Genomic DNA, 72089 nt, shown 5'->3' on the forward strand with positions numbered 1-72089 from the left:
GTCTTACACAGGGGGTCCAAAAGGGCAACAGTACAGACAGGAAGAAGGCTATTAACGTAGTCCAGGAGATCAGACAATAGGCTGAAGTTCAAGCAGGGAATAGGCAAAAGGCGTCACTACAGAGGCAGGCAAAAACTATCATACGCGGGAGGAGTAAATTTAAAATATATATATATATTTTACCTTTATTTAACCAGGTAGGCTCGTTGAGAACAAGTTCTCATTTGCAACTGCGACCTGGCCAAGATAAAGCAAAGCAGTTCGACACATACAACAACACAGTTACACATGGAACAAACAAACATACAATCAATTATACAGTAGAAAAAGTCTATATACAGGTAATAAATAGGCCATGGTGGCAAAGTAATTACAATATAGCAATTAAACACTGGAATGGTAGAATGTGCACAAGATGAATGTGCATGTAGAGATACTGGGGTGCAAAGGAGCAAGATAAATAAATAAATACATACAGTATGGGGATAAGGTAGTTGGATGGGCAATGACAGGTGCAGTGATCTGTGAGTTGCTCTGACATCTGGTGCTTAAAGCATGTGAGGGAGATAAGAGTCTCCAGCTTTAGTGATTTTTGCAGTACGTCCAGTCATTGGCAGCAGAGAACTGGAAGGAGAGGTGGCCAAAGGAAGAATTGGCTTTGGGGGTGACCAATGAGATATACCTGCTGGAGCGCGTGCTACGGGTGGGTGCTGCTATGGGACCAGTGAGCTGAGATAAGGCGTTTCTTTGCCAAGCAGAGACTTGAAGATGACCTGGAGCCAGTGGGTTTGGCGACGAGTATGAAGCCAGGGCCAGCCAACGAGAGCATACAGGTCTCAGTGGTGGGTAGTATATGGGGCTTTGGTGACAAAACGGATAGACTGCATCCAATTTGTTGAGTAGAGTGTTGGATTCTATTTTGTAAATGACATTGCCGAAGTCGAGGATTGGTAGGATGGTCGGTTTTACGAGGGTATGTTTGGCAGCATGAGTGAAGGATGCTTTGTTGCGAAATAGGAAGCCAATTCTAGATTTAACTTTGGATTGGAGATGTTTGATGTGAGTTTGGAAGGAGAGTTTACAGTCTAACCAGACACCTAAGTATTTGTATTTTTTTAGTCCACGTATTCTAAGTCAGAGCCGTCCAGAGTAGTGATGCTGGACGGGCGGGCAGGTGCAGGCAGTGATTGATTGAATAGCATGCATTTAGTTTTACTTGCATTTAAGAGCAGTTGGAGGCCACGGAAGGAGAGTTGTATGGCATTGAAGCTCGTCTGGAGGTTAGTTAACACAGTGTCCAAAGGGGGGCCAGAGGTATACAGAATGGTGTCATCTGCGTAGAGGTGGATCAGAGAATCACCAGCAGCAAGAGCGACATCATTGATATATACAGAGAAGAGAGTCGGTCCGAGATTTAAACCCTGTGGCACCTCCATAGAGACTGCCAGAGGCCCGGACAACAGGCCCTCCGATTTGACACACTGAATTCGATCAGAGAAGTAGTTGGTGATCCAGTCGAGGCAATCATTTGAGAAACCAAGGCTCTTGAGTCTGCCAATAAGAATGTTGTGATTGACAGTCGAAAGCCTTAGCCAGGTTGATGAATACAGCTGCACAGTAATGTCTCTTATCGATGGCGGTTATGATATTGTTTAGGACCTTGAGCGTGGCTGAGGTGCACCCATGCCAGCTCTGAAACCAGATTGCATAGCGGAGAAGGTACAGTGGGATTCGAAATGGTCCGAAATCTGTTTGTTAACTTGGCTTTCGAAGACCTGTGTATATTTGTTCCTAACTTCCCTCTAAAGTTGCATATCATGGTTCGATGCTAATGCAGGGCAAGTTGGTTAGGATGATATCTTTGAGGGTGCCCGTGTTTACGATTTGAGGTTGCACCTGGTGGGTTCCTTGATCATTTGTGTGAGATTGAGGGTATCAAGTTTAGATTGTAGGATGGCCAGGGTGTTAAGCAGTTTAGGTCACCTAGCAGCACGAGCTCTGAAGATAGATGGGGGGCAATCAATTCACATATGGTATCCAGGGCACAGCTAGGGGCAGAGGGTGGTCTATAGCAAGCGGCAACAGTGAGAGACTTGTTTTTGAAAAGGTGGATTTTTAAAGTATATGCTCGAATTGTTTGGGTACCTGGATAGTAAGACAGAACTCTGCAGGCTATCTGCAGTAGATTGAAACCTCGCCCCCTTTGGCAGGTCTATCTTATTGGAAAATGTTATAGTTAGGGATGGAAATTTCAGGGTTTTTGGTGGTCTTCCTAAGCCAGGATTCAGACATGGCTAGGACATCCGGGTTGGCAGAGAATAAAACAGCAGTGAATAAAACAAACTTAGGGAGGAGGCTTCTAACATTAACATGCATGAAACCAATCGCTATTACGTTTACAGAAGTCATCAAATGAGAGCACCTGGGGAGTAGGAGTGGATCTAGGCACTGCAGGGCCTGGATTAACCTCAACGTCACCAGAGGAACAGAGGAGGAGTAGGATACGGGTACGGCTAAAGGCTATCAGAACTGGTCGTCTATTACGTTCAGAACAGAGAGTAAAAGGAGCAGGTTTCTGGGCACGATAGAATAGATCAAGGCATAATGTATGGTAGGATGTGAGTACATTGGAAGTAAACCTAGGCATTGAGTAATGACAAAAGAGATATTGTCTCTAGAGACGTTTAAACCAGGTGAAGTCACCGCATATGTGGGAGGTGGAGCTAAATGGTGGTTTAAGGCATATTGAGCAGGGCTAGAGGCTCTACAGTGAAATTAGACAGTAATCACTAACCAGGACAGTAATGCACAAGGCATATTGATATTAGAGAGAGGCATGCATAGCCGGGTGATCAATAGGGAACCAATTGGCAAAATAGGTATAGTGGCCCAAGAAATTGGCTGATGGATCTATACAAATAACAGTCCAATATGCTCTAGACAGCTAGCAGGCCACGGCTAGCGGGCCGTGGCTAGCAGATGGGCATTCAGGGGATTTCGCGATGTAGAGGCCAGTTGAGTACTCCCTCGTAGTCCAGTCATGAAGGATCGGCGGGGTTCCATGCCCCATACCGGCAGTAGAAGGGGTCCGGATATTGTAGCCCAGGAGTGGCTGATGGGCCTCATTAGCTAGCCGGGAGAAAGAGCCTAGCATGGGCTAGCTCTAGGCTAATTTGTGCTTGCATCGGGACCGACGTTAGCCGGAGTTGTCACTCAGATATCAGCTAGCTAGCTGCTATGATCCTTGACCTTAGTTATCTTTGTTTCCTTTATTATTTTGGTTAGGGCAGGGTGTGACGAGGGTGATACATGTGTTTTTGGCCTGTCTAGGGTTTTTGTATATTTATGGGGTTTCCTGTCTAGGTGTTTTTATGTCCATGGTTGCCTAGATTGGTTCCCAATCAGAGGCAGCTGTTTATCGGTGTCTCTGATTTGGGACCATATAGGTAGCCATATTCCTTGGGTATTTCGTGGGTTATTGTCTGTGTAGTTGCCTGTGTCTGCACTCGTTGTTCATAGCTTCACATTTGTTTTGTTGTTTTGGTTGGTTAGTTGGTTTAAGTGTTCTTCGTGTTCTTCCTTCATTAAAAGAAGAATGTATTCTAATCACGCTGCACTTTGGTCTCCTCACTATGACGAATGTGACAGAATAATCCACCAACTAAGGACCAAGCAGCGTGCTAAAAAGGAGTGGACATCTTGGACCTGGGAGAAAAAGGAGTGGAGGACATCCTGGACCTGGGAGGAGGTAATGGCAGGGGACAAGACCCTGCCATGGAAGCAGGTGGAGATAGCACAGGAGGAACGGTGTCGATATGAGGGTACACGGGTGGCACGGAAGCCCGAGAGGCAGCCCCAAGATTTTGGGGTGGGAGCACACGAGGAGATTGGCTGAGTCAGGTAGGAGACCTGAGCCAATTCCTCGTAATTACCGTGGGGAGCGTGTAACTGGTCAGGCACCATGTTATGCAGAGATGTGCACGGTGTCTCCAGTGCGCTATTCTAGCCCGGTGCGCTCTATTCCAGCTCCTCGCATTTGCCGGGCTAGAATGGTCATCCAGCCAGGACGTATTGAGCCAGCTCTATGTCATGCTGGAAGACCCAGCCACGACCCATCTTCAATGCTCTTACTGGGGGAAGGAGGTTGTTGGCCAAGATCTTGTGATACATGGCCCCATCCATCCTCCCCTCAATACGGTGCAGTCGTCCTGTCCCATTTGCAGAAAAGCATTCCCAAAGAATGATGTTTCCACTTCCATGCTTCACGGTTGGGATGTTGTTCTTGGGGTTGTACTCATCCTTCTTCTTCCTCCAAACACGGCGAGTGTAGTTTAGACCAAAAAGCTCTATTTTTGTCTCATCAGACCACATGACCTTCTCCCATTCCTCCTCTGGATCATCCAGATGGTCATTGGCAAACTTCAGACGGGCCTTGACATGCGCTGGCTTGAGCAGGGGGACCTTACGTGCGCTGCAGGATTTTATTCCATGACGGCGTAGTGTGTTACTAATGGTTTTCTTTGAGACTGTGGTCCCAGCTCTCATCAGGTCATTGACCAGGTTCTGCCGTGTAGTTCCTCATGATCATTGATTCCTCAAGAGGTGAAATCTTGCATGGAGCCCCAGACCGAGGGTGGTTGACCGTCGTCTTGAACTTCTTCCATTTTCTAATAATTGCGCCAACATTTGTTTCCTTCTCACCAAGCTGCTTGCCTATTGTCCTGTAGCCCATCCCAGCCTTGTGAAGGTTTACAATTGTATCACTGATGTCCTTACACAGCTCTCTGGTCTTGGCCATTGTGGAGAGGTTGGAGTCTGTTTGATTGAGTGTGTGGACAGGTGTCTTTTATACAGGTAACGAGTGGAGAACAGGAGGGCTTCTTAAAGAAAAACTAGCAGGTCTGTGAGAGCCGGAATTCTTACTGGTTGGTAGGTGATCAAATAGTTATGTCATGCAATAAAATGCTAATTATTTACTTAAAAATCATACAATGTGATTTTCTGGATTTTTTTATTTTTTAGATTCCGTCTCTCACAGTTGAAGTGTATCTATGATAAAAATGACAGACCTCTACATGCTTTGTAAGTATGAAAACCTGCAAAATCGGCAGTGTATCAAATACTTGTTCTCCCAACTGTATGTGTTTTTGGCCTGTCTTGGGTTTTTGTATATTTATGGGGTTTCCAGTCTAGGTGTTTTCATGTCTATGGTTGCCTAGATTGGTTCCCAATCAGAGGCAGCTGTTTATCGTTGTCTCTGATTGGGGACCATATAGGTAGCCATATTCCTTGGGTATTTTGTGGGTTATTGTCTATGTGTAGTTGCCTGTGTCTGCACTCATTGTTCATAGCGTCACGTTCGTTTTGTTGTTTTGGTTAGTTTAAGTGTTCTTTGTGTTCTTCCTTCATTAAAAGGAGAATGTATTCTAATCACGCTGCGCTTTGGTCTCCTTGACGAGACGGCCTACAGGGAGGAGGTGAGGGCCCTCGGAGTGTGGTGTCAGGAAAATAACCTCACACTCAAAGTCACAAAACAAAGGAGATGATTGTGGACTTCAGGAAACAGCAGAGGGAGCACCCCCCTATCCACGTCAATGGGACAGTAGTGGAGAGGGTAGTAAGTTTTAAGTTCTCGGCGTACACATCATGGATAAACTGAATTGGTCCACCCACACAGACAGCGTTGTGAAGAAGGCGCAGCAGCGTCTCTTCAACCCCAGGAGGCTGAAGAAATTCGGCTTGTCACCAAAAGCACTCACAAACTTCCTCAGATGCACAATCGAGAGCATCCTGTCGGGCTGTATCACCGCCTGGTACGGCAACTGCTCCGCCCACAACCGTAAGGCTCTCCAGGGGGTAGTGAGGTCTGCAAAACGCATCACCGGGGGCAAACTACCTGCCCTCCAGGACACCTACACCAACCGATGTCACAGAAAGGCAATAAAGATCATCAAGAACAACAACCACCCGAGGCACTGCCTGTTCACCCGCTATCATCCAGAAGGTGAGGTCAGTACAGGTGCATCAAAGCAGGGACCGAGAGACTGAAAAACAGCTTCTATCTCAAGGCCATCAGACTGTTAAACAGCCACCACTAACATTGAGTGGCTGCTGCCAACACACTGACTCAACTCCAGCCACTTTAATAATGGGAATTGATGGAAATTGATGTGTTCTTGATGTGCTACTTAATATAATGTTTACATACCCTACATTACTCATCTCATATGTATATGTATTTTCTGTACTCTATATCATCTACTGCATCTTTATGTAATACATGTATCACTAGCCACTTTAAACTATGTCACTTTGTTTACATACCCTACATTACTCATCTCATATGTGTATATACTGTACTCGATACCATCTACTGCATCTTACCTATGCCATTCTGTACCATCACGCATTCATATATCTTTATGTACATAGTCTTTATCCCTTTACACTTGTGTGTGTATAAGGTAGTAGTTTTGGAATTGTTAGGTTAGATTACTCGTTGGTTATTACTGCACTGTCGGAACTAGAAGCACAAGCATTTCGCTACACTCGCATTAACATCTGCTAACCATGTGTATGTGACAAATCAATTTGATTTGATTTTGACTATGACGAACGTGACATCCAGGTGAAAATGTCCAGAGCTTGTGGTAGGAATCCGGGGATATGGAGAGAAAATAGGTCCGGTATGCTCTGGTTTGAGTTGCATTGTACAAACTGCTGTGAGCTTTCCGAGCTAAAGGTTAGCTGGTGACCGCTAGCAATGGTTAGCTGACTACTAATGGTTAGCTGATTCCAGATTCAAGGTAAATAAAAATACTTTCGAAAAAAACAGATCCACACCACATTGGGTGAGGCGTGTTGCAGGAGAGTATTTTGATATTTAGAAAAAAATATTTTTTAAAAGATGCGAAGAAAAATATATACATGGGGCACGACAATATGAAGGACAAAGACGTTTGACTGCTACACCATCTTGGAATCACAAGAAAAACAACACTCCAAAAGACGTGTCACAAATCAAACAATACCTCACGGTGATGGGGTGCAAAGAAATTAAATAAATAGTGTGTGATAATGACATACAGGTGTGTGAACAGGTGATTAGAATTCGGGTGATTGGGATCTGGAGAGTGAGCTGTATTCAGGGGATCTAGGAGTTTGAGAGTGTGAGCTGGAAAGTGGGCTAGAAAGTGAGCTGCGTTCAAGTTTTCTACGTGTTTGAGGGTGAGAGTTGGAAGCAGACATTACACCTACAAATGCATTTTTTTACATTGATAAATACATCAAGTTAGTTAGCCTCCCCATTATCCCCAACCCGCGTTTTTGTGTCTCAGCTCGGCTAGCGGTCACTACGAGTATCTGGTCATGCCTTACCAACGCACCTGCTGTGTTCCAGGCCCTGGTCAATTGATGTTCTCCGCAACATGTTGAACTGGTTCGTCTTTGTCTACATAGATGACATCCTCATAGTCTCCTGTTCCACCCAAGAACATGTGACCCACCTCCTGGAGAACCAACTGTTTGTAAAAGCAGAGAAGTGCGAGTTCCATCGTTCCACCATCCCTTTTCTGGGTTTCACCATCACCACAGGGAGTGTGCAAATGGATCCCGGGAAGGTGAGAGCGGTGGTGGATTGGCCCCAGCGCTTCCTGGGGTTCGCCAACTTCTATCGCCGCTTTATCCGGGGTGACAGCACCCAGGCTTCCCCCCTGTCTACGCTCACCTCGCCCAAGGTTTCTTTCACGTGGTCTCCAGCTGCTGACCGGGCATTCCGGGACCTCAAACATCACTTCACCACAGTTCCCATCTTGGTTCATCCGGACCCTTCCCATCTGTTCGTGGTGGAGGTCGATGCTTCTGATGCCCGGGACCTCAAGCTACACCCCTGCGCCTTCTTCTCTCACTGCCTCAATGCGGAAAATAACTATGATGTGGGGAATCATGAGCTTCTCGCGGTGAAGATGGCGGAAGGGAAGCACTGGCTGGAGGGGGTGGAACACCCATTCATCGTGTGGACTGATGCACAGTTCCACCGCTATAGCCCCATGGGTACCACCCCGGAGCCCGAGATCATCCTTCCCACCTCGCAGAGGTCCCAGCCAAACCTTGGGGGGGGGGGGGGGGCTGATAATCGGATCCTTGTTTCCCGACACTGTCCACTCTGTGGTCTTGGAGTGGGTTCATTCCTCCAGGCTTGCATGCCACCCGGGCTCCCGTCGGACCCTGGCCTTCGTACGACAACGCTTTTGGTAGCCTACAATGGTTCCGGATGTCGCCGCGTTTGTCTCCGCCTGCACGGTCTGTGCACAGAGTAAGACCTGTCCCTCACCGTCCCTGGTCCCACATATCTCTGAATTCCGTCATGGGTCTTCCCCCACATCTGAGGGCAACACTGCCACCCTGACTGTGGTCAACCAGTTTTCCAAGGCCACTCACTTCATTCCTCTTCCCAAACTAACCACAGTCAAGGAGACGGCCCAGCTCATGGTGTAGCACGTCTTCCGGATCCATGGACTGCCCATGGACATGGTCTCCGACCGGGGGGCTCAGTTCTCGTCCCAGTTCTGGAAGGCGTTCTGCGCCCTCATTGGGTCGTCAGCCAGCCTGTCCTCTGGGTTCCACCCCCAGTCCAATGGCCAGTCGGAGCGAGCAAACCAGGATCTTGAGACTACTTTGTGCAGCCTGGTCTCCGCCAACCCCACCTCCTGGACCTAGCAGCTGATGTGGGTCGAGTACGCCCGCAACACCCTTCCCTGCTCTGCCAGGGGCCATTCTCTGTCTGAGTGTTCCCTGGGGTATCAGCCCCCACACTTCCCTGAGCAGGAGAAAGAGGTTGGCGTACCTTCTTCCCATGTCACACCCTGATCTGTTTCACCTGTCCTTGTTATTGTTTCCACCCCCTCCAGGTGTCACTTGTTTTCCCCAGTGTGTTTATCCCTGTGTTTCCTGTCTCTCTGTGCCAGTTCGTCTTGTATGTCCAAGTCAACCAGCGTGTTTTCCCGTTCTCCTGCTTTTGCTATTTTTCCTTTTTCTAGTCTTCCCGGATTTGAGTCTTGCCTGTTTCTAGACTCTGTACCCGGCTGCCTGACCATTCTGCATGCCTTGACATCGAGCCTGCCTGCCACTCTGTACCTGCTGGACTCTGATCTGGTTTTGACCTTTTGCCTGTCCATGACCATTCTCTTGCCTCCTTTTTGGATTATTAAACATCTAAGACTCCAACCATCTGCCTCCTGTGTCTGCATCTGGGTCTCGCCTTGAGTTATGATATCCCAGATGTTTGTACGGCGCTGTCGTCATACCTGGAGGAGAGCCCGGTCGGCCTTCCTCAAGACCCCCTCCATGTATCGACGACATGTGGATCGCCATCAGACCCCGGCATCATCATCAGGTGTCGCCCATCTTCCTCATTATCCTCTGTGCATTTATACCTGCGTTCTGTTTGTCCATTGCCAGTTCATCTTGTTTTTCAAGACAACCAGTGTTTTTGTTATCAGCTCCTGCTTTTCCCAGGCTCCATTATTCTCGCCCTCCTGGTTTTGACCCTTGCCTGTCCTGACTCTGAGCCCACCTGCATTACCATTCTGCCTGCCCCTGAATTTACTGCCTCTTTAAAAACATAGCTGATATGGCTGACTTGCATAAACAAATGTGGTTTCTAATAATAATGGAGATGTACAAACTATGGAACAAGGGGACGACAAGCGGATGAGAGGCAATCTGTGATTTCTATTAAAACATTAATGAGCAAGCTAGGACGGACGTAGTCAATATAACTATTTGTTTAGCACTTCTGAAATGTACAGAGACTGAATTCATAACATGGGCCATTCTTACAGTGTTCTCCCTGTACACCAAGTCAAAACCGTAGGATAAATAATGGGGGCATATAAGCAGACAATGAAAGCTCTTACAAAATTTGATGATTACATTTCTCTAAAACAGGTTATAAACTACATGTGCACCACCAAGTCAGAACATTGGGCGAAATTAAGAAGGGAAAATAGACCAAATGATTAGCGTGAGGCACATGGGCTACTAACAGCTTTCTACACAACATACACTTAGTATACATTTCTTAGCTACAGTATACATATCTACCTGGCATAGTAAATGTTTTATGCAGCATACAAGAAATGTTTGGACTCACCTTGTTGTGTTGTGCTCACTTGAACAGGAAGGTGGCACGGCAGTCTTTCATGGGCAAATTTTGCCATCAAAGTCTGTCATTCTCTGGATTTATGGTGCTTTCAAGACAACTTGGGAACTCTGAAAAAAACAAGTTCCAGTCATGAGGACGTCATTGATCTTCAGGTCATAGCTCTAGAAAGAGGCCTGAGTTCCCGAGTTTGATGACCGGTCAAAACGTATTCCCAGTCAGAGCTCGTTTTTTTTACGGAATTCCCAGTTGTCTTGAACTCACTGAAGTCAAGTTTTCACAGTTCAGAGTTAAGTTGTTTTGAGTGAGGCACAAATCATGCTTCATTGACAGCGTGGCCAATGTTGAATGTTTATCATTTTAAACTTGGAAAAGAGACACTTAATCCCAGATTTGCAACACACAGCCACTCCACTGAATAGCAGGCTAGTGATTGCTTTGCAATGCTTGCAGTTAGCCACTGTCACTGATTCCTTCCAAACCACTCATTGTTGAATTTGTGTAATGTGTAATGTTTATGTCCAACGGCCGATGAGCACCGATATGTTTTATCTATAATTTATATTCATTATTTCTCTACATATGACAAGGATTAAAAAGGATTTGCAGCCGGCCGCGACCGGGAGACTCATGGGGCTGTGCACAATTGGCCCAGCTTCGTCCGGGTTAGGGGAAGGTTTCTTCGGCAGGGATGTCCTTCTCCCATCGCGCACTAGTGACTCTTGTGGCGGGTCGGGCGCAGTGCACGCTGACATCGTCGCCAGGTGTGGTGTTTCCTCCAACACATTGGTGCAGCTGGCTTCCTGGTTAAGTGGGCATTGTGTCAAGAAGCAGTCCGGCTTGGTTGGGTTGTGTTTCTGAGGACGCACGGCTTTCGACCTACGCCTCTCCTGAGTCCGTACGGGAGTTACAGTGATGAGACAAGACTGTAACTACCAATTGGATACCACGAAATTGGGGAGAAAAAGGGGTAAAAAAAATTCAACAATCACAAATGGCACCCAGTTGTCAATGGTTTTAGTGGAGCTGTGGGTCTCCTTGCTCCCCAGCAGGCAAATTGAACACTAGACCTTATTGTGACGTTTTATTGAAAACTATTGACTTAGGGGTGTGAATGCTTATGTATATGAGATATTTCTGTATTTCATTTTCAATAAATGTGCACCATTTGCAATAAATGTGCACCAGTCATGGGGTAATGTGTGTAGATGGGTAAGAAAAAAAATCGAATAAATTTTAAATTCAGGCTGTAACACAACAGAATGTGTAAAAAGTAAAACGGTATGAATACTTTGAGGGCAGTGCACTGTACATCATTGCTGGAGTGTGCATGGTTACTGGCTAATGAATTCGATGGGCTGTGCTATACTTTAATTAGCGCATAATAAGAAAATATATATGATTCCTCCTAAATACAGTTTTCATTGTAGACTCGTTTTTTTTAGTGGCTTGCGTTTGCTGTTTACATCGTTCGGGGGACATCCAATCTGCTTCCATCTGGTGTCTCGCATCACAAGCGGGTGTAACCAATCAGAGACGACAGCTGGCTGCCGCCGCCAAGCTTGTGTACTGCGAAAAGGGGTCCGACTAGTTCTGTCGCTTCCATTGACAGAAAGTAGAGCGATTTTCGCTCGGTCCTGATTATCTTTTTATTTTTAACTTTTTGTTCCCCGGCAGTACATGTAAAAGGTAAATACATATTTTGTTTTACACATTTCCCTAACGAAATGAGCTACTATAGATAAGACTTCGTGTACTTTCTATCTAGTTAGCCAGCTAATGTAATGGTAGCCAGTCAGCAGCTAGCTAGTAAGCTAACGTTAGGTAGCCTAGCTATTAGCCTAACGTTACTTTCTAGCCAACACTTGTTTTTTTAGCCAGTGTTTACGATAATTATACTGTAATTTATGATAAATGTATGAAGCCTCAACACTACGTAATATCTTAGCTCAATAGCCATGTACAATTTGCGTTGCGAATAAATAAATTGTACATAATTGCCTTCGAGGCTAAACAACGTTTAGCATTAACTCTATCTGCTATTTTGTATATAAATTATACTTTTGGTCATGTAGTGTATGTAACGTTATGTGGACACCTGCTCGTTGAACATCAAATTCCAAAATCATGTGCATTAATATGGAATTGGTCCACCCTTTGCGGCTATACCGATACCCCAGCTATTGTTAATTTACTGCTGCTCTTTAATTATGTTACTTTTTATTTATTTGTATTTTTTACTTATCTTTTATGTAACACATTTTTCTTAACTGCATTGTTGGTTAAGGGCTTGTGAGTAAGCATTTCACTGTAAGGTCTACTACACCTGTTGTATTCGGTGCATGTGACAAATATCATTTTATTTGATTTTGATAATAGCCTCCACTCTTTTGGGAAGGCTTTTCACTAGATGTTGGAACATTGCTGCAGGGACTTAGTGAGGTCGGACGATTAGGCATTTCAATTCATTCCAAAGGTGTTTGATGGGGTTGAGGTCGGGGCTCTGTGCAGGCCAGTCAAGTTCTTCCACATCGATCCCGACAAACCATTTATGAATGGATCTGTCATTGTGCATGGGGGCATTGTCATGCTTAAAAGTGAAAGAGCCTTCCCCAAACTGTAGCCACAAACTTGGAATCACAGAATCATCTAGAATGTCGTTGTAAGATTTCCCTTCACTGGAACTAAGGGGCCTAGCCTGAACCATGAGAAACAAACCCAGATTCTTTGTCAGACTGCCAGATGGTGAAGCGTGATTCGTCACTGCTCCAGAGGCCAATAGCGGCGAGCTTTACATCACTCCAGCTGACACTTGGCATTGCGCATGGTGATATTAGGCATGTGTGCAGCTGCTCGGCCATGGAAACCCATTTCATGAATCTCGAGTCCCATTCTGTGAGTTTGTGTGGCCTACCACTTCACGGCTGAGCCGTTGTTGCTCCTAGACATTTCCACTTTACAATAACACCACTTGACCCGGGCAGCTCTAGCAGGGCAGAAATTTGACGAACTGACTTGTTGGAAGGGTGGCATCCTATGATGGTGCCACGTTGAAAGTCACTGAGCTCTTCAGTAAGGCCATTCCACTGCCAATGTTTGTCTATGGTTGATTGCATGTCTGTGTGCTCGATTTTATACACCAGTCGGCAACTGGTGTGGCTGAAATAGCGAAATCCAGTAATTTGAAAGGGGTGTCCACACGATACCGATTATTGGAGGACCAAAAAAAGCTGATACCGATTAATCGGCCAATTTTATATGTATATATTTTTTTACATTTTTGTGTATGTGTGTAATAGAGGTCGACCGATTTAATCGAAATGGCCGATTTCAAGTTTTCATAACAATTGGAAGTCGGTATTTTTTGGTGCCAATTTAAATTTTTTAATTTATTTTAATTTTTTATACCTTTAACTAGGCAAGTCAGTTAAGAACACATTCTTATTTTCAATGACGGCCTAGGAACGGTGGGTTAACTGCCTTGTTCAGGGGCAGAACGACAGATTTTCGACGCGTCATGGCTGGTATAACCGAAGTGAAATGGCTGGCTAGTTAGCGCGCGCTAATAGAGTTTCAAACGTCACTCCCTCTCAGCCTTCTAGTAGTTGTTCCCCTTACTCTGCATGGGTAACGCTGCTTCGATGGTGGCAGTTGTCGTTGTGTTGCTGGTTCGAGCCCAGGGAAGAGCGAGGAGAGGGACGGAAGCTATACTGTTACACTGGCAATACTAAAGTGCCTATAAGAACATCCAATAGTCAAAGGTTAATGAAATACAAATGGTATAGAGGGAAATAGTCCTATAATTCCTATAATAACTACAACCTAAAATTTCTTACCTGGGAATATTCAAGACTCGTGTTAAAAGTAACCACCAGCTTTCATATGTTCTCATGTTCTGAGCAAGGAACTGAAACGTTAGCTTTCTTACATAGCACATATTGCACTTTTACTTTCTTCTCCAACACTTTGTTTTTGCATTATTGAAACCAAATTGAACATGTTTCATTATTTACTTGAGGCTAAATTGATTTTATGATTTATGATTAATATGATTTAATGTATTAAGTTAAAATAAGTGTTCATTCAGTATTGTAGTTGTCATTATAAAAAAAATAAAAAATGTAAAAAACGGCCAATTTAATCGGTATCTCAAATAAATCATTAAACATGTTCAATTTGGTTGAAGTAATGCAAAAACAGTGTTGGAGAAAAAAGTGAAAGTGCAATATGTGCCATGTAAAAAAATAAAATAAAAGCTAACATTTAAGTTTCTTGCTCATAACAAGAACATATGAAAGCTGGTGGTTCAATATTCCCAGTTAAGTTTTAGGTTGTAGTTATTATTGGAGTCATGACGCGTCGACTATTTCTCTCTCTACCATTTGTATTTCATATACTTTTGATTATTGGATGTTCTTATAGGCACTTTAGTATTGCCAGGCTAATCTCGGGAGTTGATTGGCTTGAAGTCATAAACAGCGCTGTGCTTCAAGCATTGCTAAGAGCTGCTGGCAAAATGCAGTAAAGTGCTGTTTGAATGAATGCTTACGAGTTTGCTCCTGCCTTCCACCACGCAGTCAGATTGCTCTATCAAATATCAAATCATAGAATTAATTATATAAGAATTAATTATATAATTAACACAGAAATACGAGCCTTTGGTCATTAAAATGGTCAAATCTGGAAACTATCATTTGGAAAAGAAAACATTTATTCTTTCAGTGAAATACTGAACCGTTCCATATTTTGTCGAACGGGTGGCAACCCTATGTCTAAATTTTGCTGTTACATTGCACAACCTTCAATGTTTTGTCATAATTATGTAAAATTCTGGCAAATTTACTTACGGCCTTTGTTAGGAAGAAATGGTCGTCACACAGTTCGCAAAGAGCCAGGTGGCCCAAACTGCTGCATATACAGTGCCTTGCGAAAGTATTCGGCCCCCTTGAACTTTGCGACCTTTTGCCACATTTCAGGCTTCAAACATAAAGATATAAAACTGTATTTTTTTTGTGAAGAATCAACAACAAGTGGGACACAATAATGAAGTGGAACGACATTTATTGGATATTTCAAACTTTTTTAACAAATCAAAAACTGAAAAATTGGGCGTGCAAAATTATCAAGTTGTAGAAACATCTCAAGGATGATAAATGGAAACAGGATCCACCTGAGCAAAGGGTCTGAATACTTATGTAAATAAGGTGTTTTGTTTTATTTTTTATGAATGTGCTAAAATGTCAACCTGTTTTCGCTTTAGATTGATATGGGAGGAAAAAAAAATATTGAATCAATTTTAGATTAAGGCTGTAATGTAACTATGTTGAAAAGGTAAAGGGGCCTGAATACTTTCCTAAGGCACTGTATATATTGCAAGAGTTATCTTCATTGTGTTATTTTTTTTCTGCATTTCAAAAATTGTGTTCCATGTATGAAATACAGCCTGCCGGAGGTTTCACACAGTGCTCCCTCGATGAAAATATTAACACACAAACAATACTTTTGAGAAAATGGTTGTTCAATCTGAAAATGCATTGCATATCATTCAAACGCGAGTTGCAGTATTCAAGTATCCAGACTCTCATTGGTGTATATTAGATATATTACAGTTAAGATGGGAAGTTTGCTAACTTTTTTTACACATGCAAATTGGGGCCCATAGGCGGTTAACATTCAAATATATGTTTAATAGAGATCCAGACTTTTATTTGATGTGAAAAAGAAACAATGTCATTGTATATTAAGCAACATAAATATGTGGTTTGCATCACTTAACACCCAATGTTAAATACTGTATTTGAAATGTGATGTTTTTTTCAAGTGGCAAAGAAAATTTTTAGAAAAATAACGTGTTTCTATACTGTGGCTTCTCTTGACATCTGAGAATTTTGCATCCATTGAATTTTGGAAATGCACCTTTTTTCAAATCTTACGAGACTGTTTCGTAAGAGCAGAACTGCTGTGTTTACAAGCTGCGGAGGCGTGCCACTTACTGACGATTTCCGGTTTGGTAATTACAAAGATGGGCCACCAGATGGTATCAAGTGTTTAAAAAAAATAAAATGATGATCTCATCTAGAAGAGTGGTGTTACTTTACATTTTGATCGTGTACAGACTTACCAAGTGTTTAAAGACACTGTTACACTTTAATGCCTGATGTTGCATAAATCTAATGTTTCCATCATCTCATCAGAGGGAGAGGTGGGGGAGAGAGATGGAGAGTTGCAAGTGCAGAGAAAGTGAGAGAGACCTCGAGCCACTTTGGCGCTTCTCTGGTTCTTCTATAGGTTCTGTCCATGTTGGACAAAAGCCCATTATCTGAAGTGCCCTCTGGGGCCCACGGGGGAGCTATTGTTTGGCAGGAATGTGGGCGCCACCTCCTTTCTATCTGTCATTGATCCTTTGAATGGAATCTCCCTCTCCGGCCCTTCTAGGCTCACCAGCTGTTCGCTTCTTTGAGCCTCCCGGGGTCCTCAACAAGCTTTGAGCACAAAGGCTGAGGCACTCCCAATCCTGTACCATACAGGGGTTTACGGTATTACTGGCATTGCACACAGGGCCACTTGCTTTCCAAATGTAAAAAAACAAAAGGCTAACAAAGTACTAGGGAATTGCCTTAGTGGATGCTAGCTGAATGCTAAGAAGCAGAGGCGAACAAACTAATTGCAAGGACAGATAGCCCAGCTCAAAGTTGTACAACTCTCAAAATGTTTGCTGCATGCACAAATCAAATTTGAGATAACAGGGATCTTGACACAGGGGGGAATGGATTCTCTGCTGTAACCAAGAAGCTTGATCTTGCAATATAGCCACTAGCTAGCAAGTTAGCAAACCAAATGCATAGCTGGAGCCATGTGATGGGAAGAATTTATTTGGCACATCTTACATTTTTTAACTTATAAGATATTTAGCTGGCAAACAGTAGTGAATTTCAAGTCTAAGTTGATCACCTCTTGCACTGCACAACAGCGTATCGTCACGTCATGAAAGCTACGTTTACTCCGTGAGCTCTTTGAAAAAATACTAGGCCTTATACCGGGGTATTTGGAAAATGTCCACGGGATGGTTTTTCAATACAGTCGCTATTGCTGAAACTAGGTTAGATGCAACACAACTGAATCCAACCGACCCAAATCCTCCAACGTTGTTCAACTCCACAGAAGGGTGTGAAACTACTGCTGTGTGTGTGTTTTAACTATACTTGAGTGGAGCAGAAGTCAACACACTTTTGGGACATTCAGGGGAATGATGGATGCTATATATATGGATGGATGGATGATTGGTCGACTGATTTATGATTTTTCAACGCAGATACCGATTTATTTGAGGACCATAAAAAGCTGATGCCAATTTTTGCTCTATCAAATCATAGACTTAATTATAATATTACACACAGAAATACGAGCGTTACGTCATTAATATGGTCAAATCCGGAAACTATCATTTAGAAGAAAAAAAAAGTTGACTCTTTCAGTGAAATACAGAACCGTTCCGCATTTTCTAATGGGTGGCATCCCTAATTCTAAATATTGCTGTTACATTGCACAACCTTCAACGTTATGTCATAATTATTTACAATTTCAGCAAATTAATCACGGTCTTTGTTAGGAAGAAATCGTCTTCACCCAGTTCGCTACGAGCCAGGCAGCCCAAACTGCTGCATATACCCTGACTCTGCTTGCACAGAATGCAAGAGAAATGACACAATTTCCCTAGTTAAAAGAAATTCATGTTAACAGGCAATATTAACTAAATATGCAGGTTAAAAAATATATACATGTGTATTGATTTTAAGAAAGACTTTGTTTATGGTTAGGTACACATTGATGCAACGACAGTGCTTTTTTCGCAAATATGCTTGTTAAATCATCACCCGTTTTGGCGAAGTAGGCTATGATTCGATGATAAATTAACAGGTACCGCATCGATTAAATATGCAGGACAAGCTAGATAAACTAGTAATATCAACCATGTGTAGTTAACTAGTGATTATGTTAAGATTGATCGTTTTTTTTTTTTTACCAGATACGTTTAATGCTAGCTAGCAACTTACCTTGGCTCTTGCACTCGCGTAAAAGGTAGTCGGTCTGCCGCGTAGTCTCCTCGTGGAGTGCAATGTAATTGGCCGTAATCGGTGTCCAAAAATGCTGATTACCGATTTTGTTATGAAAACTTTAAAATCGGCCCTAATTAAATCGGCCATGCCGGTCGACCTCTAATATATAGATATATATATATATAGATTTCTCAGCGAAAAAAGAAACGTCTCTTTTTTCACGACCCCTGTTAATTCATAAAAATCCAAATTACTTCACAGATCTTCATTGTAAAGGGTTTAAACACTGTTTTCCATGCTTGTTCAATGAACCATAAACCATTAATGAGCATGCACTTGTGGTGTGGAACGGTCGTTAAGGCACTAACAGCTTACAGACGGTAGGCAATTAGGGTCACAGTTATGAAAACTTAGGACACTAAAGAGGCCTTTCTATTGACTCTGAAAAACATGCCTTAGGCATGCTGCAAGGAGGCATGAGGACTGCAGATGTGGCCAGGGCAATAAATTGCAATGTCCGTACTGTGAGACAACTAAGACAGCGTTACAGGATGGACAGCTGATCGTCCTCGCAGTGGCAGACCACGTGTAACAACACCTGCACAGGATCGGTACATCCGAACACACCTGCGGGACAGGTACAGGATGGCAACAACAACTGCCTGAGTTACACCAAGAATGCACAATCCTTCCATCAGTGCTCAGACTGCCTGCAATAGGCTGAGAGAGGCTGGACTGAGGGTTTGTAGGCCTGTTGTAAGGCAGGACCTCACCAGACATCCCTGGCAACAATGTCGCCCAATCCCACCGTCAGACAGGACTGGCAAAAACTGCTCTTCTCTGACGAGTCGCGGTTTTGTCTCACCAGGGGTGATGGTCGGATTCACGTTTATCGTCGAAGGAATGAGCGTTACACCGAGGCCTGTACTCTGGAGCGGAATCGATTTGGAGGTGGAGGGTCCGTCATGGTCTGGAGCGGTGTATGACAGCATCATCGGACTGAGCTTGTTGTCATTGCAGGCAATCTCAACGCTGTGCGTTACAGGGAAGACATCCTTCTCCCTCATGTGGTACCCTTCCTGCAGGCTCATCCTGACATGACCCTCCAGCATGACAATGCCACCAGCCATACTGCTCGTTCTGTGCATGATTTCCTGCAAGACAGGAATGTCAGTGTTCTGCCATGGCCAGCGACGAGCCCGGAGCTCAATCCCATTGAGCACTTCTGGGACTTGTTGGATCGGAGGGTGAGGGCTAGGGCCGTTCCCACAGAAATGTCTGGGAACTTGCAGGTGCCTTGGTGCTTTTGATTTTGACTAGAGGTCAACCGATTTTAATCAGAATGGCCGATTTAATTAGGGCCGATTTCAAGTTTTCAAAACAATCGGAAATCAGTATTTTTTTTTGGCGCCGATTTGCCTTTTTTATTTTTTTTACACCTTTTATTTAATCTTTATTTAACTAGGCAAGTCAGTTAAACACATTCATATTTTCAAAGACGTCCCTCGTTCAGGGACAGAAAGACAGATTTTCACCTTGTCAGCTCGGGGGATCCAATCTTGCAACCTTACAGTTAACTAGTCCAACGCAATAACGACCTGCCTCTCTCTCGTTGCACTCCACAAGGAGGCTGCCTGTTACGCAAATGCAGTAAGCCAAGGTAAGTTGCTAGCTAGCATTAAACTTATCTTATAAAAAACAATCAATCATAATCACTAGTTAACTACACATGGTTGATGATATTACTAGATATTATCTAGCGTGTCCTGTGTTGCATATAATCTGACTGAGCATACAAGTATCTAAGTATCTGACTGAGCGGTGGTAGGCAGAAGCAGGCGTGTAAACATTCATTCAAACAGCACTTTCGTGGTGGTTTTCCTTGCTCTGCATGGGTAACGCTGCATCGATGTGGTGGCTGTTGTCGTTGTGTTGCTGGTTCGAGCCCAGGGAGGAGCGAGGAGAGGGACGGAAGCTATACTGTTACACTGGCAATACTAAAGTGCCTATAAGAACATCCAATAGTCAAAGGTTAATGAAATTCAAATGGTATAGAGAGAAATAGTCCTATAATTCCTATAATAACTACAACCTAAAACTTCTTACCTGGGAATATTCAAGACTCATGTTAAAAGGAACCACCAGCTTTCATATGTTCTCATGTTCTGAGCAAGGAACTGAAACGTTAGCTTTCTTACATAGCACATATTGCACTTTTACTTTCTTCTCCAACACTTGCATTATTTAAACCAAATTGAACATGTTTCATTATTTACTTGAGGCTAAATGTATTATATTATATTAAGTTAAAATAAGTGTTAATTCAGTATTGTTGTAATTGTCATTATTACAAATACATTTTTTAAAATTTAAATCGGCCGAATAATCGGTATCGGCTTTTTTGGTCTTCCAATAATCGGTATCGGTATTGGCGTTGAAAAATAATAATCGGTCGACCTCTATTTTTGACCCCCCCCCCCCCCCCCCCCCCACTTTTGTTCAGGGACACATTATTCCATTTCTGTTCGTCACATGTCTGTGGCTCTTGCTCAGTCACAAATATTTACACATGTTAACTTTGCTGAAAATAAACGCAATTGACAGTGAGAGGACATTTCTTTTTTTTTTGCTGAGTTTAGTTAGCTTATGGGAACAAGTTTATACAAATGTGTCCTACCCTGTCGGAAAACGGTATAATACAACATTCTCCAGACTTTCAAGGGAGACGTGACAGTGACATGATTTTGGAGATATGGCAACGCAAGACTGTGCAAATGTTAACATTGCTTTCTTGTGCTAAAAACACATCAGCGGTGTATTCATTAGTGCAAACTGTAGAAAAACATTTTGGAACAGAACGCTGCAATGAAAACTGCAGTTTCTCATTAGACAAACTCAGATGGGGCCCTCTCCATTTTGTCCCGTTTGCTTTTGTTTGGTTCCTAGTGAATACACTACTGGCAAAATGTTAGATTACAGGTGTAATATGGGTTAATTATGCAACTCAAATTCTGTGATTTAGGTTTCAAAGTCAAACATTTCAGTATTCTGAACGACCTCTATTCAGGACTGAGGTCCTACTGTACTTAATTATAAGAGGGATTTGCATTGTGTAGATTTGAAGCTAGTGTGTGTAAATGCTCTGATTGGCCACAAAATGTGGAAATATACCTTTGGAAATGTGCACAGTATGACTCAATTCAATTAATTTAATATTGTGCAGCCTACATAGGCTATTATTTGCATCCACAGTTTGCCTGGTTTTAGTTTAGGTATTCTTTTGAACAGTGACTTTTGTTAGCCTACATTTGATACAAGACAGACTACAGACGCTGACTGGAGGCGTTCTCTGTTCAACCCCCTTCCCAGACCAGGCAGGCTAGAACAAGCAATCACCCATCCACACAGTGGCCTCATTGATGGGGTCATGCTCCCTCTGCTGTCTCCTGAACTCCATGATCAGCTCCTTTGTTTTGTTGACTTTAAGAGTTAGGTTATTTTCCTGGCACCACTCCGCCAGGACCTTCAACTTCTCCCTGTATGCGTTCTTGTCATTGTTGGTAATCAGGCCGATGCTTGGCAATGCGCATGGTGACCTTAGGCTTGTGTGCGGCCGCGTGGCCATGGAAACCCATTTCATGAAGCTCTCGAACAGTTCTTGTGCCGATATTGCTTCCAGAGGCAGTTTGGAACTCGGCAGTGAGTGTTGCAACCAAGAACAGATGATGTGAACACGCTGCGCGCTTCAGCAGTCGGCGGTCCCGTTCTGTTCTCTTGTGTGGCATACCACTTCGCTACTGAGCCTTTTGCTGCACCTAGATGTTTCCACATCACAATAACAGCGCTTACAGTTGACCGGGGAAGCTCTAGCAGAGCAGAAATTTTACGAACTGACTTGTTGGAAAGGTGGCGTTATGACGGTGCCATGTTGAAAGTCACTGAGCTCTTCAATTCTACTGCAAATGTTTGTCTATGGAGATTGCATGGCTGTGTCCACGATTTTATACATTTGTCAACAGCGGGCGTGGCTCAAATAGCCGACTCCACTAATTTGAAGGGGCGTCCACATACTTTTGTATATACAGTGCATTCGGAAATTATTCAGACCCCTTGAGTTTTTCAACATTTTGTTATGTTAACCTTACTCTAAAAAGCAATTGAATCAATCTGCACACACCACCTCATAATGACCAAGCAAAAATAGGTTTTTAGAAATTTTTGCAAATGTATAAAACAGAAACTGATAACACATTTATTATTTAGACCTTTTACTCAGTACATTTGTTGAAACACCTTTTGGCAGAGATTACAGCCTCAAATCTTCTTGGCACACTTGTATTTGGGGAGTCTCTGCAGATCCTCTCAAGCTCTGTCAGGTTGGATGGGGAGCATCGCTGCTCTCTCCAAAGATGTTGAATCCGGTTTCAAGTCCGGGCTCTGGCTGGGCCACTCAAGGACATTCAGAGACTTGTCCTGAAGCCACTCCTGCATTGTCTTGGCTGTGTGCTTAGGGTCGTTGTCCTGTTGGAAGGTGAACATTCTGGAGCAGGTTTTCATCGAGGATCTCTGTTTTTTGCTCTGTTTATCTTTCCCTCGATCCTGACTAGTCTCCCAGTCCCTGCCGCTATAAAACATTCCCACGGCATGATGCTGCCACCACCATGCCTCACCGTGGGGATGGTGCCCGGTTTCCTTCAGACGCGATGCTTGGGATTCAGACCAAAGAGTTCAATCTTGGTTTCATCAGACCAGGGAATCTTGTTCTTCGTGGTCTGAGAGTGCTTTAGGTGCCTTTTGGCAAACTCCCAAGTGGTCTGTCGTGCCTTTTACGGAGGAGTGGCTTCTGTCTGGCAACTCTACCATAAAGGCCTGATGGGTGGAGTATTGCAGAGATGGTTGTCCTTCTGGAAGGTTCTCCCATCTCCACAGAGGAACTCTAGAGCTCTGTTAGTGACAACCGGGTTCTTGGTCACCTCCCTGACCAAGGCCCTTTTCCCCCGATTGCTGTTTGTCTGGGTGGCCAGCTCTAGGAAGAGTCTTGGTGGTTCCAAACTTCTACCGTTTAAGAATGATGGAGGCCACTGTGTTCTTGGCGACCTTCAATGCTGCAGAGATGTTTTGGTACCTTTCCCTAGATCTGTGCCTCGACACAATCCTGTCTCAGGGCTCTACAGACAATTCCTTCAACCTCATGTGGGACCTTATATGGACAGGTGTGTGCCTTTCCAAATCATGTCCAATCAATTGATTTTTACCACAGGTGGACTTCAATTAAGTTATAAAAACAAGGACCATCAATGGAAACAGGATGCACGTGATCTCAATTTTGAATCTCATAGCAAAGTGTCTGAATACTTATGTAAATAAGGTACTTCTGTTTTTCTTTTCTTTCTTTTTATAATTTTGCTAAAATTTCTAACCTGTCATTATGGGATATTGTGTGTGTGTGTCTGTCTGTATATTGATGAGTAAATGCTTTATTTAATCAATTTTAGAGTAAGGCTGCAAAGTAACACACTGCTTTTTCAACATTTTATATCACGCTCCAAGTTATTAACATGTTAATTCAAATCACTGCCCTATGGAGAGAAAAAAAGCTACATTTGCCGATCAGGTCATGTGGTTAGGAACAACTCACAACTGTGTGAATGTGCACTCTTCCGTTCACTTCCACGGCTCTGACTTTCAAGACCGTTGGGCCAGGTGTGAATGAAACCTACTAAACCAGTTTGAATTTAATTGCAATGGAAAGTGGCAACCATCCACAAAGTTCCATCAGTGGCTAATTTAAAGATGCACTATACAGAAATCGACAAACAAGTGTAGTGTAGAGAATCATTGTACCGTCTAAACTTCTGTGAAACTTCTTGTCCATAACCAAAAATATTGTATTTTCAGCAGTTTGAAGCTGGTGTACAAAACCACATTTTTGTGCATGCAGGAAGAGTCATGTATGTGGGTTTTTACATAATGTTGTAGGTTAACAGGAAGGACACCAATATCACAAATGCCTTGCTGATATTGATATAATAATATAATGATGCTTTTATCCAAAGCAACTTAGTCATGAATGCATAATTTTTTTTGTATGGGTGCCCTCAGTGGGAATGGAACCCACAAACCAGGCATAAAACAATGCTTCTTTAAAACCTTACTAAACCAATTGGAAAATATTTCTTTATCAATTGGTAAAATATACATTTGTGTAGGCAGACATTGGATATTTTTTGCCCAACGAGGAACACTTCAAATAGTTTATCCCTTTACCATGTTTTTCAGGCAATATATCACTTGTGATGCCGTCCGACTACAGCCCAGCAACAAATATCACACTCGGAGCAGTCAATGCCAATGTGAGGACCCAGATGGTGAGTGTTTTGTACAAATGTATTAATCAAATCTATTTTATAAAGCCCTTTTTTTTTGTCTCAGCGCGTTAAGTATACCCAGCCTACACAGTCAAAAGTTTGGACACACCTACTCATTCCAGGGTTTTTCTTTATTTTGTACTATTTTCTACATTGTAGCATAGTTGTGAAGACATCAAAACTATGAAATAACACATGTGGAATCATGTAGTAACCAAAAAAGTGTTAAACAAATCAAAATATATTCGTCATTGAAGAGCACTTCTTCCCAGTCTGGTCCATCGACAGTGGGTTTGTGCCAATAGGTGCCTTTGTTGCTGGTGATGTCTGGTGAGGACCTGCCTTTACAACAAGCCCTCAGTCCAGCCTCTCTCAGCCTATTGCGGACAGTCTGAGCACTGATGGAAGGATTGTGCGTTCCTGGGGTAACTTGGGCAGTTGTTGTTGCCATCCTGTACCTGTCCTGCAGGTGTGATGTTCAGATGTACTGATCCTGTGCAGGTGTTAAACGTGGTCTGCCACTGCGAGGACGATAAGCTGTCTGTCCTGTCTCCCTGTAGCGTTGTCTTAGGGGTCTCACAGTACGGACATTGCAATTTATTGCCCTGGCCACATCTGCAGTCCTCATGCCTCCTTGCAGCATGCCTCAGGCATGTTCACGCAGATGAGCAGGGACCCTGGGCATCTTTCTTTTGGTGTTTTTCAGAGTCAGTAGAAAGGCCTCTTTAGTGTCCTAAGTTTTCATAACTGTGATATTATTTGCTGTCTAGTATGCTAACTTCCCACCTCAACAACAGCCAGTGAAATTGCAGGGCACCAAATTCAAAACAGAAATCCCATAATTAAAATTCCTCAAACATACAAGTATTATACACCATTTTAAAGATAAACTTCTTGTAAATCCAACCACAGTGTCCAATTTCAAAAAGGCTTTACGGAGAAAGCACACCATGCTATTAAGTCAGCGCCTAGTCACAGAAAACCATACAGCCATTTTCCAACCAAGGAGAGGTGTTTAAAGTCAGTAATAGCGTTAAAATTAATCACTTACCTTTGATCTTCATCTGGTGGCACTCCCAGGTCTCCATGTTAGACTATAAATGTTTGTTTTGTTCGATAATGTCCCTCTTTATGCCCAAAAACCTCAGTTTTGTTGGTGCGTTTAGTTCAGAAATCTAAAGGCACTGATATGGCAGGAGAAAACCCGAGGAAAATCCAACCAGGAAGTACTATCAGGCTGTTTTTCCATTGAAAGCCTATCCACCATACAAAGTTCAGGATCTCTGTGGCTTCCTCTACATGTGGCAAGTCTTTAGGCATTGTTTCAGGCTTTTACTCTGAGAAATGAGGGAGATACAGCCCTTTCAATGAGAGGCCAGTGGAAATTTCCAGACATGAGCCCAGCGTGTGATCGGGAGCGCGCATTTCTTGTTTACCTTTTCTATTGACAAAGCTTTTGTCCGGTTGAAATATTGATTATTTATGGGAAAAAAACAACCTGAGAATTGATTATGTTAGTGTCCAGACGGAAGCCACTCCTCAGTAAAAGGCACATGACAGCCCGCTTGGAGTTTGCCAAAAGATTCTCCGACCATGAGAAACCAAGATTGAAGTCTTTGGCCTGAATGCCAAGCGTCATGTCTGAAGGAAACCTGGCACCATCCCTACGGTCAAGCATGGTGGTGGCAGCATCATGCTGTGGGGATGTTTGTCAGCGGCAGGGAGACAAGTCAGGATCGAGGCAAAGATGAAAAGAGCATACCCCGAGAGATCCTTGATGAAAACCTGCTTCAGAGTGCTCAGAACCTCAGACTGTGTCGAATGTTCACCTTGTAACAGGACAACGACCCTAAGCACATAGCCAAGACGATGTCATTGAATGGCCCAGCCAGAGTTCGGACTTGAACCCGATCAAACATCTCTGGAGAGACCTGAAAATAGCTGTGCAGCGACACTCCCATCCAACCTGACAGAGCTTGAGAGGATCTGCAGAGAAGAATGGGAGAAGCTCCCCAAATACAGGTGTACCAGGCTTGTAGCGTCATACTCAAGAAGACTTGAGGCTGTAATTGCTGTCAAAGGGGCTTCAATAAAGTACTGAGTGAAGGGTCTGAATAGTTATGTAAATGTGATATTGCCGTTTTTGCAAAAAAAAATCTAAACCTAATTTTGCTTTGTCTTTATGGGATATAGTGTGTTGATTGATGAGGTGAGAAACTATTTAAGAATACGGCTGTAACGTAAAACAAAATGTATAAATATTCAATGGGTCTGGGCCTCCTGAGAGGTGTCACTACAGACTCAGGTTCGATCCCTGTGATGTCCTTGGTCCATTGCGCTCTAGCGACTGCTTGTGGCGGGCCGGATGCATGCACGCTGACCAAGGTCCCCACTTGTATGCCGTTTCTTCTGACACATTGGTGCGGCTGGCTTCCGGGTTAAGCAAGCAGTGTGTCAAGAAATAGTGCAGCTTGGCAGGGTCATGTTTCGGAGGACACATGACTCTAGACCTTCGCCACTCACAGTCCATACAGGAGTTGCAGCGATGAGGCAAGACTAACTACCAATTTGGATATAACGATATTGGGGAGAAAAAGGGGTAAAAACGAACAAAAAAAGAATACAACTAAATATTTAAGTCAAGGGGTCGGAATACTTTCCGAATGCACTGTAAGTGTGATTGAGTTGAGCCTTTAGACTAGTAAATTGGCCTTTTTCTTATCAACCCACTATAATTTTAAGTTCACGGAAATTGAGCCCTGCTGCAGATTTTTTTTATTCATGAAAGCCCTCTGTTGGGATTATTTTTTTCTTCGTAGTTAAGAGTCGATGATCAGAGGTATATTCCCCAGGTACCAAAGAAAACATTTGTGCCGACTGTCTGAATTTGTCCAATTTCAAATTCTCGTTTTCAATTCAAAACGTTTTCCATTGAAAACGTTTTCCATTGCAAAGTGTTTTGCTACGGTGGGTGTTAATGAATACACCCCAGGTCTCCCATCCTCTTGCATTTGTGGCAGCCAGTGTGGTGAAGTGTAAAAGAAAGGCCTGGCCGGGAGGAGAAGAACGAACGGTGTGTGGGGGACTACAGACTGTGACTAGCTTGCTATAATTAGCTGGGGGTATTTATTAGCACTGCTGCATTCATCTGATCTCGCCTCGTCTCTTTTGTTCGGCTCTGGCTTAGACACTTCTGCATAGCAGGACTCTCAAATATTACACCCAACCTGCTCCATGCTCAGTCACCACACAAGAGAATCGCCCACTTCTTGGCAAAGAATCTGTTCTCAATGACTCACCTGGATAGTGTTCATTAGGGCGTCAAACAGAATATGTTTTGAAACTGAAAACGAAAATAAGCTCTTCATATTGGATGAGTCCAGGTTGCCCTTTCCTTTTTTCTTTATTTGGTGCGTAATGAACAGCACCCTGGCTACCAATATTCTTCGAATCACCTGACATCCTTGCAACATTTTGCTACGATGTTCCCAAATGAACATGAGCCTGCAATCTGATGCACCCCTCTGTTTCTTATTTATTTTCTGTGTAGATCATCAGCACAGCAGAGAGAGTTTCTCACACAGGGAATGTCCTCATAGGTACCCCCTGCACACACACGCCAACTATGGTTGACCAGGGACGCAACCAGGATGCCAACAAGTGGACCCCAGGGTGAGCTGTTACACACACTTTTTTCCGTTTGCTCAAGTACATACACGTTTTCTCACACACACACACAACTGCATTGTTTGCTCGAGTACACACACACCACTGCTCTGTTTTGTTGCACATTATCATTGTTGTAAAGAGGTATTTTCTTTGATCTTTTTCCAGAACATGACAAGAATTTAAGTAAAGTACCATCCACTGTATTTATTTTTTATTAGCTAACATTTTGTTTTTTATTCCCAGGGTCAAGAAGCGAACACATGATTTCATTGACTCATATTTCTCTGACCGGTGGGTTGATTCTGTTATTCTGGCTACTGTTGTTAATATTCACACACACACACCCAGCAGGGATTGCTAGGTAGAGATTTCCAATCTAATGTATTTATTGCGGCCTGTAAGTTAGCCTATGGATTTACAGATAATATACACTGCATTCAGTAAGTATTCAGACCCATTGACTTTTTCCAAATTTTGATACGTTTCAGCCTTATTTGAAAATTGATTACAAATAAATCCACATCAATCTACACACAATACTCCATAATGACAAAGCGAAAACATTTTTTTAAATGTTTGCTAATTTATAAAAACAGAAATACCTTATTGACATAAGTATTCAGGCCCTTAGATATGACACTGGAAATTGAGCTCAGGTTCATCCTGTTTTCATTGATCATCCTTGAAATGTTTCTACAACTTGATTGGAGTCCCACCTGTGGTACATTCAATTGATTAGAAATTATTTGGAAAGGCACAAACCTGTCTAAGGTCCCACACTTGACAGTACATGTCAGAAGCAAAACCAGGCCATGAGGTCGAAGGAATTGCCCTTAGAGCTCAGGGACAGGATTGTGTCGGGGTACAGATCTGGGGAAGGGTACCAAAAAAATTCTGCAACATTGAAACTTCCCAAAAACACAGTTGCCTCCATCATTCTTAAATGGGAGGTTTGAAACCACCAAGACTCTTCCTAGAGCCGGCCGCCAGGCCAAACTGAGCAATCGGGGGAGAAGGGCCTTGGTCAGAGAGGTGACCAAGAACCCGATGGTCACTCTGACAGAGCTCCAGAGTTCCTCTGGAGATGGGAGAACCTTCCAGAAGGACAACCATCTCTGCAACATTCCACCAATCAGGCCTTTATGGTAGAGTGGACAGACGAAAGCCACTCCTCAGTAAAAGGTACAACAGCCCGCTTTGAGTTTGCCAAAAGGCACCTTCAAGGACTCTCACACCATGAGAAACAAGATTCTCTGGTCAATGAAACCAAGATTGAACTCTTTGGCATGAATGACAAGTGTCACGTCTGGAGGAAACAGGGCACCATCCCTACGGTTAAGTGTGGTGGCAGCATCATTATGTGGCAGGTACTAGGAGACTGGTCAGGATTGATGGAAAGATGAACTGAGAAAAGTACAGAGATCCTTGATGAAAACCTGCTCCAGAGTGCTCAGGACCTCAGACTGGGCCAAATGTTCATCTTCCAACACGACATCAACCCTAAGCACACAGCCAAAACAACGCAGGAGTTCATTTTTTTATTTTACCTTTATTTAACTAGGCAAGTCAGTTAAGAACAAGTTCTTATTTTCAATGAAGGCTTAGGAACAGTGGGTTAACTGCCTTGTTCAGGGGCAGAACGACAGATTTTTACATTGTACTGAGTATGATTACTTCCGTGTTTTTTTTAAATGCATTCGCTAATATTTCTAAAAACCTGTTTTCACTTTGTCATTATGGGGTATTGTGTGTGTGTGTATATTGTTGTCATATCTTAATCTATTTTAGAATAAGGCTGTAACAAAATTTTGGAAAAGTTAAGGGGTCTGAATACTTTCCGAATACACTGTATAAAGTAACAGTATATAGAGGAATAATATAAAAATAGTAAATGACAGGAAGAGTGCAGGAAGACTATCCAGTCAAACAAGTCGCAGATAGTGAGATGGCGTTAGAAAGTGGGATAGAGGTAGGAGAATTGGCGAAAAAGGGAGTAACAGAGGGCGAGAGAAACTGAGTCAGAGAGAGACGCTTTGTCATTCTCTCACAGCATCTCATTGAGCTGAAGCATCTCATTACTTCCAAAGCAAACCAGTTCATTAGGCAATGGAATTAGATTTAATCTAGGAGGACTGACTACTGACACACACACAGTAACATTGTCTTGTATATTGAATTAATCTTAAACAGTTTGATTTCTCTGTCTGTGTTGCAGGGATGGGCTGTGCTCAGGAGACTCTTCAGCCAGGTAACTGCCTGGCTCAGAATGTAGATGACTCACTACAGCAGAACACTGACTCTCTCTCACCATGCCTACCCCTCTCTCCTGCCTTTTGTTCCCTTCCTGTCATCTCCTCTGGATACAATTTATATTTCATTGTCCCATTTTCTTCTCCTGTGCGGTCTCTTTTTCTCTCGTACATGCCCACCCAGAACTCTTTTTTTTTCTTCTCTTTCTCTCTTTTGCTTTCGCGCTCTCACAGTACAGTTTAGTAAGAACTGCAGTGGATTTGTGGAAGTAGCGACCATGACTGCCAATTCACTAGTGACTGCAGGTTTTTTGTGTGTGTTCAGGTGAGCAGATTATGTAACCATCAGAGACTGTGTAGGTACTGTATGTTTGTATGTACATGTGTAGTATGTACATTGCCAGTCAAGAGTTTGGACACAACTACTCATTTCAGAGTTTTATTTATTTTTACTGTTTTCTACATTGTCAAATAATAGTGAAGACATCAAAACTATGAAAAAACACAAATGGAATCATGTAGTAACCAAAAAAAAATTAAAACAAAATATATTTGAGATTCTTCAATGTAGCCACCTTCATGACAGGTTTGCACACTCTTGGCATTCTCTCAACCAGCTACATTAGGTAGTCACCTGGAATGCATTTCAATTAACAGTTATGCCTTGTTATTGGTATTGTGGAATTTCTTTCATTATTAATGCATTTGAGACAATCAGTTGTGTTGTGACAAGGTAGGGATTTTATTACAAAAGATAATTTGGTAAAAGACCAAGTCCATATTATGGCGAGAACAGCTCAAATAAGCAAAGAGAAACAACAGTCCAACATTTCAAGAACTTTCTTCAAGTGCAGTTGCAAAAACCAAGCGCTATGATGAAACTGGCTCTCATGAGGGAGGATTGCCACAGGAAAGGAAGACACAGAGTTACCTCTGCAGCAGAAGATAAGATCATTAGATTTAACTGCACCTCAGATTGCAGGCCAAATAAATGCTTCACAGAGTTCAAGTAACAGACACATCTCAACATCAACTGTTCAGAGGAGACGGCGTGAATCAGGCCTTCATGGTCGAATTGCTGAGAAGAAACCTCTACTAAAGGACACCAATAGTAAGAAGAGACTTGCTTGGGCCAAGAAACACAAGCAGTGGACTTTAGACCAGTGGAAATCTGTTCTTTGGTCTGTTTAGTCCAAATTTTGGATTTTTGTTTCCAACCACCATGTCTTTGTGAGACGCAGAGTAGGTGAGCGGATGATCTCCGCATGTGTGGTTCCAAACTTGAAGCATGGAGGAGGTGTGGGGGTGCTTTGCTGGTGACACTGTCTGTGATTCATTTAGAATTCAAGGCACACTTAACCAGCATTCTGCAGCGATACGCCAGGGTGAAGGATACACTGCAGAGTAAAGGAAAAGTAGCCAACAAGTGCTCAGCATATGTGGGAACTTCTTCAAGACTGTTGGAAAACCATTCCAGGTGAAGCTGGTTGAGAGAATGCCAAGAGTGTGCAAAGCTGTCATCAAGGCTGTATCGCAACAGGCCGTGATTGCGAGTCACATAGGGCGGCGCACAATTGACCCAGTGTCATCCGGGTTAGGGTTTGGCTGGGGTAGGCCGTCATCGTAAATAAGAATTTGTTCTTAACTAACCTGCCTAGTTAAATAAAAGGCAAAGGTTGGATACTTAGAAGAATATAAAATATATTTAGATTGAACACTTTTTTTGGTTACTACATTGTTCCATGTGTTATTTCATAGTTTTGATGTATTCACTATTATTCTACAATGCAGAAAATAGTAAAAATAAAGTAAACCCCTTATGAGTATTTGTATCCAAATTTTTGACTGGAACTGTACGTGTGTCAGGGCCAGAGCGTGTTAGCGCTGCGCCATTCATCAAATTCAGATTTGAAATTGTAATATTGACGTGCAATATCCATATTGCAAGAGGCTGCAATTTTCTAATTTCTTTGACACTCTGTTAATACAACAAAAACTGGACTACGGTACCTCCTCCAATTAGAAGCGCTAGACTCCGTTCATTCACTCTCTAGATATACAGAGAATGCTGACGAATCACAAGCAGGCTCTCTCACTCTGCATGGCATGCACATGCTGGCCAATAAGTGTCCTCACTTAGTGTGCAGTTAGATGCTGGTGAGGAGAGAAAGGGTATTTAATCCTTTGAAGACTATCCATCCCCTTCTATGACGATTGCATGGTAAAAAATTAAAAAAAGCGCAGACAGCAGAAAAGCCCCAGCCTACGGAAAATAAATCCTGACCAGTGGAGGCTGCTGAAGGGTGGACGGCTCATAATGGTTGGAATGGAGCGAATGGCATGAAACCCATTGAAATCATGAATCAGCTGGCATCATTTGTATGGATATATACAGTGATGATTTTAGCATGTAAATCTAAAAAAAGTGGGATGCATGCCAGCAAAAAAAGTGGGATGCATGCCAGCAAAGCCACTACACAACACTAAACAATACATTATTGCACTATAACGGTGATAAATGGTGCCAACAAAATGTTAGGGCCTACATAAAGCTGTCCCAACAGCAGTCCCAACATCTTACCACTGCTACACTTGGCTATAAGCAGAGCCTTGTCTTGCAGTGAAACAGTTAATTCAGCCTCATTTACTGCCTTAAAAAAAACAGCTGATATGGCTGACTTGCTTAAACAAATGTGGTTTCTAATGACAATTTAGATGTACAAACTATGGCATAAGGGGACGACAAGCGTATTAGGTGCAATCTGTAATTTCGATTAAGACATTAATGAGCGAGCTAGAACGGACATAATCAACTATTTGTTTAGCACTTTTGAAATATACAGCGACAGAACATTCAGAACATGGGCTGTTCTTACAGTATTCTCCCTGTACACCAAGTCAGAACCGTAGAATAAATAAAGGGGGCATACAAGCAGACAATGAAAGCTCTTACAATATTTAATGATTACATTTCTCTAAAACAGGTTATAGGCTACATGTGCACCACCATGTCAGAACAGTAGACAACATTTAAGAGGGGTAAATAGACTAAAGTATTAGGGTGAGGCACATGGGCTACTAACATCGTATTACACAACATACACTTAGTATTACTTTCTTAGCTACAGTATACATATCTCTCTGGCATATTACATAATTTATGCAGCAGCATATAATACATTTTTGGAGTCCCCTTGTGCTGTGCTGACTTGAACAGGAAGGTGGCGCGGCGGGCAAGTTTTGTCATCAAAGTCCGGCATTCTCTTGATTTATGGTGCTTTCAAAAGAACTGAAGAGAAGAAGAACTCAAATCAAGTTATTCGTTACATGCGCCGAATACAACACAGTGAAATGCTTACTTACAAAGCCCTTAACCTCTCTGGGACATGTGGGACGCTAGCATCCCACCTGGCCAAAAGCCAGTGAAAATGCAGAGCGCCAAAATCGAATAAATTACTATAAAAATCAAACTTTCGTGAAATCACACTTAAGATACCAAATTAAAGCTACACTTGTTGTGAATCCAGCCAACATGTCAGATTTCAAGAAGACTTTTCGTCGAAAGCAAACGATGCTATTATCTGAGGGTAGCACCTCCGTAAACAAAGAGAGAAAGCATATTTCAGAAATAAAAATATAAATCATGCCTTACCTTTGACAAGCTTCTTTTGTTGGCACTCCAATATGTCCCATAAACATCACAAATGGTCCTTTTGTTCGATTAATTCTGTCTATATATATATATATATATATATATATATATATATATATATATATCCAAAATGTAAATTTATTTGGTGCGTTTGATCCAGAAAAACACCGGTTCCAACTTGTGCAACGTGACTACAAAATATCTCAAAAGTTACCTGTAAGCTTTGCCAAAACATTTCAAACTACTTTTGTAATACCTAAAGTTGTATCTTTTAACATGAATAATTGATACAATTGAAGATGGGATGATCTGTGTTCAATACAGGAGGAACACAAACTGAGGCTAGCTTTCTGGTCACGCACCTCTAACAGTACACTTGACGTGACCCTCGTTTTGAACAAGGCTACTTCTTCAGTACACAAAGGAAAAACCTCAACCAATTTCTAAAGATTGGTGACATCCAGTGGAAGCGGTATGAACTGGATTCCCAATGAAAACTCATTGAAAAGAGTGACCTAAAAAAAAAAAAATGGTTTGTCCTCGGTTTCGCCTGCTAAATAAGTTCTGTTATACTCACAGACATGATTGAAACAGTTTTAGAAACGTCAGTGTTTTCTATCCAAATCTACTAATAATATGCATATCTTATCTTTTGGGGATGAGTAGCAGGCAGTTGAATTTGGGCATGCATTTCATCTGGATGTAAAAATACTGCCCCCTGTCACCAAGAAGAGAATGTTTTATTTCAGCTTTTATTTATTTCATTACATTCCCAGTGGGTCAGAAGTTTACATTCACTCAATTAGTATTTGGTAGCATTGCCTTTAAATTGTTTAACTTGGGTCAAATGTTTTTGGTAGCCATCCACAAGCTTCCCACAATAAGTTAGGTGAATTTTGCCCCATTCCTCCTGACAGAGCTGGTGTAACTGAGTCAGGTTTGTAGGCCTCCTTACTCGCACATGCTTTTCCAGTTCTGCCCACACATTTTCTATAGGATTGAGGTCAGGGCTTTGTGATGGCCACTCCAATACCTCGACTTTGTTGTCCTTAAGCCATTTTGCGACAACTTTGGAAGTATGCTTGGGGTCAATGTCCATTTGGAAGACCCATTTGCAACCAATCTTTAACTTCCTGACTGATGTCTTGAGGTGTTTCGTCAATATATCCACATGATTTTCCGTTCTCATGATGCCATCTATTTTGTAAAGTGCACCCTCCTGCAGCAAAGCACCGCCACAACATGATGCTGCCACCCCCGTGCTTCACGGTTGGGATTGTGTTCTTCGGCTTGCAAGCATCCCCCTTTTTCCTCCAAACATAACGATGGTCATTATGGCCAAACAGTTCTATTTTTGTTTCATCAGAAAAAAAAAAAAGTACAATCTTTGTCCCAATGTGCAGTTGCGAACCGTAGTCTGGCTTTTTTATGGCGGTTTTGGAGCAGTGGCTTCTTCCTTGCTGAGAGGCCTTTCAGGTTATGTCGATATAGGACTTGTTTTACAGTGGATAAAGATACTTTTGTAGCTGTGTCCTCCAGCATCTTCACAAGGTCCTTTGCTGTTTTTCTGGGATTGATTTGCGCTTTTTGCACCAAAGTATGTTCATCTCTAGGAGACAGAACGCGCCTCCTTCCTGAGCAGTATGATGGCCGTGTGGTCCAATGGTGTTTATACTTGTGTACTATTGATTGTACAGATGAACGTGGTACCTTCAGGTGTTTGGAAGTTTCTCCCAAGGATTTATTTTTATTTTCCCATGATGTCAAGCAAGGAGGCACTGAGTTTGAAGGTAGGCCTTGAAATACATCCACAGGTACACCTCCAATTGACTCAAACGATGTCAATTAGCCTATCAGAAGCTTCTAAAGCCATGACATAATTTTCTGGAGGTTTCCAAGCTGTTTAACCCCCGTACTTTGTGCAATTTCTGCCTGAAGACATACCCAAATCTAACAGCCTGTAGCTCAGGCACAGAACCAAGGATATGCATATTCTTGGTACCATTTTGAAAGAAAACACTCTGAAGTTTGTGTAAATGTGAATTGAATGTAGGAGGATATAACACAATATATCTGGTTTAGATAAAACAATGAAAAAAAACATATGTTTTTTATTTTTGTATCATCTTTAAAATGAACAAGATAAAACAAACATTCAGATAGGATGATGGGGACAATTTCACTGAAAAATATAAGAGGGCAACAGTACTTGTGCAAAGTTTCAGAATGATAACTTCCAAAATGGGTGTGCTACATGAAGTCACCCAGGTGTCCCACACAAGTAGCGCAAATGTACCCAAGTGACCCAAGTGGTGAAGGTATACATTTTGAAACAAATAACTATATACAAAATGCCAAAATGGTATTCTAACACCCCCCCCCCCCCCCCCCCCCAAAAAAAAACAAAACATAATAAAAAAAGGTTTAAACATTTTTGAGGAAATAATAATTATTGATTAAAAAAAATATATGAAAAAATATACATATATACATTTACAAAATAACATGGGTAACTATTTGCACACTTTCAATATTTGGAAGACCCTCAGTCCTCTATCAAATCAAATCTCTCTATATATATATATATATAGCCCCAGCCTAAAACCCCAAACAGCAAGCAATGCAGGTGTAGAAGCACGGTGGCTAGGAAAAACTCCCTAGAAAGGCAAAAACCTAGGAAGAAACCTAGAGAGGGACCAGGCTATGAGGGGTGGCCAGTCCTCTTCTGGCTGTGCCGGGTGGAGATCAGTGGTTGTAGAGGGTGCAGCAGGACAGCACCTCGAGTAAAAATGAACAGTTTAGGGTTCCATAGCCGCAGGCAGAACAGTTGAAACTGGAACAGCAGCAAGGCCGGTTGGACTAGGGACAGCAAGGAGTCATCATGGCTGGTAGTCCTGAAGCATGGTCCAAGGGCTCAGATCCTCTGAGAGAAAGAAGGAGAGAAAGAGAGCAGACTTAAATTCACACAGGACACCGGATAAGACAGAAGAAATACTCTAGATATAACAAACTGACCCTAGCCCCCATCCACTTTGCCATATAACCCCACCAACTTTGCCAAAACTCTAGACAATATTCTGCTGCTGATGCCAGATGCCATAGCAGTCTCTTTCTGATGTAAAGCAGAGGGTCACTGAGCATGTTGTGCATGTGATGGGGGACTTCATCTTGCAAACAACACAGCAACGCCGCCATGCTGTGCCCTTTTGGCCCTTAGGCACATCCATGCCTGCACAAATATATTTGGGCAGATGAACACTTATGGCAGGAGCAGAAGGGACAGGGCTTGGTGCAGTGGTGCTGTAGCCAGCAAGCTCCGTGATGCTCCCTCCAATGTAGACTGATTGGAGGAAGCATGCTGCCTGTGTTGAGATGTATGGGTTTACATTCTACACCATATATATACATACATACATACACACACACACACACACACACACACACACACACACACACACACACACACACACACAGTGGGGCAAAAAAGTATTTAGTCAGCCACCAATTGTGCAAGTTCTCCCACTTAAAAAGATGAGAGGCCTGTAATTTTCATCATAGGTACACTTCAACTATGACAGACAAAATGAGATTTTTTGGGGGGATTTTTAATGAATTTATTTGCAAATTATGGTGGAAAATAAGAATTTGGTCAATAGCAAAAGTTTATCTCAATACTTTGTTATATACCCTTTGTTGGCAATGACGGAGGTGAAGACTTACAGAAAACGTTTGACAAGTTTTTCACACACTGTTGCTGGTATTTTGGCCCATTCCTCCATGCAGATCTCCTCTAGAGCAGTAATGTTTTGGGACTGTTGCCTGGCAAAACTGACTTTCAACTCCCTCCAAAGATGTTCTATGGGGTTGAGATCTGGAGACTGGCAGTCGGGCCTGGACATGTACTGGCTTAAGCAGGGGGACACATCTGGCACTGCAGGATTTGAGTCCCTGGCGGTGTAGTGTGTTACTGATGATAGGCTTTGTTACTTTGGTCCCAGCTCTCTGTAGGTCATTCACTAGGTCCCCCCGTGTGGTTCTGGGATTTTTGCTCACCGTTCTTGTGATCATTTTGACCCCACGGGGTGAGATCTTGCGTGGAGCCCCAGATCGAGGGAGATTATCAGTGGTCTTGTATGTCTTCCATTTCCTAATAATTGCTCCCACAGTTGATTTCTTCAAACCAAGCTGCTTACCTATTGCAGATCTACAATTTTGTTTCTGGTGTCCTTTGACAGCTCTTTGGTCTTGGCCATAGTGGAGTTTGAAGTGTGAGCAGTGTATACACACACAGACATAGGCTATCGTCGTTCTCATACAAACAAACAGACCCTCACTCACAATGACTAGCTAACATGTACTGCAAATAAATATTGCAAATAAAATGTAAAAACAGGTATAATAAACTTTCACTGCTCAAAAAAATAAAGGGAACGCTAAAATAACACATCCTAGATCTGAATGAATGAAATATTCTTATTAAATACTTTTTTGAATGTGCTGACAACAAAATCACACAAAAATTATCAATGGAAACTTAAATTTATCAACCCATAGAGGTCTGGATTTCGAGTCACACTCAGCAGACCTCCGGTTGTTGTATTCGGTTACAGTATGTTTGCATTTTGCTAAGGAGAAAAGGTGCCTCTGTGGTTTGACTACTCTCCCTGTACCCATTATGGCACATTCACCACCATTTTTCCAGCCTGTTTCTCGTCTTCTCTCTCTCTAATTCTTCCCAAATTATCCAAGCTACAGTAGCTGCGGTTCTGGAACTAATTTGTCCTGACAACTGTAACCCTAAGCTTCCACCACGCAGCGGCTTGCCATCCCCACCTCCTACCTCATACACTACACACACACGGTCTTCCTATTTGCGTGTGTGTGTGCTCCAGTTATGTAATGAGCGGCTCTGCAGTCTCCTACTCTCTACTCTACTGCGTGTTAGAAGGAACTGTACTGTGCCTATAGTTTGAGGGTTGGGGGATGTTTGTGAATGGACATTTCGATTGCTCACTCACTTAGGCGCACACACGCAGCTATATCTTTACATGTCTCTGTCCTGTCCACTTACATAGTCTTCCTCGTCTTCATCTATATCTATTCTCTCGCTCTCCTCTTCTCTCTGTTCTTCTCTCTCTGTGTTCTCTTTCTCTCACGCCTACAGTACAAGTCAAAAGTTTGGACAGCTATTCATTCAAGGGTTTTTCTTTTATTTTTACGATTTTCTACATTGTTGAATAATAGTGAAGACATCAAAACTGAAATAACACATAGGGAATCATGTAGTAACCACAAGTGTTAAACGAGTCAAAATATATTATAGATTCTTCAAAGTAGCCACCCTTTGCCTTGATGACAGCTTTGCACACTGTTGACATTCTCTCAACCAGCTTCATGAGGTAGTCAGTCACCTGTTTTTTCCAAAACTCTTAAAGGAGTTCCCACATATGCTGAGCACTTGTTGGCTGCTTTTCCTTCACTTCACTCTCTCTCATCCCAAACCATCTCAATTGGGTTGAGTTCAGGTGGTTGTGGAGGCCAGGTCATCTGATGCAGCACTCCATCACTCTCATACTTGGTCAGATAGCCCTTACACAGCCTGGAGGTGTGTTTTGGGTCATTGTCCTATTGAAAAACAAATGATAGTCCCACTAAGTGCAACCAGATGGGATTGCGTATCGCTGCAGAATGGTGTGGTAGACATGCTGGTTGAATTCTAAATAAATCACTGACGGTGTCACCAGCAAAGCACCATCACACCACCACCACCATGCTTCGCGAATGGAACCACACATGCGGAGATCATCCGTTCACCTACTTTGCGTCTCACAAAGACAGCGTTTGGATCCAAAAATCTCCAATTTGGACTAAACAGACCAAAGGACAGATTTCCACTGGTCTCATGTCCATTGCTCATGTTTCTTGGCCCAAGCAAGTGTCTTCTTATTGATGTCCTTTAGTGGTTTCTTCTCAGCAATTTGACCGTGAAGGCCTGGCTTCGGAGTCTCCTCTGAACAGTTGATGTTGAGATGTCTGTTACTTGAACTCTGAAGCATTTATTTGGCCTGCAATTTCTGAGGCTGGTAACTCTAATGAAGTTATCCTCTGCAGCAGAGGTAACTCTTGGTCTTTTCCTGTGGCGGTCCTCATGAGAGCCAGTTTCTTCATCAGCGCTTGATGGTGTTTGTGACTGCACTTGAAGACACTTTCAAAGTTCTTGACATTTTACTGATTGACTGACCTTCATATCTTTAAGTAATGATGGACTGTCATTTCTCTTTGCTTATTTGAGTTGTTCTTGCCATAATATGGACTATATGGGCTATCTTCTGTTTACCAGCCCCACCTTGTCACAATAGACCTGATTGGCTCAAACGCATTAGGAAGGAAAGAAATTCCACAAATGTACATTTTAACAAGGCACACATGTTGATTTGAAATGCATTCCAGGTGACTACCGCATGAATCTGGTTGAGAATGTCAATTGTGCAAAGCTGTCAAGGCAAAGGGTGGCTACTTTGAAGAATCTCAAATATAAAATATATTTTGATCTGTTTAACACTTTCTGGTTACTACATGATTCCATATGTGTTGATGTCTTCACCATTATTCTGAAATGTATTAAATAGTAAAAATAAAGAAAAACACTGCAAATGAGTAGGTGTGTCCAAACTTTTGACTTGACATGCGCTCATGCATATGCACATTCTGCCTGCGCCTCTTGCCAATTGCACGTTGCCAAATGTAACGCATCTGTGTTGTGCTCTACGACTGTCTAACAACCCTAATGTTACATAATCCACACACCTGAACACACACAAAATGTCTGTATATCAACCCCCCCCTCTCTCCCTCTGTTTTCTTTGTGGCGATATCTCTTTTTAGCCTGATTTCTCTTATTTTTCTCCATGCCCCACTACCGCCCTTTCGGTTTCCCTTGGTGTGTAAATCACAGAGTGCGAGCCCCTGATTTAAACGAGCGATTTTTATCACTGCTGTGTGGGCGGAGCGTCATGTGTAGCTTAACGGTTCATCAGTCAATCATCAATTTTATCCCGTTTTGTATTCACATTCGCCAAAAGTTAACCATGTTTCTGCTGATTTGAGAATGAGATGACTGTACGTGCGTGCATGCACACGCGCACACAGCGATCCTTGTGAAATGATAAACAATAGTGCTTCCCCTGCATGTGGAGGTGGTGGTTTGTAATGAAATGCAAGAATCCCTCTCTTCCCTCTCCCTGGGCTAGTGAGCTAGAGAAACCACATTACACTGGAACTGTTGTGAGAAAGAGGACATGTGTGCCTAAAACACAGCATATGCCAGAGGACTTGTGTGGCAGCATGCCATGACTCCTGACATAGAGCACATCAGCATTCGACAGACAGTGCTTTGTTTTTTGTACTGTCCTGAATGGCTGGGGCTATGAGCACATACATAGCTAGTTCTTTCCATTGAGGTCTATCAGCAAGGTGTGTGTGTGTGCCTCGCTGATCCTCAACACGGGGGCACCTCAGGGGTGCCTGCTCAGTCCCCTCCTACTCCCTGTCACTCATCTCTGCACGGCCAGACATGACTCCAACACATCACGTTTTTGCCGATGAAACAACAGTGGTAGGCCTGATCACCGACGATGAGACGGCCTATAGGGAGAAAGTCAGAGACCTGGCCGTGTGGTGCCAGAACAACAACATATCCCTCAATGTGATCAAGACCAAGGAGATGATTGTGGAGTAGAGGAAAAGGAGGACAGAGCACGCCCCCAATTGCAATTGACGGGGCTGTAGTTGAGCAGGTTGAGAGCTTCAAGTTCCTTGGTGTCCACATCACCAACAAACTATCACGGTCCAAACATACCAAGACAGTCGTGAAGAGGGCACGACAATGGCTATTGCCCCTCAGGAAGTGGAAAAAGTTTCGGCATGGATCCTCAGATCCTCAAAATGTTCTACAGCTGCACCATCAAGAGCAGGTTGCATCACCACCTGGTATGGCAACTGCGCCGCCTCCGACCGCACTACAGAGTGTGTACGGCCCAGTACATCACCAAGCTTCCTGCCATCCAGGACCTCTACACCAGGCGGTGTCAGAGGAAGGCCCTAAAATTTGTCAGACTCCAGCCACCCTAGTCAGACTATTCTCGCTGCTACCACACGACAAGCGGTGCCGGCGCACCAAGTCTAGGCCCAAAACGCTTCTTAACCTGTTGCGACGAGCAATCCCGTATCCGGGAGCGTAATTATAGCCTCAAGCTCATTACCATAACGCAACGTTAACTATTCATGAAAATCGCAAATTAAATGAAATAAATATATTGGCTCACAAGCTTAGCCTTTTGTTAACAACACTGTCATCTCAGATTTTCAAAAAATGCTTTTCAACCATAGCTACACAAGCATTTGTAAGAGTATTGATAGCTAGCATAGCATTAAGCCTAGCATTCAGCAAGCAACATTTTCACAAAAACAAGAAAAGCATTCAAATAAAATCATTTACCTTTGAAGAACTTCGGATGTTTTCAATGAGGAGACTCTCAGTTAGATAGCAAATGTTCAGTTTTTCCAAAAATATTATTTGTGTAGGAGAAATCGCTCCGTTTTGTTCATCACGTTTGGCTAAGAAAAAAATAAAAAAATTCAGTCATTACAACGCAAACTTTTTTCCAAATTAACTCCATAATATCGACAGAAACATGGCAAACGTTGTTTAGAATCAATCCTCAAGGTGTTTTTCACATATCTATTCGACGATAAATCACTCGTGGCAGTTTGGTTTCTCCTCTGTTCAAAATGGAAAAATGCACGCACCTGGAGATTACGCAGTAGTTTCGACGGAGGACACGGAGCGGACACCTGGTAAATGTAGTCTCTTATGGTCAATTCTCCAATGATATGCCTACAAATACGTCACAATGCTGCAAACACCTTGGGGAAACGACAGAAAGTGTAGGCTCATTCCTTGCGCATTGACAGCCATATAAGGAGACATTGGAACACAGCGCATTCAAAATCTGGCTCACTTCCTGTATGAAATTTAATCTTGGTTTCGCCTGTAGCATTAGTTCTGTGGCACTCACAGACAATATCTTTGCAGTTTTGGAAACGTCAGTGTTTTCTTTCCAAAGCTGTCAATTATATGCATAGTCGAGCATCTTTTCGTGACAAAATATCTTGTTTAAAACGGGAATGTTTTTCATCCAAAAATGAAATACTGCCCCCAGAGGTTCAAGAGGTTAACAGCTTCTACCCGCAAGCCATAAGACTCCTGAACAGCTAATCAAAGGGCTACCCAGACCTCTCTTTTACGCTGCTGCTACTCTGTTTATCTATTCATAGTCACTAAGTCTACCTACATGTACAGTTGAAGTCGGAAGTTTACATACATTTAGGTTGGAGTCATTAAAACTTGTTTTTCAACCACTCCACAAATTTCTTGTTAACAAACTATAGTTTTGGCATGTCTTTTAGGATATCTACTTTGTGCATGACACAAGTCATTTTTCCAACAATTGTATACAGACATTATTTCACTTATTCACTGTATCACAATTCCAGTGGGTCAGAAGTTTACATACACTAAGTTGACTGTGCCTTTAAACTAAGTTGACTGTGCCTTTTCTGGAAAATTCCAGAAAATTATGTCATAGCTTATCAGAAGCTTCTAAAGCCAACTGACGTCATTTGAGTGAATTGGAGGTGTACCTGTGGATGTATTTCAAGGCCTTACCTTCAAACTCAGTGCCTCTTTGCTTGACATCATGGGAAAATCAAAAAGAAATCAGCCAAGACCTCAGAAAATAAATTGTAGACCCCCACACGTCTGGTTCATCCTTGGGAGCAATTTCCAAACCCCTGAAGGTACCACATTGATGTGTACTATTGTTTGTACAGAAGTATAAACACCATGGGACAACGCAGCCGTCATACCACTCAGGAAGGAGACGCTTTCTGTCTCCTAGAGATGAACGTACTTTGGTGCGAAAAGTGGGAATCAATCCCAGAACAACAGCAAAGGACCTTGTAAAGATGCTGGAGGAAACCGGTACATAAGTACCTTTTTCCACAGTAAAACGAGTCCTATATTGACACAAACTGAAAGGCCGCTCAGCAAGGAAGTTGCCACTGCTCCAAAACCACCATTACAAAAAGCCAGACTCAAGCCAGACCTCAATCCCATAGAACATTTCTGAGCAGAACTGAAAAAACAAGTGCGAGCAAGGTGTCCTACAAAACTGACTCAGTTACACCAGCTCTTTCAGGAGGAATGGGCCAACATTCACCTAACATGCTGTGGGAAGCTTGAGGAAGGCTACCCAAAACATTTGACCCAAGTTAAACAATTTATAGGCAATGCTACCAAACACTCAATTAGTATATGTAAACTTCTGACCAACTGGGAATGTGATGAAAGAAATAAAAGCTGAAATCTCATTCTCTCTACTATTATTCTGACGGTTCACATTCTTAAAATAAAGTGGTGATCCTAACTGACCTAAGACAGGGAATGTTTACTAGGATTAAATGTCAGGAATTGTGAAACTGAGTTTAAATGTATTTGGCTAAGGTGTAAGTAAACTTCCGACTTCAACCCGTACATATTACCTCGTCTAACCGGTGTCCCCAGACATTGACTCTTGTGTGTGCCGTGTCATCTTTTGTAAGCATTTCACTTTACTGTTTTACACCTACTGTATCCTGTACATGTGACAAATAAACTATTTAATTTGTGTAACAGCTAGTTCTAGATGTTGTGACCGTCTGGTCATTAATGTGTCGGTTGCTTCTTTGTGATCTCTCCACCACAGCAAGCGACTGAAGGGCGATAAGAACGGGAAGGGCCTGAGGCATTTCTCCATGAAGGTGTGTGAGAAGGTGCAGAAGAAAGGCACCACGTCCTACAACGAGGTGGCCGACGAACTGGTGGCTGAGTTCACCCACTCCACCAACGTCATGGCCACAGACTCGGTGAGTCCGTAAATAATATGGTAATTTAGCAGATGCTTTCATCCTAAACCACTTACGGTTGACAGTGACACATATTCAGTATATGTGGCCCATGCAGGAATCAAACATACATCCCTGGGTTGTGTTCATTAGGCACCAAACAGAAGAAAATGGAATGAAATGGGGGGGGACTACCTGGACTTGTGCAATGAGAAACGGTGCTTGGCTTCAGTCTGGACTTGTGCAATGAGAAACGGTGCTTGGCTTCAGTCTGGACTTGTGCAATGAGAAACGGTGCCAGGCTTCAGGCTCTGGAGCAACGAACCGCCCTTGCTGTCTCTGCCTGCCCGGTTCCCCTCTTTCCACTGGGATTCTCTGCCTCTAACCCTATTACAGGGGCTGAGTCACTGGCTTACTGGGGCTCTTTCATACCGTCCCTAGGAGGGGTGTGTCACTTGAGTGGGTTGAGTCACTGATGTGATCTTCCTGTCTGGGTTGGCGCCTCCCCTTGGGTTGTGCCGTGGCGGAGGTCTTTGTGGGCTATACTCAGCCTTGTCTCAGGATGGTAAGTTGGTGGTTGAAGATATCCCTCTAGTGGTGTGGGGGCTGTGCTTTGGCAAAGTGGGTGGGGTTATATCCTTCCTGTTTGGCCCTGTCCGGGGGTGTCATCGGATGGGGCCACAGTATCTCCTGACCCATCCTGTCTCAGCCTCCAGTATTTATGCTGCAGTAGTTTGTGTCGGGGGGGCTAGGGTCAGTTTGTTATATCTGGAGTACTTCTCCTGTCCTATTCGGTGTCCTGTGTGAATCTAAGTGTGCGTTCTCTAATTCTCTCCTTCTCTCTTTCTTTCTCTCTCTCGGAGGACCTGAGCCCTAGGACCATGCCCCAGGAATACCTGACATGATGACTCCTTGCTGATTGCTTGCTGTTTGGGGTTTTAGGCTGGGTTTCTGTACAGCACTTTGAGATATCAGCTGATGTACGAAGGGCTATATAAATAAATTTGATTTGATTCAGTTATATTTTCCATTGCGTGCCCTAATGAACACAACCCTGGTGTTGCTAGAACCGTGGTCATCTAACCCATTGTGCCAATAGAACGATAAAGTATTGTAGGGGGTTGTTGAGCGGATCAAGCCAGGTGGCCAGATTTCTGACTATACTTTAGCCAATGCCTCTAACGTCCCTTTTCATGCATAACTAAAGAACAAACCGATCTGGCCAACAGGCTAGCCTGTTGGTTATTTTAATTCTTAAATTTTTTATGTACATTTTTCTTTCTGTTTTTGAGAAAATTGTTCTACTCAGGGCACTATTGGGAATGAGACCCTGGTCTCAATTGGGCTACCCTGAATAAATAAGATAAGTTTGTTTTTCCATTCATAAACTGTTCAAGATAAGCAATTAATGAATTACACATTTGAGATCGTAGAGACTATGGAATGTTGTTTATGTTGCAAACGGTTCCCTTGCGTCCTAAAGCATTGTGTTGGAGAAGTCCAACTGAAAGTTAGGCTGTTTTAATAGTGGGGAGGGGGCCAACCGCTGAATACTTTCCGGCATTAATAATGACATGGCCCCTTTAAAAATAGCTTGGCCCCAGACCTAATCTGCTTACTTCCTGTGGAATGTTAAACAGTATCATTCATTAAAAACAGATTAACCATGAGGGCTAGCAGTTAGTGCGCCGCAGGAGGGGTAGCGAGTAGTCCTGGCCAGGGACACACACAACATGGGACAGTTACTAATGAGATGCCCCTTGACCCCCCCAAGACAAGCTTAGAATCATAACCTCTTCTCTGCTATTATCTGTTTCCTTGCTCTTCTCTTATGTCATCTCTTTTCTTTACTCGCTTATTTTCTCTTTCCTCACGCTATCCCTCTCCCTCCCCAGCAGGTGTATGACCAGAAGAACATCCGCAGGCGTGTGTATGATGCTCTCAACGTGCTGATGGCCATGAACATCATATCCAAGGAGAAGAAGGAGATCCGCTGGATCGGCCTGCCCACCAACTCGGCCCAGGAGTGTCAAAACCTGGAGGTGATCACACACACACACACAGACATACTTTAAACCAGCAGAGCTCTCTGGGAGCTGAAAGTGAGTTTTGACAGCCGCTCCTTGACATCTGTCACTGTCACCTCTCTAGATATACACACAATACCCTATAATTACAAAACTTTTTTTTCTCACATTTTTGTAGATTTATTAAAAATAAACAGAACTACCTTATTTATTCAGACCCTTTGCTATGAGACTTGAAATTGAGCTCAGATGCATCCTGTTTCCATTGATCATCCTTGATGTTTCTCCCCAAGAACACAGTGGCCTCCATTCTTAGAAGGAAGATGTTTGGAACCACCAAGACTCTTCCTAGAGCTGGCCGCCCAGCTAAACTGAGCAATTGGGGGAGAAGGGCCTTGGTCAGGGAGGCAACCATGAACCAGGTGGTTACTCTGACAGAGCTCCAGAGATCCTCTGTGGAGATGAGAGAACCTTCCAGAAGGACAACCATCTCTGCAACACTCTACCAATCAGGCCTTTATGGTAGAGTGGCCAGACGGAAGCCACTCCTCAGTAAAAGGTACATGACAGCCCATGAGAAACAAGATTATCTGATCTGATGAAACCAAGATTGAACTCTTTGGCCTGAATGCTAAGCGTCACGTCTGGAGGAAACCTGACACCATCCCTACGGTTAAGAATGCTGGTTGCAGCATCATGCTGTAGGGATGTTTTTCAGCGACAGGGACTGGGAGACTAGTCATGGTCAAGGGAAAGATGAACAGAGAAAAGTACTGAGAGATCCTTGAAGAAAACCTTCTCTATAGCGCTCAGGACCTCAGACTGGAGTGAAGGTTCACCTCCCAACAGGATAACGACCCTAAGCAAACAGCCAAGACAATGCAGGAGTAGCTTCGGGACAAGTCTCTGAATGTCCTTGAGTGACCCAGCCAGAGCCCGGACTTGAACCCAATCAAACTCTCTGATCTCTGGAGAGACCTGACAATAGCGGTGCAGCTACGCTCCCCATCCATCCTGACAGCGCTTGAGAGGTTCTGCAGAGAAGAATGGGAGAAACTCCCCAAATACAGGTGTAATCCCTGTCAAAGGTGCTTCAACAAAGTACTGATTAAAGGGTCTGAATATTTATGTAGATGTTATATTTCAGTTTATATATTTAAAGAAATTTGCTAACACTTCTAAAAACCTGTTTTTGCTTTATCAGATTGATGATGGGGGGGAAAAACCAATTGAATCCATTTTAGAATTTAGGCTGTGACGTAGCAAATTGTGGAAAAAGTCAAGGGGCCTGAATAATTTCCGAATGCACTATATATCATGTGTCAACTTTCTGCAGAGCATAGATTTGTACGATAAAACAGAGACCCATTCTGGTGGAGGACTGGGCATGATGGTGACAATGAGAAAGAGGGGTAGTGGGGAGACAGAGTGGAGTACTCCTACCGCTGGGCTCTTTTGACAGAAGAGCATTTTAGCATGCCATCACTACTGTCTGACGATACAAATAGTAATTGTCTTGCTTTACACTGGTCAGTTACTTAAATAACGATAGTCTGAGTGGTTGATATGGGTAGGGCTCTTTTGGAGCAAGGGGTGAAGTGGGGTTTGGATGGAAGAGGGGCAAAGACAGTACACCGACCACCACCCCCGCTGACCATCTACATCTAGTCATTAATTTCCAGACCATGTCATGACCGTGGCTGCCATCTGGAGCCTTCAAGAAGCACTCAAAAATAACTCTATATGCTGATCTAGATACTGTTGAAGCCGATGTTTCTTTTTAAATTGCTTGTTTGTTTTGCATTAGGAATGCTTTGAGATTCTTTATGTAATGTATTATTTTTATTACTGTTAGACAGTTATGTTATACCGGTCCTTTCTAAAATACTTGAACTGTTTCCCCAATCAGGTGGAGAAACAGAAACGCCTGAAGAGGATCAGACAGAAGAGAACTCAGCTGGAAGAACTCATACTGCAGGTACGGAGCAGTCTCTGGTGTGTGTGTGTGTGTGTTTTGAAGGCATTCGTGGGTGTGCACATGCTTATCTTTTTTCGGATACCTTGGTCGTGAGTGATAAGCTAGGCAGCTGTCCATCTATAAATCCATTGAAAAACACCACACTTGTTAGCATCTCATTAGCATATGACAGGGAACCTTTGTGTGACCCCGTGGAGTTCCCAGAAGGCCAGAGAGTGTGGGAGGGGTCGAAGATCTCTTGATTGATTACTTCTCCCTGAGAGAAGGACTCTGCGATCACCAAATTTTATTTGCAGTCTTTTTCTTTAAATGTACCACACCACGGATAGTTTTCATTCATTCATTGTATCTCTGATTGATTGGTGTGTTGGCTCCCTACTGCTCTGACCTGGTGACGGTAACTTACTCTAAAGCTAGATTTAAGCTTCAACCTAAGCTCCGATTCCTCTGAGGTTTTCACTTAGCATTGATTTAGCCATGATATGCTACAGCCAGGCATTTTTCCTGAACACATAACCTGACCAGGATAGACTTGTTGCCCCATGACGTATGATGATGGAGTTCCACTCATGAACCATACACTCTCAACCTTCAGAGAATGAAAATGTGTGTTTGTGTATGTGGGGATAGATGTTTTTAGAGTATGTATCGATAGGATTAGCTGTAGTTGTAGTGACAATGTGTCTGTGTGGATAGTTGTGTTCGAAAGTTCAGGACCAATGGAAGATTAATGAAATACCATAGCAAGACGAACTAAATCGATGTGTTTCTGAATATTGCTCATCTCTTCTCAAACAGCAAATCGCATTCAAGAACCTGGTGCAGAGAAACAAAGTCAGTGAGACTTCCTCCCTGGCCCCTCCCCCTTCCGGCTCTGTCATCCAGCTCCCCTTCATCATCCTCAACACAGACGTACGCACCGTCATAGACTGCTCCATCTCCAGTGACAAGTATGTGTCACTGCAATGTCTTCACCCTAATGCAAAGACAACTCTAGGTTACTCACTACTGAATTGCTACTCTAATTGCCACTGTAGTATAATACACATGTTCATTGCGCATTTATCATTGAAATGCCAACATTTCTCCTACAGTGCTGAAAGTAAATTCAGGTAGGATCACAAGGTTTTACCATGATTATCATTACATGTCATTTATACAGATGGCTACAATACAAACCTGCTTTCTCACAGTAATCCTCCAACTCTCTGTAGGTAGCCAGTACAAACATATTGTCACAATTTCATCAAAATCAATGTCATTGCACGTTTTTACCTGATAAAGTAGAATCCTGTTGAACATTTTTAAAAGTACCATTTATATTCCTAAAACATAGATTGAAAATTATGCTTTTGCTGCCTTCCTGGCTTTTTGATTTATGGCCGAGTGTCAAAACACCGGTTTTATATGTCTTGTCTTGGTATGTCATGGTTACAGTTGAATAAAATGAGAAAAAAGAAGGAACCAGCACACTGCTCTTGATAGTATCACTGCTCTTTAATAAGCTTTACATATCGGCCTCACGGCCTTCATCGGAGACCAATACATAAAAGTACACATTGTGTTCAGATTACTTGTATTTTGCTATATTAGTACCTTCATAAACTGCACACACACCAATATTTACCAAGCAGTCACTCAACTGGAATTGATTAGCTTGTTCTGTGTTACTGTAATCAATAGCATGTGCAAATGAATCACTCACATCGATGTTGTATTGAAACCAATGGAAAAATATTCAGCTTCATATCTCCAGCATCAACATATGTGAAAATGGCATGTTTGTTTTTTAGTAAAAAATAATGACATCAACCAATTAGTAAGCGATGTCTACTCACAATTGGTCAAACTCACACGATGCACCCCCCCCCCCCCCCCCAGAACAGTCTCAATTAATCGGGGCATGGACTCTACAAGGTGTAGAAAGCATTCCACAGGGATGCTGGCCCATGTTGACTCAAATGTGTCCCACATTTGTGTGAAATTGTCTGGATGTCCTTTGGGTGGTGGACCATTCTTAATACACATGGGAAACTGTTTGAAAAACCCAGCAGCGTTGCAGTTTTTGACACAATCAAACAGGTGTGCTTGGCACCTACTACCATACCTCGTTCAAAGGCATTTGAATATTTTGTCTTGCCCATTCACCCTCTGAATGGCACACATACACAATCCATGTCTCAATTGTCTCAAGGCTTGCAAATCCTTCTTTAACCTGCCTCCTCCCCTTCATCTACACTGATTTGAACTGGATTTAAAAACTGACATCAAAAAGGGATCCTAGCTTTCACCTGGATTCACCTGGTCAGTCTGTCATGGAAAGAGTAGGTGTTGATAATGTTTTGTACACTCGGTGTATATCTCTCAGAGAAAATCATTTTGTTAGATGGCGAATACGGAAAAGGAAACTACAATTTTTTTGACGGAATAATTTCAACGAATCACCACCTCACATCGGTTTCTAAATAGCGAAAGGGTTTGTCTTTAATTTGAAAGATAGTGTAACCCTCAAATCCATTAATTAATGTTGAGACCGAGACATTTATGGGAGGAGCGCCCTTTTTTTTTCCCCCCCTAGCCACCGTGGTCTGAAAATGGCAAACAGATATTGATCTGTTTTTAAGCAATTGATTTTGTGAGATTGTGATGACTATAAACATTAATACTAACATCACCAATCTGAGGTAAAAGGATATGTATTTCCTGTAATTCCTGTTGAAAACTTGAGTCTGTAATGTAGTAACGCATTCTGTCCACCATAGAGAAATTAGCATAATATACCATAATTAAATAAGAAATTCAATTGTTTTCTATTTTATCTATTACGTCCTAATTTAACCATGGAGAGTAAAATAAATCAAATCAAACTTTATTTGCCACATGCGCAGAATACAACAAGTGTAGACTTTACCGTGAAATGCTTACTTACAAGCCCTTAACCAACAGTGCAGTTCAGGAAGAAAATATTTACCAAGTAGGCAAAAATAAAAAGTAATAATAAAAAGTAACACAATAACGAGGCTATATACAGGGGGCACCGGTACTGAGTCAATGTGCAGGGGTACAGGCTAGTTGAGGTAATCTGTGGGGGTGAAGTGACTATGGTAACAAACAGCGCGTAGTAGCAGTGTACAAGGGGGGGGGGGGGGGGGGGGGGGGGGGTGTCGATGTAAATTGTCCGGTGGAGATTTCTATGAATTGTTCAGCTGTCTAATGGCTTGGGGGTAGAAGCTCCTAAGCACAATTTAACAATGCACTCTAGACTAGAGTCCATAGGTTCTGTGCAGCAGTCTGAACATTTGACGTCCTTACTGTAGATGCGAATACCTTTTCAACTTTGACAACACCTTTGAGATCCATGACGACATAGAGATTCTGAAGCGCATGGGGATGGCCCTGGGCCTGGAGAGTGGGAAGTGCACCGCAGACAATCTCATTGTTGCCAAGTCCCTCATCCCCAGGTCTCTGGAGACCTACGTCATAGGTGAGAGTGGGAAAATGGCCTTCATTGACAAGCTTTTTTGACATGTGTGAGCGTGTGCAGGCCATTTCTGTAATTTCAATCTGTCCTCATCTCCCCTTCCACAGGCATAGCAAGAGGCACCAGTCAAACAAGGTAGATTACCTCTCATAACTTTTAAATCAAAACGTGATTTAAACACAATCCACTACCACACAGGAACATCCTTTTCCCTTTATAGTGCACTACTTTTGACTAGGGCCCAGAGGGCTCTGTTCAAAAGTATTGCACTATATAGGGAAAATTGTGCCATTTGTGATGTATCCAGGAAGTGATCCTGTTTTTGTGTGGCAAAATGTGTCTTTACACACCTTACTGATAACAGAAAATCTCAAGCCACACAGGGATCATAAAATATAAATTACTTAAGGTGACATGATTGATTTTAATTTGAGAACTGAAGTGACTGACCAGTGGTGTGGGTTGTCATGCTTCAGCTCTTTCCCAGGTGACCTAGACTCCGCCTCTTTGAATGGAAGGCGGAGCTTCAGCCACAGTTGCACCGCCCTCTCAGAGTCTCGAGGCCAGACGCCCAGCTCCTTCAACGAGGAAGAGGAGGACGATGATGATGAACCCTCTTCCCCAGAGTGACTGACAGACAAACAGACAGCCGGGCAGGCATCAGTGATACATCATACCGCTCCCTCTCTGGGACAGGACTCTTGTCTCCCACTCTGTTCACAGGGGGAATGTAAGTTCTCTGGGGATGTGGCCAGATATACAGGAAATAAGCTGCCAATCATTCAGGTCTATAATAAGATATTTTAGAAGCATTTATATCTCTGTCTCCCTCTTAAGTTCTCCATTGTAGTTATTTTTTGTAAATTACTTCCATGTCGCTTTCTGCCAAGAGAGGGGACAGCTGCGTAATCTCAACTCCTCGAAAAATGGTTTGTTGTTTTTAGATGGAGTGCAATGTTTTGTAGGTGTTTTCTACTAGACGTAAGCACTAGGAGCAGTGCGGCTATGCATCAAAACGCTCACACTGTCTCAACGCACCAGACTCAGCGACTGAATATTTTTTGTGATTATTAAAGATGTCTAAAACATTTATTTTCTTTTTACATTGAAACATGTCAAACGTATATGAATAGTATGCGTGTTGATGTAGGCTAGTGGTTTTGCGTTCTGTTCTAACTTTAACGCAACAACAAACAAACGTTACTTATGATACTCCTTTATTCTTTTTACAGTTTACTGTTAGCCACTTGATGCAACTGTATGGAAAGATACCAGCAGCAAACTTTTGCCCAGGTATTAGCTCTACCTTGTCTAGAAACAAGGCTACATTATGAGTAAATGTAGTTCTCTTTTAAGTGTGAACCATTATTAGTCTGTCTCTCATCAATGCCTTTTTTAATATAATCCTTGAGCCAACAAGTAATGGCCTATTCCGTTAAATGCGTTGCACCCTCCTGAATGCGTCCTTGATATGTTGTCATGACCCTTGAGCTCGTTAGGCCCTACACTCAGTGGACATTCCACTTGGGGAAACGTGTGTACTCTCTTTTAGGAGGTTATGCTATGTAGTTGCAGAAATGACTGGGTCTGTAAATATACATGAATAAACATCCATTTTGGTTTAACCTGTATTTTCAAGGAGTATTTTCTCCAAGTGAAGTATTTATCTCATGGACACCACATTTCCTTGGATCAGTGAGCCTTCTATTTAGGACAGTGTTTCTTAGTCCTGGTCCTGGGGACCCAAAGGGGTGCACATTTTTATCTTACACACCTGATTCCACTAATCAAAGATTTGATATTGAGTTGATTAGTGGAATTGGGTGTGGTGCTACTGCCCAAAACATTTTTTGCAGCCTTTGGGTCCCCAAGACCAGGATTAAGAAACACTGATTTAGAAAATGTTCTCTTGGTCTAATGGTTAAGCTGTCGGTTAGTGTCTAAATTATGTGGGTACACATAATGAAGAGTTCTTTAATCCTTGAGTTTTATCCTTGTAGAGTAGAAATCACCTCTCAACCTTGCCAAAGCCCTCTGTTTTAGAGATGGGTGCACCTCAATCGTCTCCTCTTGATCTGCATCGATCTGAAATCATGGGATAGGTGAAAACATCAGTGCAGATTGAGTAGGCATAGAGACTGGAGAGGAAACCACTTTAGACTATTTGAATATACCCATTGAGAAACTTCACACTTGCATCTGGGACCCGGCAGCTGCATCACAAAAATCACAAGTTGAAGAATTTTGCACAATAAGTTTGAGGAATGATGCCAACATTGCAAAATTAGTGCAATTAGCCCTAGGTTATGAGAAGAAAGTGCAAAAAGGAAACCTCTGGGCAACTTGCCACAAGCCCGCCAGACTCCTCAGCAGTGGCGTGAATTCATAAATGCCAAAAGAAACATCCATGATCCAACCATAAATTCATAGATTATGCCCCTGGAATAAGAAGATGGAAGTTCAATGTGTAGCTAGATGTAAAAGGCTAATGCTAACTAGTTAGCATTGCCCTTGAAAGGAAGTTAGACTAGCGATCAAGCATTTTAGCCAGGTAGCCTGGGACAACAAAAAATAAAAGTGTGTACTGTGTGACAGAGTCATAGACCATTTCGTCAGCATGAAAGAACAGAGGATGGCATTGGAGTTTCTCTACAAGTAGGGTGAGTCAACATGCTCTTTTATGCGCGCACACACACACATCAGAACCATGGACAGCCACATATTTAGCTTACATTGTTTTTGGTATCTTTTAGTTGTCACTGTATTAGACTAAGCATTTGGTGATTTGATGATGAAATAGTGCTGGAATAGTGGCGGCAGCTCCTGTTTTCTTTGCGACTTGTGGTAACTTTGTGGTTCAAAAAAAATAGTTTAGTAGTTAGAAATGTCAGAAACATTAACTTGCTTGACTATTCTGTAGGTTATGTAACTGCTTGTTACATGCCATATGCTTTGTGATGAAAAAAAGGTGTGGTTGAATTTATTCTGCCACTGTCTGTCTTATTGTCTCTGCCTTCTGCCTACATATCACAGTTGCAAGGCATATGAACTAACAGGCTATAGAGCAAACAATAAAATTACCACACACTACCGGTCAAAAGTTTTAGAACACCTAGTCATTAAAGGGTTTTTCTTTATTTTTTTGCATTTTCAACATTATTATTCTACAGTGAAATCATCAAAACTATGAAATAACACATGGAATCATGTAGTAACCAGGCGAGCTAAACTACTTCTATGCTCGCTTCAAGGCAAATGGCACTGAAACGTGCATGAGAGCACCAGCTGTTCCAGAAGACTGTGATCATGCTCTCCGCAGCCGATGTGAGTAAGACCTTTAAACAGGTCAACATTCACAAGGCAGCAGGGTCAGACAGATTACCAAGACGTGTACTGCGAGCATGCTCTGACCAACTGGAGTGTCTTCACTGACATTTTCAACGTCTCCCTGTCCGAGTCTGTAATACCAACGTGTTTTAAGCAGACCACCATAGTCCCTGTGCCCAAGAACACTAAGGTAACGTGCTTAAATGACTACCGACCCGAACTGCTCACGTCTGTAGCCATGAAGTGCTTTGAAAGGCTGGTCATGAATCACAATCAACACCATTATCCCAGGAACCCTAGACCCACTCCAATTTGCATACCGCACCAACAGATCCACAGATGCAGCAATCTATATTGCACTCCACACTGCCCTTTCCCACCTGAATAAAAGGAACACCTATGTGAGAATGCTATTCATTGACTACAGCTCAGCGTTCAACACCATAGTGTCCTCAAAGCTCATAAATAAGCTAAGGACCCTGGGACTAAACACCTCCCTCTGCAACTGGATCCTGGACTTCCTGACGGGCCGCCCCCAGGTGGCAAGGGTAGGTAACAACACATCTGCCACGCTGATCCTCAACACAGGGGTGCATGCTCAGTCCCCTCCTGTACTCCCTGTTCACTTATGACTGCACGGACAGGCACGACTCCAACACCATCATTAAGTTTGCCGATGACACAACAGTGGTATAACCTGATCACAGACAATGGTGAGACAGCCTATAGGGAGGATGTCAGAAACCTTGCCGTTTGGTGCCAGGACAACAACCTCTCCCTCAACGTGATCAAGACAAAGGAGATGATTGTGGACTACAGGAAAAGGAGGACCGAGCACACCCCCATTCTCATCGACAGGGGATTAGGTTGAGATTTTAAAGTTCCTTGGTGTCCACATCACCAACAAACGAATGTGGTCCAAGCACACCAAGACAGTTGTGAAGAGGGCATGACAAAACCTATTCCCCGTCAGGAGACTGAAAAGATTTGGCATGGGTCCTCAGATTCCCAAAAGGTTCTACAGCTGCACCATCCAGAGTATTCTGATTTGTTGCAAAACTGCCTGGTATGGCAACTGCTCGGCCTCTGACCGCAAGGCACTACAGAGGGTAGTGCGAACAGCCCAGTACATCACTGGGGCCAAGCTCCATGTCTTCCAGGACCTCTATACCAGGCGGTGTCAGAGGAAGGCCCTAAAAAATGTCAGACTAATCACCCTAGTCAAAGACTGTTCTCTCTGCTACCGCACGGCAAGCGGTACCGGAGCGCCAAGTCTAGGTCCAAGAAGCTTCTAAACAGCTTCTACCCCCAAGCCATAAGACTCCTGAACACCTAATCAAATGGCTACCCAGACTATTTGCATTGACCCCCCTCTTTTACACCGCTGCTACTCTCTGTTATCATCTATGCATAGTCACTTTAATAACTCTACCCACATGTACATATTACCTCCACCAACCGGTGCCCCTGCACATTGACTCTGCACCGGTACTCCCCTGTATATATAGTCTCGCTATTGTTATTTTACTGCTGCTCTTTAATTACTTGTTACTTTTATTTCTTATTCTTATCTGTATTTTTTTATTTGATCACATACTGTAGGTTGTAATATGCACCGCTACTGCTCATCAGAGACTTCTCAGAATACCCACATTGTGTAAATCCGTTCCTAATCCAGAGCAGCTTCATTGATTGAACTGCCCTGTAATACTGAAACGCTCTACTTTACCCTAGCTTGTGTGCTAGTTCAAAACTATACAATACAGCCTTTTATTATCCATTGAACCTGAAATGTATTTTGCCATCAGTTATTTCATTCCTGACCTCTGGACACCACACACACATACACACACACACACACACACACAAGGCTGGAAGCAAGCACGCGTCAGCTGCATTGCAGTTCCCTGGAGCAGGTTAGTGGTAAAGTGCTTTTGTCAAGGGCACAAAAGGCACCTGAGATTCTGATACCAGCATTTTTTGGGGAGAGAACCAAAATTATTTATTTTTGTTTGATCAGCCCAACCTACCTGAGTCACACGCACGCTGAGGGGTTGGAAGTACAGGATCAGCCACAGTTCAGCATCCCTGGAGCAGTTGGTGGGTTAAGGGCATTGCTCAAGGGCAAAATGGCAGGAGATTGTAACCCCTGCAAGCCGGCTCCATGAGATTTTTTTCCATTCGGACCATCCAGCTTAGAGTTTCTCGGCTCATGCCGGCTCTAACGGAACATAACAAATACTGACAAAATGAAGAACCAGCATCATTAAATTATGATATGAATGTGGCACTGCTATCACTGAATATTTATCAAATATTGATCACAAAACACTTGGTTAATCATTGGTCATGTGCCTACAGCCTTCTCGATCCTCACTAGAAAGTTATATATAAATCAGCCCCCCTTTTTTAGGCCAGTGGACCAATTTTACAGAAAAACTCGGTAAAAAGTTGTGAAAATATTTTTTTACTGTCTACCAGTTCACTTAGAAGTAACCACTTGGCAGGCAGAGGCAGTTTCAACTGACTCTTTTTTTCTACTATTGAGATTTAGAATAAATTACACAAGGTGCAATTTCTAAATGTGGTTGTGCATCAGCAGTCACTCAATAAGCCCATGTCAGCAAAAAAAAAGATTGGTAAATAAGTCTAGTGGCCAACTATTTAAACTTGTAAATAAGTATGGATGAATTACTGGCCGAGTGGGGGCACATATTAAAAACTGCAAACATTTGCCTCCACCCTATGGCAAAATGTGTAGAATTGCAGGAAATTAGCTGTGCAACGGTCTTTTCTTTCTTTCTGCCCCATGGCAAAATAAGTAGAATTGTAGCAAACTTGCTTTAAAATGCCAACATTTTCTCTATGTCCCATGGACAAAATGTGCAGAATTGCAGAAAATGACATTTAAAACATGATTTCTTTATCTTAGATTTCACAAGGGGGGCTGATAAAATGTTTTGCTGTTAAGGTTGGGGGGGGGTATTGACGTGGAGACAAACGCGCCACTGCAGCAACCCATGATGAGTTGCGTGTTTTTGTGTCCCCCAACACCATCAAAGTTGCCCGTCCCTGCTCGAAATCAATCTAGCCCACTTAAATACAATAGAACCTTAAGATGATGAATAACAAATAAAAAAAAACATTCCTCTGAGTTTTGAATACCTCTTCTGGAGCCTGAATGCAGAAAATGCGCATGCGCTGAGATGCTTCAAATGCGAATTTTCTTTCAGCTCAGTTGCTGCGGTACTGTATCCGTGTGGAGAGGGTAACTTGAAGATACTAGGCTGTATTGGCTCGGAAATAACACTAAAAAAAAATATTTCATAAAACAGGCAATCCATCGTTTATAGACCTTTTGGGCATTATAACATTCTTACCATCTACGGTCATCAATTTGAACAACTCAAAGCCAACCATGTCGACCAAGGAGGAGACACCCGTAGCCGACGGAGACAAACCGCAGACTTCCTCCTGGAAAGATTCTATCTACAACCCACGAACAGGAGAGTTTATTGGCCGAACCGCTAAAAGCTGGGGTAAGAAACCGGTTTGGGACACGATCAGATCGGGTTTGCATATTAAAACAATGATATCTCATTGATATGACATTTCAGAGCCATAGTACAAAGTCTCATTTGTCGGCTTTAATCAGTTACCAATGTGAATGCAGCCTGGGATACAAATTTGCATGTACATTTTAATAATTCAATAGCCTTGTGTTTTTTTCGACTGGGCCTACATAACGGAGACGTTTGTTCATCATGATTTGCACCCCAATAATGTCAACAGCCAATCAAAGCTGATCAAACGGTATCGGATGTGTTCTTCCCCTCTGTTGGCACCTTTACCCCCCATTATAACATTATATACTTACGGTCAATGATCTACTGAATTTATTTTAATAAACTGTGATGGTTTTAGCCTATAATAGATGGTTGCCATATGTCCCCGCAATTAAAATAGGCTATTGGAATTAAAATGTCTCTAAATATTTCCACAGATTCCTCGAAATAGGTTTTTTTTCAGGGGATTGCGAGTTATTAGCTTTTAGGTCACTAGTGTAGCGGGGTAAATTAACATTTTAAACCGATTTGTCATTAAGAAAATCTTGACGGAGCCCAACAGGCCGAATCGAGGCTGCCTTAACCGGGTCCGTAGGCTAATGTATCGAAATGAATTGCAATGGGATTAACATAAACTGGGATTACAGTATACTAGATTTATGCTAAAAAATTATCGGCCTGTAGCCTTACCAACACTTCCCCAATTTCGTCCCTCTAATCAGTGCAATTAAACTGTTCTTAGAATAACCTGTAAAGCACGTTGTATCGTCTCGAGAATCAGTTTTGCACGAGGCTGGCGAGTGTTATGGGGCATGCATACAGAGTTTCCCCTGTCATATTGCCCTCATTTTATTAATGTCATTTTTTAAAATCCATATTCATGCAAGCACACGAGTAGGTTTATTTGAAATTATGTTGCTAAAAATGTCGATAGATTACAGTTACAGTGATACTTTGTTTCCGCAATACAGTGACGCTATTTCTCGGCCATTACTCGCATGCCGTCCGTCACTCTATTTAAATATAACATTATTATCATCTGTCATAGAGTTCTACATCCTATTCTCCTCAAATTCCAATGATTTAAAACGAAATTGGGAAGTTGGTTGGTCAAATTTGCATAGGGCCTACAATAAATGCATACAATAGGTTTATACTAGGGTACAAAATGCATTGACTTTATGCGTGTTGAAAAAAACATTTCTAACCCAATTTTCTATAGGCCTAGAACTCCTCCCATAGTTGCCAAGCTACTGTCTGTGGGAATAGTGTAGGCCTACCAGTTTGTGTTCTGTTATGGCAATACAGGCTCACTAATTCACAGTCTTAGCCCAGATCACAAATTCTGCTGTCATGACAGTAGGCTACTGTCTTTCCATGATGTTACTATAGAGCTCTTTCTCTGTCGCTGTCTCTCGCTCTCTATCAAGGTCAAATCAGTTCTCTCTCATATTGCACAGCAGGCACACAATTTGTAGCCTGTTGTCAATGATTTTTTTTTTCTCTCTCTCTCTCCGCTGGTCTTGTGTTGCAGGGAGCATAAATCAGTTTTAGATTTGAGAGAAATGGGCCCTGAAATGCAGGCCTGCCATAGCTCTGTTTTAGAGCAGAAAAGTGTGTGTGTGTGTGCATGTGTTGGTGGGCGTCTTGCGTGATTGTAATCGTGCAAGTTAACTTGCAGCATTGTGCTTAGTTGATTCCTTCTCAACACATGGGCTTGAATATGGTTTATACTCCAGTAGGCTACAGACATGGAAAAATGATAGGCTTACTGATTTTGCGGGGGAGGTAGAGATGGGCAACTCCCATGGTCTTCTAACAGGTGTCTGGCAATTAGGAACAGGAGCAATGACACTAGGCTTCAGTCAACACCTGCCATCCAGGACTTCTATAAGTTAGAGAGTTGGACTACTAACTGGAAGGTTGCAAGTTCAAACCCCCGAACTGACAAGGTACAAATCTGTCGTTCTGCCCCTGAACAGGCAGTTAACCCACTGTTCCTAGGCCGTCATTGAAAATAAGAATTTGTTCTTAACTGACTTGCCTACTTAAATAAAGGTAAAAAAAATAAAATAACAGGCGGTGTCAGAGGAAGTCCCCAAAAATGGTCAAATACTCCAGCCATCCAAGCCGTAGACTGTATTCTCTGCTTCCACACGGCAAGCGGAATCAGTGCATCAAGTCGGGAACCAACAGGACCCTGAACAGCTTCTACACCCAACCCATAAGACTGCTATACAGCTAATCAAATGGCTACCCAGACTGCCTGTATTATCCTTTTTTTGCACTCAGTCTCTTGCACTGACTATGCACACACACTGGACTCTACCCACACACTCACACATAGTTACACTGACACTCCAACACACACATACATACGCACACACACAAACATTACATATGCATACTGACACCACACACCACAAATGCTGTTGCTAATGTCTTATCTATCCTGTTGCCTAGTCACTCTACCTGTATGTACAGTGGGGCAAAAAAATATTTAGTCAGTCACCAATTGTGCAAGTTCTCCCACTTAAAAAGATGAGAGGCCTGTAATTTTCATCATAGGTACACTTCAACTATGACAGACAAAATGAGAAAAAAAATCCAGAAAATCACATTGTAGGATTTTTTATGAATTTATTTGCAAATTATGGTGGAAAATAAGTATTTGGTCAATAACAAAAGTTTATCCCAATACTTTGTTATATACCCTTTGTTGGCAATGACAGAGGTCAAACATTTTCTGTAAATCTTCACAGGGTTTTCACACATTGTTGCTGGTATTTTGGCCCATTCCTCCATGCAGATCTCCTCCAGAGCAGTGATGTTTTGGGGCTGTTGCCGGACTTTCAACTCCCTTCAAAGATTTTCTATGGGGTTGAGATCTGGAGACTGGATAGGCCACTCCAGGACCTTGAAATGCTTCTTACGAAGCCACTCCTTCGTTGCCCGGGCGGTGTGTTTGGGATCATTGTCATGCTGAAAGACCCAGCCACGTTTCATCTTCAATGCCCTTGCTGATGGAAGGAGGTTTTCACTCAAAATCTCACGATACATGGCCCCATTCATTCTTTCCTTTACACGGATCAGTCGTCCTGGTCCCTTTGCATTGAAACAGCCCCAAAGCATGATGTTTCCACCCCCATGCTTCACAGTAGGTATGGTGTTCTTTGGATGCAACTCAGCATTCTTTGTCCGCCAAACACGCCGAGTTTAGTTTTTACCAAAAAGTTATATTTTGGTTTGATCTGACCATATGACATTCTCCCAATCTTCTTCTGGATCATCCAAATGCGCTCTAGCTAACTTCAGACGGGCCTGGACATGTACTGGCTTAAGCAGGGGGACATGTCTGGCACTGCAGGATTTGAGTCCCTGGTGGCGTAGTGTGTTACTGATGGTAGACTTTGTTACTTTGGTCCCAGCGCTCTGCAGGTCATTCACTAGGTCCCCCCGTGTGGTTCTGGGATTTTTGCTCACCGTTTTTGTGATCATTTTGACCCCACGGGGTGAGATCTTGCGTGGAGCCCCAGATCAAGGGAGATTATCAGTGGTCTTGTATGTCTTCCATTTCCTGATAATTGCTCCCACAGTTGATTTCTTCAAACCAAGCTGCTTATCTATTGCAGATTCCATCTTCCCAGCCTGGTGCAGGTCTACAATTTTGTTTCTGGTGTCCTTTGACAGCTCTTTGGTCTTGGCCATAGTGGAGTTTGGAGTGTGACTGTTTGAGGTTGTGGACAGGTGTCTTTTATACTGATAACAAGCTCAAACAGGTGCCATTAATACAGGTAACGAGTGGAGGACAGAGGAGCCTCTTATAGAATAAATTACAGGTCTGTGAGAGCCAGAAATCTTGCTTGTTTGTAGGTGACCAAATACTTATTTTCCACCATAATTTGCAAATAAATTCATAAAAAATCCTACAATGTGATTTTCTGGATTTTTTTTCTTCTCATTTTGTCTGTCATAGTTGAAGTGTACCTAAGATGAAAATTACAAGTGGGAGAACTTGCACAATTGGTGGCTGACTAAATACTTTTTTGCCCCACTATGTATATTCATTATATAAATAGGCCTATTTAATTTTGTCTGGCTTGCTATTCCAATCAAATTTATTTAATTTTTGTTCATAATTAAAAAAACAGGTCGCTATAGAGTTAATCAGGGAGATTTTTCCACAAATAGACAAGTATTTTCCTTTCCTTGGTAGCAAGATCTTAGCAAAAATAGATAACTTTCTATAAAAATGTATTAGAGTGACATCATTTATTTATTTGGGGATATGTATTTTGGGATATGTATACCGAGTATGTCCACATCCCGTCAGACCATTTTATAGGTAAATTACACAGTAATGGAAAAGTATTTTTTAGTTATCCAATATGTAATATAGTACACATAATTTGGTTTTAATCCAGAGAGGTTAGAAAAAGTATCTAGATCCTCTTGAGGTTGTGGAGGGATTCTAATTGTGGATTTAAAAGAAAACAACATGAATAATCAACGTACAATGACACCTTTGTTTTTAAACCCTGGATTTCTAATCCCTTAATATCATTGTTAGATCTGATTTTAACAGCTAACATTTCGATGGCAATATGTCAATAGTGGACAACCTTGTTTTTCTCTTCTTAACAGTTTAAAACTTTCTGAGATGTAGCCATTATTTACTATTTTACACCGAGGGTTAGTATACATAACTTTAACCCATTTTATAAGAAATTCTCCAAAATTGGAAAATTCCAGGCATTTATATATAAACGCCAGTCATACTTTATCAAAGGCCTTTTCAAAGTCAGCTATGAATACCAGGCCTGGATTCCCAGATATTTCATAGTGTTCTGTTGTTTCCAGTATTATTATCTCCAATGTATCATCCATGTAAAAAGCATGTCTGACTAGGATGAATAATATCTGACAAAACCTTTTTAATTAAGCATTTAATTTAAGCATTTAGTTAGAATTTTTGTATCACAACACTGAAGTGTAAGAGGCTTCCAATTTTTTTAAATGGACTGGATCTTTATATTTACCACTTGGATCCTGTTTCAGTAATAATGAAATCAGACCTTGTTGAGTGTCCGGTAATCTATTTATATAGGATTGGTTAAAACATGCTAATAACGGTCCTCTGAGAATATCAAAAAAAGTTTATTTACCTCCACTGGTATGCCATCCATCCCTGGTATTTTCCCGGACTTAACGGCTTTAATTGCATCAAGAAGTTCCTCCTTTGTATTGTGCTGCTTGTAGGGTTGATAAATTATTATATACACTACCGTTCAAAAGTTTGGGTTCACTTAGAAATGTCCTTGTTTTTGAAAGAAAAGCTATTTTTTTTGTCCATTTAAAATAACATTACATTTATCAGAAATACATTGTAAACATTGTTAATACTGTAAATGACTATTGTAGCTGGAAATGGCAGTTTTTTAATGGAATATCTACATAGGCGTACAGAGGCCCATTATCAGCAACCACCTGTGTTCCAATGGCATGTTGTATTAGCTAATCCAAGTTTATCATTTTAAAAGGCTAATTGATCAGCGGAGAACTGGAAGGAGAGACGGCTAAAGGAAGAATTGGTTTTGGGGGTGACCAGCTAGATATACCTGCTGGAGCGCGTGCTACAGGTGGGTGCTGCTATGGTGACCAGCTAGCTGAATTAAGGGGGGACTTTACCTAGCAGGGTCTTGTAGATGACCTGGAGCCAGTGGGTTTGGTGACGAGTATGAAGCGAGGGCCAGCCAACGAGAGCGTTCAGGTCGCAGTGGTGGGTAGTATATGGGGCTTTGGTGACGAAACGGATGGCACTGTGATAGACTGCATCCAATTTATTGAGTAGGGTATTGGAGGCTATTTTGTAGATGACATCGCCGAAGTCGAGGATCGATAGGATGGTCCGTTTTACAATGGTAATGTTTGGCAGCATGTGTGAAGGATGCTTTGTTCCGAAATAGGAAGCCAATTCTAGATTTAACTTTGGATTGGAGATGTTTGATGCGAGTCTGGAAGGAGAGTTTACAGTCTAACCGGACACCTAGGTATTTGTAGTTGTCCACATATTCTAAGTCAGAACCGAGTAGTGATGTTGGACGGGCGGGCAGGTGCAGGCAGCGATCGGTTGAAGAGCATGCATTTAGTTTTACTTGTATTTAATAGCAGTTGGAGGCCACGGAAGGAGTGTTGTATGGCATTGAAACTCGTCTGGAGCGCTGTTAACAGTGTCCAAAGAAGGGCCAGAAGCATACAGAATGGTGTCGTCTGTGTAGAGGTGGACCAGAGACTCACCAGCAGCAAGAGCGACATCATTGATGTATACAGAGAAGAGAGCCTGGTCCAATAATTGAACCCTGTGGCACCCCCGTAGAGACTGCCAGAGGCCCGGACAACAGGCCCTCCGATTTGACACACTGAACTCGATCAGAGAAGTAGTTGGTGAACCAGGCGAGGCAATCGTTTGAGAAACCAAGGCTATCGAGTCTGCCGATGAGGATGTGGTGATTGACAGTCGAAAGCCTTGGCCAGGTCAATGAATACTGCTGCACAGTATTGTTTCTTATCGATGGCGGTTAAGATATCATTCAGGACCTTGAGCGTGGCTAAGGTGCACCCATGACCAGCTCTGAAACCAGATTGCATAGCGGAGAAGGTATGGTGGGATTCGAAATGGTCGGTAATCTGTTTGTTGACTTGGCTTTCAAATACCTTAGAAAGGCAGGGTAGGATAGATATACAGTGCCTTGCGAAAGTATTTGGCCCCCTTGAACTTTGCGACCTTTTGCCACATTTCAGGAATCAACAACAAGTGGGACACAATCATGAAGTGGAACGACATTTATTGGATATTTCAAACTTTTTTAACAAATCAAAAACTAAAAAATTGGGCGTGCAAAATTATTCAGCCCCTTTACTTTCAGTGCAGCAAACTCTCTCCAGAAGTTCAGTGAGGATCTCTGAATGATCCAATGTTGACCTAAATGACTAATGATGATAAATACAATCCACCTGTGTGTAATCAAGTCTCCGTATAAATGCACCTGCACTGTGATAGTCTCAGAGGTCCGTTAAAAGCGCAGAGAGCATCATGAAGAACAAGGAACACACCAGGCAGGTCCGAGATACTGTTGTGAAGAAGTTTAAAGCCGGATTTGGATACAAAAAGATTTCCCAAGCTTTAAACATCCCAAGGAGCACTGTGCAAGCGATAATATTGAAATGGAAGGAGTATCAGACCACTGCAAATCTACCAAGACCTGGCCGTCCCTCTAAACTTTCAGCTCATACAAGGAGAAGACTGATCAGAGATGCAGCCAAGAGGCCCATGATCACTCTGGATGAACTGCAGAGATCAATAGCTGAGGTGGGAGACTCTGTCCATAGGACAACAATCAGTCGTATATTGCACAAATCTGGCCTTTATGGAAGAGTGGCAAGAAGAAAGCCATTTCTTAAAGATATCCATAAAAAGTGTCGTTTAAAGTTTGCCACATGTTTGGTGTGTCTGGGAGACACACCAAACATGTGGAAGAAGGTGCTCTGGTCAGATGAAACCAAAATTGAACTTTTTGGCAACAATGCAAGACGTTATGTTTGGCGTAAAAGCAACACAGCTGAACACACCATCCCCACTGTCAAACATGGTGGTGGCAGCATCATGGTTTGGGCCTGCTTTTCTTCAGCAGGGACAGAGAAGATGGTTAAAATTGATGGGAAGATGGATGGAGCCAAATACAGGACCATTCTGGAAGAAAACCTGATGGAGTCTGCAAAAGACCTGAGACTGGGACGGAGATTTGTCTTCCAACAAGACAATGATCCAAAACATAAAGCAAAATCTACAATGGAATGGTTCAAAAATAAACATATCCAGGTGTTAGAATGGCCAAGTCAAAGTCCAGACCTGAATCCAATCGAGAATCTGTGGAAAGAACTGAAAACTGCTGTTCACAAATGCTCTCCATCCAACCTCACTGAGCTCGAGCTGTTTTGCAAGGAGGAATGGGAAAAAATGTCAGTCTCTCGATGTGCAAAACTGATAGAGACATACCCCAAGCGACTTACAGCTGTAATCGCAGCAAAAGGTGGCGCTACAAAGTATTAACTTAAGGGGGCTGAATAATTTTGCACGCCCAATTTTTCAGTTTTTGATTTGTTAAAAAAGTTTGAAATATCCAATAAATGTTGTTCCACTTCACGATTGTGTCCTACTTGTTGTTGATTCTTCACAAAAAAATACAGTTTTATATCTTTATGTTTGAAGCCTGAAATGTGGCAAAAGGTCGCAAAGTTCAAGGGGGCCGAATACTTTCGCAAGGCACTGTAGGTCTGTAGCAGTTTGGGTCAAGAGTGTCCCCCCCTTTGAAGAGGGGGATGACCGCAGCTGCTTTCCAATCTTTGGGAATCTCAGACGACACGAAAGAGCAGGCTAGAAATAGGGGTTGCAACAATTTCGGCAGATAATTGTAGAAAGAGAGGGTCCAGATTGTCTAGCCCGGCTGATTTGCAGGGGTCCAGATTTTGCAGCTCTTTCAGAACATCAGCTGACTGGATTTGGGAGAAGGAGAAATGGGGAAGGCTTGGGCAAGTTGCTGTGGTGTGTGCAGTGCTGTTGACCGGGGTAGGGGTAGCCAGGTGGAAAGCATGGCCAGCCGTAGAGAAATGCTTCTTGAAATTCTCAATTATAGTGGATTTATCGGTGGTGACATTGTTTACTATCCTCAGTGCAGTGGGCAGCTGGGAGGAGGTGTTCTTATTCTCCATGGACTTTACAGTGTCCCAGAACTTTTTTGAGTTTGTGTTGCAGGAAGCAAATTTCTGCTTGAAAAAGCTAGCCTTGGCTTTTCTAACTGCCTGTATATATTGGTTTCTAGCTTCGCTGAATAGTTGCATATCACAAGGGCTGTTCAATGCTAATGCAGAACGCCATAGGATGTTTTTGTGTTGGTTAAGGGCAGTCAGGTCTGGAGAGATACACGGTCTATATCTGTTCCTGGTTCTAAATTTCTTGAATGGGGTATGCTTATTTAAGATGGTGAGGAAGGCTTTTTTGTAATAACCAGGCATCCTTTACTGACGGGATGAGATTAATATCCTTCCAGGATACCCCGGCCAGGTCGATTAGAAAGGCCTGCTTGCTGAAGTGTTTCAGGGAGCGTTTGACAGTGATGAGCGGAGGTCGTTTGACCGCTGACCCATTATGGATGCAGGCAGTGAGGCAGTGATCACTGAGATCTTGGTTTAAAACATCAGAGGTGTATTTAGAGGGCAAGTTGGTTAGGATGATATCTATGAGGGTGCCCGTGTTTACGGCTTTGGGATGGTACCTGGTAGGTTCATTGATAATTTGTGTGAGATTGAGGGCACCAAGCTTAGATTGTAGGATGGCTGGGGTGTTAAGCATGCTCCAGTTTAGGTTGCCTTGCAGCACGAGCTTTGAAGATAGATGGGGGGGCAATCAGTTCACATATGGTGTCCAGAGCACAGCTGGGGGCAGAGGGTGGTCTATAGCAGGCGGCAACAGTGAGAGACTTGTTTTTAGAGAGGTTGATTTTTTAAAGTAGAAGTTCAAATTGTTTGAGTACAGACCTGGATAGTAGGACAGAACTCTGCAGGCTATCTTTGCAGTAGATTGCAACACCGCCCCCTTTGGCTGTTCTATCTTGTCTGAAAATGTTGTAGTTAGGGATGAAGATTTCAGAATTTTTGGTGGTCTTCCTAAGCCAGGATTCAGACACGGCTAGAACATCCAGGCTGGCAGAGTGTGCTAAAGCAGTGAATAAAACAAACTTAGGGAGGAGGCTTCTAATGTTAACAGTCATGAAACCAAGTCTTTAACCGTTACAGAAGTGATCAAAAGAGAGCGCCTGGGAAATAGAAGTGGAGCTAGGCACTGCAGGGCCTGGATTCACCTCTACATCACCAGAGGAAGAGAGGAGGAGTAGGATAAGGGTACAGCTAAAAGCTATGAGGATTGGTTGTCTAGGACGTCTGGAACAGAGAGTAAAAGGAGCAGGTTTCTGGGGGCGATAAAATATCTTCAAGGTAAAATGTACAGATGGTATGGTAGGATGTGAATACAGTAGAGGTAAACCTAGGCATTGAGAGAGATATTGTCTCTAGAAACATAATTGAAACCAGGTGATGTCATTGCATGTGTGAGTGGTGGAACTGAAAGGTTGGATAAGGTATAATGAGCAGGGCTAGAGGCTCTACAGTGAAATAAGCCAATAAACACTAACCAGAACAGCAATGGACAAGGCATATTGACATTAAGGAGAGGTATGCTTAGTCGAGTGATCATAAGGTTACAGTGAGTAGTGAGGTTGGTTGGGGTCACAGCGATTCCGACAGCTAGCCGGGCCATCGGTAGCAAGCTAGCATAGGATGGAGGTCTGTTTCTAGCCACCTCGTGCGTTTCTGTCGGTAGATTAGTGGGGTTCCGTGTGCTAGAGGGGATCAATCCAATTGGCAAAATAGATAAAGTTCTAGTGACCCAAGAAAAATGGTCCGATAGACCTATTCAGATAGCAGCCGATAAGACAGCTAACGATTAGCGGGCCGCAGATGGGCGTTCAGGTAACATCGTGACGGAGGGGCCAGTTGGATAACTCCCTCGGGCAGATAACGTCAGTAGTCCAGTCGTGAAGTCCCGGTGGGCCTCCGCATCGGCAGTAAAACGGGTCCGGATAGGTGATTGTAGCCCAGGAGTGGCTGATGGAACTCTTCAGCTGGCTACCTCCGGAATAATTTATGTTTGCTCCGGGATCGACGTAAGCCAATAGTCACACAGATAGCAGCTAGTTAGCTGTGAGATCCAGGTGTAAATCTCCATAGCTTGCGGTTGAAATCCGGGGATATGGAGAGAAAAATAGGTCCGGTATGTTCTGGTCTGAGTCGCGTTGTACAAAACTGGTAATAGCTTTTCGAGCTAAAGGATAGCTGATGACCACAAACCGTGGTTAGCTGAATACTAACGTTAGCCAGTAAACTGGCTAGCTTCTGGCTTGCTTTTGGTTAAATACAGATGTGTGCCAAGCTTGTAGCGTCATACCCAAGAAGATTCGAGGCTGTAATCGATGTGTGAATTGTGAAAGTGTGATTGTGTTGTGTTATGTGAATGTGTGTAGGTTTTGTGGCGGAGTGTCAATGTACAGTGTGTGAGTGAAGTGTGTGTATATGGTTTGTGTATATATAGTCTATTGAGTATGCATAGGGTCAGTGCAGATAGTTCGGGTACCATTCATTTACTATTTAGCAGTCTGGCTATTTGGGAGTCTTATGACTTGGGGGTGCAAGTATTTCGCTACACCCGCAATAACATCTGCTAAATATGTGTATGTGACAAATACATTTTTATTTGATTTAGAAGCTGTCTCGGAGTCTGTTGGTTCGAGAGCCGATGCTCCCGTACCGTTTGCCAGACAGTAGCATAATTAACAGTCTATGGCTTTGGTGGCTGGAGTCTTTGGCACCGCCTGATACGCAAATTTTGCAACACCCTCAATAACATATTATAAGTATGTGGATGTGACCAATACATTTGATTTGATTTCGTGGTCCTGGATGGCAGGAAGCTCTGCCCTAGTGATGTACTGGGCTGTCCTCACCACCCTCTGTAGAACTTTGCAGTCAATGGCGGTGCATTTCCTATTCCCAAGCGGTGATGCAGTGTCAAGATGCTCTTGATGGTGCAGCTGTAACTTTTTGACGATCCGAGGGCCCATGCCAAATATTTTCAGCCTCCTGAGGGGGAAGAGGCGCTGCCATGCCCTCTTCACGACTGTGCGGGTGTGTATGGACCATGTGCACACCAAGTCCTTAGGGATGCCAAGGGGAGAGAATGAGGGCATCATCCTGAAATGAAACCATCAACCTTAGAATGATTGCCTAGCTGTATTTGACCATTTACCCATTCAGTAGTGTTATTGTAATTGACACACATCAGCGTCATAAGGTTTACCAATCAGAGATTATTCAGTCTGGACTACTCAAAGCAGTAGTGTCTCATTACTAGGGCTGTGGCGGTCACAAAATTGTCAGCTGGTGATTGTCAAGCAAATAACTGTCGGTCTCATGGTAATTAACAAACACATTTAGCATCTCCTGGCTTCCACGCATAGCCTACAAGCCACTGATGCAGACATTTTGAAACATCTACATTTCAACAGGGCTAATAAATACATTTAATATAGCCTACACCATCACAACAAATCCATTATTTATTTTAGACAGGTCTAAACAAACATGATATGAGGAAAATGTATATTTTAGATGTACAGAATAGCATACTCTGAGTTGTCCTTATGTTAGGCCCTAATCTGGCTGTGGGCTACCCTAGTTCATTTAGCAAACAAGATTTGCTTGGAATTCCGTGGCATTATTTGATATTATTTTATAGTATCAAGAATACAATTGAACAAAGCTGAATAAAATAGAAAGGACATTATCTCTAAATGACTTGAGGGAGTCATGCACATGCAGCTAACAGGCCCTCCGATATGCTTAATTTAGAGTTATTTATGCAACTTTAGTTGTGATACAAATGTTGGGATATATGTTTTTATTTTTATCACATTCTAAGGCAGTGACTAAGGATGATTT

At 42.7% G+C, this 72089-nt stretch overlaps 2 protein-coding genes across 5 annotated transcripts in view; both read left to right on the forward strand.

Annotated features, from left to right (window-relative positions):
• The first annotated feature begins 11720 nt into the window (after nucleotides 1-11720).
• Nucleotides 11721-54212, forward strand: LOC139393048 (transcription factor Dp-2). Of its 4 annotated transcripts, none has more exons than XM_071141377.1 (12): nucleotides 11721-11851; nucleotides 24499-24587; nucleotides 28138-28259; nucleotides 28500-28547; nucleotides 30472-30504; nucleotides 44963-45122; nucleotides 46997-47143; nucleotides 49038-49106; nucleotides 49905-50056; nucleotides 52424-52590; nucleotides 52695-52722; nucleotides 53064-54212. In XM_071141377.1, exons 2-12 carry the CDS (start codon nucleotides 24516-24518, stop codon nucleotides 53215-53217), a joined length of 1152 nt encoding a protein of 383 aa, XP_070997478.1. In that variant the 5' UTR covers nucleotides 11721-11851; nucleotides 24499-24515; the 3' UTR covers nucleotides 53218-54212. The 4 variants fall into 4 exon arrangements, with proteins under 4 accessions (XP_070997478.1, XP_070997479.1, XP_070997482.1 ...); XM_071141378.1 differs by having other exon boundaries at nucleotides 11731-11851; nucleotides 47000-47143; XM_071141381.1 differs by having other exon boundaries at nucleotides 11758-11851; nucleotides 47000-47143; nucleotides 53075-54212.
• Nucleotides 54213-59118: 4906 nt separating this feature from the next.
• Nucleotides 59119-72089, forward strand: part of LOC139392895 (sodium/potassium-transporting ATPase subunit beta-3-like) — a 57384-nt gene continuing 44413 nt past the window's right edge. Inside the window, exon 1 of the mRNA XM_071141218.1 lies at nucleotides 59119-59453. Coding sequence (XP_070997319.1) covers nucleotides 59333-59453 — 121 coding nt within the window. The 5' untranslated portion in view covers nucleotides 59119-59332. The remainder of the gene's footprint in view (nucleotides 59454-72089) is intronic.

This window comes from Oncorhynchus clarkii, chromosome 33, assembly GCF_045791955.1.
Source record: "Oncorhynchus clarkii lewisi isolate Uvic-CL-2024 chromosome 33, UVic_Ocla_1.0, whole genome shotgun sequence".
In the NCBI taxonomy this organism is placed as follows: Eukaryota; Metazoa; Chordata; class Actinopteri; order Salmoniformes; family Salmonidae; genus Oncorhynchus; species Oncorhynchus clarkii.

Coding starts and splice junctions, on each gene's coding strand:
- LOC139393048 (XM_071141377.1), top strand. CDS start 24,516: ATGCCGTCCGACTACAGCCCAGCAACAAATATCACACTCGGAGCAGTC. Junction 30,505..44,962: donor TCAGGAGACTCTTCAGCCAG/GTAACTGCCTGG, acceptor TCTCCACCACAG/CAAGCGACTGAAGGGCGATA. Junction 49,107..49,904: donor TGGAAGAACTCATACTGCAG/GTACGGAGCAGT, acceptor CTTCTCAAACAG/CAAATCGCATTCAAGAACCT.